This window comes from Arachis hypogaea, chromosome 4 (assembly GCF_003086295.3).
Source record: "Arachis hypogaea cultivar Tifrunner chromosome 4, arahy.Tifrunner.gnm2.J5K5, whole genome shotgun sequence".
Taxonomy (NCBI): Eukaryota; Viridiplantae; Streptophyta; class Magnoliopsida; order Fabales; family Fabaceae; genus Arachis; species Arachis hypogaea.
Genome location: NC_092039.1, coordinates 40,262,928 through 40,324,821, shown reverse-complemented (window position 1 = coordinate 40,324,821; position 61,894 = coordinate 40,262,928). Strand labels below are relative to the sequence as shown.

Sequence of the window (61,894 nt, the reverse complement as noted above, 5' to 3'; positions counted from 1 at the left end):
ATGCTAACACATGCTCCGAGGTCACACATACAATCGATAAATTGAACTCCATTGATGGTGCAAGTGACCATACAAGGGCCCGGATCATCACACTTCTCGGCAATGCTCCCATTAAAGCGGAAATAGAACTCCCCAATGGGATGGTTTCCAATTCAAGAATTCTATCCTTGTTCATGCATAGATCTTTAAGGAATTTGCATATCTAGGAACTTGATGGATAGCATCAAAGAGGGGATGGTTACCTCAACTTCTTGAACATTTCTACCATTTTGGGGTCGAGTTCTATGCACTTTCTATCTTCTTTGCAAGTGTTGGAAATGGGAGTGGTTGAGCAATTTCTTCTTTCCAAGGTTCTCTTGGCCTTGGGGTCTCCTTTGTTGGTTGAGCTTCATCCTCAACTATGACTTGTGGTGTCTCCTCTTCCACTACCTCTTCTATATCTATTCTCTCCTCCTCTTGGGCGATTGTGATAGGATTTGAGTCCTTTTCTCCCTTCTCTTTTAATTGTGTTCCAGATCTAAGGGTGATGGCATTGATGCCTCCCTTAGGATTTGGTTGAGGTTGAGAGGAATGACGCTTTGGATTGGGGTTGAGGAGTGGGATTGATGGTGTATCCATGCGTGCAAGAAGAGCTTGTAGTGTAGAGGTGAGGCCGGTAAGGCCGGAAGCAAGTGTGTTTTGTAGTTCCTTTTGGCCTTGGATGATGGTCCGGAGTGTTTTCTTGGTTGGAGGGGTGGTTGCATATATGAGTTGAGGGGTTGTGATTGGTTGGTTGGTGGTCTTTGATGTGTGGGTTGGTATGTTGGTAGTTTCTTTGTGGGTTTTGTTGGTTGTATGGTTGATTTTGTTGGTTGTATGGTGGCCGGTTTTGTGAGAAATTTTGTGAGTTGTTGTTCCATCTTTGACCTCCTCCGTTGTTGTTGTTGTCCCTATTCCTTGTTGATGATTGTCTCTCCAATTTTGATTATAGTACCCACTCCCTTGATTGTAGCTTCCTCCTTGATAAGGGTGCCCTTGGTTAAGGTTACTGCCTTGGTAGTACCCTTGATTTGGGCGGTCATAGAAATTATGGGTAGCCGCCAAGTGTTATCTTCTTGAAGGCTCGGGCACTCATCCGTGTAGTGGGAATAGCAAGAACAAATGCCACACACTTTTTGAGGGACCAATTGTTGGTTGTGTTGTTTGAGGGTGGGGGGTTTTGTTGGTATGATTGAGGTTGTTGTGGTTGTTGTTGGTTCAATTGGAGTTGCCTCAAGATGGATGTCATTTCGCTCAAGGATTGAGTTAGAACGGTGGTTTCACTACTAGTTGACCTCATTCACGGTTGTCTCGGGCGGTTGACTCTTCGTCTCATATGTTGATTGGATTCGGCTAAGTCAATGATAAGTTGCCATGCCTCCTCCGCTGTTTTATATTTAGACAAAGAACCATTGCTAGAGGTGTCCAAGAGAGTTCTATCTTGTTCTCGCATCCCTTGACATATGTATCCAAGCAATACTTGAGTGTCAAGTATGTGATTAGGGCATGCGTCTAGTAGCTTGCAAAACCGTTCCCAATACTCGTATAGCGGTTCCGTTTCACCTTGCACAATACAAGACATTTCCTTCCTTAGCCTATCCATCTTCTCCGGAGGCAAGAATTTATCCAAGAATCCTCTTCTAAGTAAGTCCCAATCGGAGGTGACTTCACTAGATAGAGTGTAGAACCATTCTTTCGCCTTGTCCTCAAGAGAGAAAGGGAAAGCAAACAACCATATAGCAACTTCATCGGATCCTTCTCATCTAGTGGTTGAGCATATACGATGAAAGTCCTTGAGATGTCGAATAGGGTCTTGTGCGGGAAGCCCGTAAAACTTAGGTAGGAGGTTGATCAAAGCAGTCTTTAATTCAAAGTTTGCATTCAAGTTGGGGTGAGTTACATGAAGGGGTTGAAGGACATAATCCGGTGCACCCGCTTCCTTGATGGTAACCCTCCTCGGAGCATCCATGGTGTTGGTACCTAAACGGAAGAAGAGTAGTTATATATTGATGGAAGTATGACTAATGCCTTCTTTGATGACTCCAATGTTCACTTTAGTAATGGTTGAGGTGGTGAAACTGATGACAATACATATACCCATTTTCAAGCTAATTTCACTGTTTTGTTGCATTTATGCACTTTCTTGCATCCTAAGTAATATTTGGAGTGAAAATGCACAACTTCTCTAAATCAAGCAACCACCATGAAATTAATGTTAAATCATGAGGTTTAAGCTAATTTTAATTGCATTTTAATTGATTTATAAGCCTCTTGAATTTAGTGATACTTTGAGTGGTTGTTTGGTTTATTTTAGGTGAAGAAAAGAAAGAAAATGAAAAAGCGTGGCCTAAGAAGCGTACACCAAGAAAAGGAAAGCTGGCCAAAGAGAGGAGAGAAGCGTGCCGCAACTAATGAGGAAGCAACCTTGCCCCACAAGGGCAGACTGCCCTCTAGGAGGGCAGCATTAAGTGACCAAGCCAAGGAAGGCAACTCTGCCCTGCCCCTTCAAGGCAGAGCACAAAATGATGCCTTGGAACCAAGAGAAGCAAACTCTGCCCTGCCCTTGTGGAGAGCAGAATCGGGCTCCATGAGGAAGAAAATCAAGAAGAAAATATCAACTATGCATGCTACAAGGCTCGAGCAAGGACATGAGGAAGCCAAAGACTAAGGGTGACTAGCGTGCCAAAAAGCCAAGAGAAAAAAGAACGTGTTGCATCGGCCCAGGTTCGAACACGGCGTGCAATATGGCAACCCTGCCTGCCCTTGGCGCGGGCAGGGCAGCATTTGAATTGGCACGGTCTTGGCGCACCATTCTCACTCTGGCGCACCAATTTCCTCTCCTGCAGCATCTGGCGCGCGCGTTTCCTCCCTGGCGCACCAAACCGATCCTGCCCTGCCCTTGGCGCCGGGCAGGGCAGCGTTTTCATTCCTGCAGCACCATCCGCACGCACTAACGCCCCTGGCAGCACCATCCACGCACAACGCTCCCTGGCCACCAACTTTCCGCCTGCCTTGGCGCGGGCAGGGCAGCTCTGGCGCACCAACCTCGTGCCAGACCACCAGACGCGCCAGAATCACAACACGCCGCACCAACTCGCACATGGCCGCACCAAATCATCACCAAGCTTCATTTTCTGCCCTGCCCTCCACAAGGGCAGGGCAGCTCCTGGGAGTGTTTTTGGCCAAAATTCAAATTAAAAATTCATTGAATTCTTTCTTCACCAATCCAAAAGCCCATCCAAATCCCATTATCCAAGAATAGAAAGTGTATAAATAGGACTTAGTTAATGTAATTAGACCTTTTAGCTACCTTTACTTTGAGCTTTGAAATTTTGCTTTCATTTGAGCTTTTAACTTTTGTCTTTGAGCTTTCTTGAGAGATTTGTCCGAGGACCAAGAGGATCAAAGGAGAATTGATTGATCTCCTTCCTCACTTCTCTGGCAATTCTACTCTTCTGTTTTCTGAGCATTGGGTGTGTGAAATTGGGGAAATTCTGTCCCAATTCCCATTCAAGCCCTTTGCATTTTATTTTCTGCATAATTGAATCTCAATTCTGTTCTTCTACTGCTTTATCTTTATTTTTGTCAATTGCTTAGTTGATTCAGATCTGGGAAGGAAATTGGGTTTTAGGCTCTGCTACCTAAGCCCTTGGATCCTGAGATCATAATTCACTCTTGGTTCTTCTGTGAACCTCTGCTACATTTTATTTCAATTCTGTTTGAATGCTACTAGCTCCTGATTTAAATTCTGCTCAATCTCTTGCTACAATTTACTTCAGCTTTGTTTAGATCTTGCAATCCATTCCTCAATTCCCTTTTATATTCAAGTCATTTATCTTTCTTGCCCTTTAAGTTACTGTAATTTAAGTTTCTTGCACTTTAAGTTTCAGTCATTTACTTCCTTGCTCTTTAAGATTCTGCACATTTACAATTCTGTCTTCAATTTACTACCTTTTCCCTTCCCCTTTACATTTAATGTCTTTACTTTCTGTTAAACACAAATCACTCAACTAAAACTTGAATCGCTTGACTAAATCAACCACTAAACTAAAATTGCTCAATCCTTCAATCCCTGTGGGATCGACCTCACTCATGTGAGTTATTATTACTTGATGCGACCCGGTACACTTGCCGGTGAGTTTTGTGTTGGATCGTTTTCCACACATCAAGTTTTTGGCGCCGTTGCCGGGGATTGAAATAGATTGACAATGATTAAGTGAAGTGGAGGTCTAGATTAAGCATTTTTCTTTTCTGTTGTTCTAACTCTCACTAACACACTAACTGTTTGAATTTTTGCTTAAACTAACTGAACCTTCATTCTAGCTATAGATTGAAGTTTCATTGGCTTTCTAGGTTTGTGTGTTTTTTGTTGTCTGTTGTATGTCAGGTATAGGGAGATCCTCTCCTATCATCACTGAAATTGATCCAAGGACTCTTCGGAGAATAAGAAGAGCTGAAAGAGGGAAGTACATTGTTGGAGAAGAAGAAGAATCTGAGGAGGAATTCCAAGATATGGAAGGAGATACCAATCAACCAGGAGACGGAGCCAACAATAATCAACAACAGAGAAGAGTTTTGGCTTCATACACATTTGCAAATGCCAAGCATTGTGGGAGTAGCATTCTTCCTCCCAATGTCAATGCAAACAACTTTGAACTCAAGCCACAACTCATCACTCTGGTTCAAAACAATTGTTCTTTTAGAGGAGGGCCTTTGGAGGATCCAAACCAACATTTGTCCACTTTCTTGAGAATCTGTGACACAGTGAAGACAAATGGTGTGCCTCCTGATAGCTACAAGTTGCTACTCTTCCCATTCTCTCTCAGAGATAAAGCCACTCAATGGCTAGAGACTTTTCCAAAAGAAAGCATCAACACTTGGGATGACTTAGTGAGCAAGTTTCTTGCCAAATTCTACCCCCCTCAAAGAGTCCTAAGGTTGAAGACAGAGGTTCAAACATTCACTCAAATGGAGGCCGAGAACTTATATGAAGCATGGGAGAGATATAAGGCTCTATTGAGGAAGTGTCCACCAGAGATGTTCACTGAGTGGGACAAGCTGCAAAACTTCTATGAAGGCCTCACCCTTAAAGCTCAAGAAGCTCTTGATCACTCTGCCGGAGGCTCTTTACAACTCATGAAGACCACAGAGGAAGCTCAAAACCTCATTGAGATGGTGGCCAACAACCAATATTTCTTTGCTCATCAAAGACAACGCCAACCATCACAGAGAAGAGGAGTCATGGAGTTGGAAGGAGTTGATTCAATCTTAGCTCAAAACAAGATGATGCAGCAACAGATTCAACAACAATTTGAGCAAATGGCTAAGAGAATTGATGGCTTGCAAGTGGCAGCAGTGAACACCACAAGCCAACCTCCAACCACTTGGGTGCAAAATGAAGAAACTCAAGAGGAGCAACAACAAGAGCAAGTCCAATACATGCACAACCAAAATCCTGGAACAAATGAAGTCTATGGTGATACCTACAACCCATCTTGGAAGAACCATCCCAACCTTAGATGGGAGACAACCATACCCAAAACCAACAACCATGGCAAAGAAACACAGGCCAAAACAATTAGAAAAACACAAACCATAACTCCCAGCCAAACACTAACCAAAACTCATACAGAAAACCACAAAACAACTACCCAAATTCTAACCAATACCCACCCAATAACCACCCAACTAACCAAAACACTTATATTCATCCATCAACACCCCAAAATCAAACCATCTCCCAAGACTCACAGAGAATCACCAATCTAGAGCTACTCTTGGAGAAACTAATGAAGAGCCAAGAATTGACAAACAAAAATCAAGAAGCCTCCATGAAGAACCTAGAGAGGCAGATTGGACAAATCTCTAAGAAGATCTCTGTTGAGAAGCCATCAAGTTCACTACCTAGTGACACCATTCCCAACCCAAAGGAAGAATGCAAGGTTGTGCAACTAAGAAGTGGAAGGGTGTTGACAGATGGTAACCAAGGAGCAACAAAGAAGCCTATGGAGAATGACACTGAGCCAACAAAGAAGGATAAAACCATCAACCCAGACAAGATAAGCAAGAGTGCTTCAGAAAAGCTCACAGAGGAAGACAACAAGCCACAGAATTTAAAGAAAGGCAAGCAAATCATGGAGGAACCAATTCCAAAACAGCATCAAGTGGTGAAGAGCTCAACACCACCACTGCCTTACCCACAAAGATTTCACAAGGAAACAAAGGACCAGCACTTCCACAAATTTCTTGAGACTTTCAAGAAATTGGAAATTAACATACCTTTGGCAGAGGCTTTGGAGCAAATGCCCTTGTATGCTAAGTTTCTAAAGGAGCTCATCAACAAGAAAAGGGATTGGAATGAGAAGGAAACAGTGATGCTCAATGAGGAATGTAGTGCCGTGCTCAAAAAGGGAATCCCACCAAAACTCAAGGATCCAGGGAGTTTTGTAGTGTCATGCACTATAGGCAAACTATCCTTGGATAAAGCCCTTTGTGATCTTGGAGCTAGTATTAACTTGATGCCTTTGTCCATGATGAAAAAGCTTGCCATAGAAGAACTCAAACCCACCAAGATGTCACTAGTCATGGCAGACAGGTCAATCAAGATACCAAGTGGAATTGTGGAGAATTTGCTAGTAAAGGTTGGAGAGTTTATCTTCCCTGCAGACTTTGTAATCCTTGATACTGATGAGGAAGGCAACAATTCAATCATCTTGGGCAGACCATTTCTAGCAACTGCAAGAGCCATTATTGATGTGGAAAAAGGGGAAATAATTTTCAGAGTACACAATGAGCAAATGATCATCAATGTTTTTAAGTCAATGCAACACCCCCCAGAGAAGGAAGATCATTTGAGGGTGGATATGATAGAAAGCTTGGTGGAAGAAATGTTAGACATTGATCAACATGAGCAAGAAAAGGACAACCAAGAAACAATAGAGGAACATGTGGCTGAAGCTTTCATAAACAAAGGAGTGGAACCAAGCAAGAAAGAAGAGGTGCAAAAGCAAGAACTGAAGCCATTACTTCTCATCTCAAATATGCATTTCTTGGGACTTCAGAAAGCCTCCCGGTGATCATCAATTCATCCTTGACAAAGAAAGAAGAAGGAGAGCTTCTTGATGTTCTCAGAGCCCACAAGGATGCCTTAGGATGGACCATTGATGACCTAAAAGGCATCAGCCCTACAATATGCATGCATAAGATTCTTTTGGAAGACAATTCCAAAGCAGTAATTCAACCTCAGAGAAGATTAAACCCTGCAATGAAGGAAGTTATCCAAAAGGAAGTGATGAAGTTATGGAATGCAGGAATCATATATCCCATTTCCGATAGCTCATGGATAAGCCCAGTCCAAGTGGTACCAAAGAAAGGAGGGATGACAGTCATTACTAATGAAAAGAATGAGCTCATTCCCACCAGAACGGTGACAGGGTGGAGGATGTGCATTGACTATAGAAGGTTGAATGATGCCACACGCAAAGACCACTTCCCACTTCCTTTCATTGATCAAATGCTTGAAAGGTTGGCTGGCCATGCTTATTATTGCTTCCTTGATGGCTATTCTGGGTATAATCAGATAGTGGTAGATCCAAAAGACCAAGAAAAGACTTCATTCACATGCCCAGTTGGGGTTTTTGCCTATAGAAGAATGCCATTCGGATTATGCAATGCCCCAGCCACTTTTCAAAGGTGTATGCTTTCCATTTTCTCAGATATGGTTGAAAAATTCTTAGAGGTTTTCATGGATGACTTCTCTGTTTTTGGTGATAATTTCAATACTTGCTTAAACCATCTAACTCTTGTTTTGAAACAGTGCCAAGAAACTAATTTGGTTTTGAATTGGGAGAAGTGCCATTTCATGGTACCTGAGGGAATTGTTCTTGGTCATAAAGTTTCAAGAAGAGGAATAGAGGTTGACAAGGCAAAAGTTGAAATAATAGAAAAACTCCCTCCACCAACTAATGTGAAATCTGTTAGAAGTTTCTTGGGGCATGCAGGATTTTATAGAAGGTTCATCAAAGATTTTTCTAAAATAGCCAAACCTTTGAGTAACCTTTTGATGAATGATCAACCTTTTGTTTTTGATAAAAATTGCCAGCATGCTTTTGAAACTTTAAAACAGAAACTCACAACAGCACCAATCATCACACCCCCGGATTGGAACTTACCATTTGAACTTATGTGTGATGCAAGTGAAATTGCAATTGGTGCTGTACTTGGACAGAAAAAGGGAAACCTGCATCATGTCATATATTATGCAAGTAAAGTATTAAATGAAGCTCAAAAAAATTACACCACAACAGAGAAGGAATTGTTAGCTATGGTTTATGCATTTGATAAGTTTAGATCGTACTTGATAGGATCTAAAATTGTGGTTTATACTGATCATGCTGCTCTCAAGTACTTGATGTCAAAGCAGGATGCTAAACCAAGGCTTATCAGATGGATTCTACTCTTACAAGAATTTGATATTGAGGTGAGGGACAGGAAAGGCACTGAAAATCTAGTTGCTGATCACTTGTCAAGGCTGCCACCAGAGACAATTCAAAAGGCTGCATTACCCGTGAATGAAAGCTTCCCAGATGAACATCTCATGCAAATCCAACAAACACCATGGTTTGCTGATATAGCAAACTACAAAGTAGGGAGAAAGATACCACAAGAATTCACTAAGCAACAAGTGAGGAAACTAATCAATGAAGCAAAGAAGTTCTTATGGGATGAACCCTATTTGTTCAGAAGATGCTCTGATGGAATAATCAGGAGATGTATTCCTGAAAGTGAAACAAAAGATATATTATGGCATTGCCATGGCTCAGCTTATGGTGGACACTTTGGTCCAGAAAGAACAGCAGCAAAGATTCTACAAAGTGGTTTCTATTGGCCAACCATCTTCAAAGATACCAGGGAGTTTGTCCACCAATGTAATGAATGTCAAAGAGCAGGAGGATTAACAAGAAGGAACGAAATGCCACAAAACTTCATTTTGGAAGTAGAATTATTTGATCTTTGGGGCATTGATTTCATGGGACCCTTTCCTCCCTCCTATTCATTTAGATACATCTTGGTAGCAGTAGAATATGTTTCAAAATGGGTGGAAGCCATAGCCACAACTACCTGTGATGCACAAGTTGTTCTTCAATTCCTAAAGAAGCACATTTTTACTAGATATGGAGTGCCCAAGGGTCTCATCAGTGATGGTGGTGGCCATTTTTGTAATAGACAAATGGAGAAGCTTCTCCACAAATATGGAGTTATTCACAAGGTAGCCACACCATATCATCCCCAAACTAATGGTCAAGCAGAATTAGCAAACAGGGAACTAAAGAAGATCCTAGAGAAAACAGTTGGTAGCACAAGAAAGGATTGGGCTCGGAAGTTGGAAGATGCACTTTGGGCATATAGAACAGCTTTTAAAACTCCTATTGGGAAGTCTCCATTTCAACTGTTATATGGCAAAGCCTGTCATGTCCCTGTAGAGCTTGAGCACAAAGCCTTTTGGGCCACTAAACTTCTAAATTTGGATTCTGAAGCAGCAGGAGAGAAAAGATTGTTGCAGCTGAATGAGCTAGATGAGTTTAGGCTAGAAGCCTATGAAAATACCAAGATATACAAGGAGAAAGCTAAGAAATGGCATGACAGGAAGATTTTGAAGAAAGAGTTCAAACCAGGACAACAAGTACTCTTGTATAATTCACGGCTCAAGATATTCCCTGGCAAGCTTAAGTCTAAATGGACTGGTCCATACTTGGTGACTAAGGTTTTTCCTTATGGGAGCATTAAATTACTAGATGAAGCAACAAAGAATCAATTTACAGCAAATGGTCATAGAGCAAAATTGTACCTAGGAGGGCAATGGAACAAAGAGAAGGAGGTCCAGAACCTGAATCCCTCTTGAAGCAAAAATGAAGATGTCAAGCTAATGACAATAAAAGAGCGCTTGTTGGGAGGCAACCCAACCTGAGGTAGTTTCTTTTCATAGCTTTTCAATAAAAATGTTGAGTAATTGTTGTGCATTGCAAGGAGCTAAGTTTGGTGTTGCACACCAAAAACAATTTGAGGGAGAATGAAAACTTCTAAGTTTGGTGTTCCACCAAAAATATCAATTAACACATTCTCACCTCTTGCATGATTCTAGCTCCAAGTAATCAAACCTATTATTCAACTGTTGAATTGTTTTCTAGCTCTAATTCCATTAACCTTTAGCAAGAATACATGGTTTCAAATATGGTTAACTTGGTACATCTGAGACAGTGGCAAAACAATTAAGTTTGGTGTTCACACACCAAAACAAATCCTAAAACCACACTCAGTATTATGCTTACTAACCATATAATTAAGGGCTTGAGAAGCAAGCAACTTTGAGGATTATGCAGGACAGAGTCAATAATTGAAGACATTATGCATCTTAACTCAAAGAGGACACAACAGAAGGAAAAATCAAAGAGCTGCAACTTCAAAGGTTGTATCTGAACTTAATCCTTGCTGCTGTGTGATGTTTCGAAACTGGAAGTCATTGTATTTCTTGCTAAAGTGTTCATTTAGCTACAAGTGAAATGGTTTGTTAAAAATGATAAGTCTGCATAATGCTTGTATCCATCATTTAGCTTTAAATATTGCTTTGTCTCCCAATTGCTTAAATAAAATAGTTTGGTTTGAATTGAAAAGTAAAATGTCCAATGTTGCATGAGTATGAATGGAAGTTGGTGGTGGCACATGTGTTTGATTAAATGCATAACTCAAGAAATAAATGTTGCATAATATCATTTTCATCCAATTGTGAGTTAGCTTGCTGTTATGAAAACTCATATCAAGAATGAAATACCCTTGGTAACAAAAACAGAAAGAAAAGGAAGAAAGAAAAAGCCAAAGTGGCAAGAAAAATAAAGAATAAAGGTTGGACACCAATGGCTTGAACCTTAGGACAAATGTCTGTGGTGTTCTTGTACTGAGATCTGCTTGGATGAGTAAATTCTAAGGGGTATTTTGAAACCCGGTCACTTAGATCAACTGATTTGGGATGGCCAATTAAAAATCCACAATAAAGAGCAACTCAGATACAAAGCACTTAGTGATCCAAAGAGATGCTGGGCATCAATGATCCTAGGAAGAATTAATGAGCTAAGTGTCTGTGGTGGAAAGATGCTGAGCAAAAGAAAAGAAAATAAAGCCAAAGGCTATGCTGCAGCATTTGACACCCAACCTATAAGAAAGTAATAAGCTTGTTAAAGCATTATAAAAAGAGTTACCAAGGGAGTAATCAAAAGAAGAGTCTTATAACAGCAAGCTTAGCAAACCTTTGATGCAAAATGTGTATTATGCAGCAGCAACAATTAATGAGTTGTCATTGTCTGCATAAAAGCCCCATAGATCAAGTTCTGCTATCTGCATAATAAGGATATGCATTCTTTTCTTATTCATTTCATTTACTCTTAGTTTTGATGCTTGCTTGGGGACAAGCAAGGTTTAAGTTTGGTGTTGTGATGACAAGTCATCATATACCCATTTTTCAAGCTAATTTCACTTGTTTTGTTAGCATTTATGCACTTTCTTGCATCCTAAGTAAGTGATTTGGAGTGAAAATGCACAACTTCTCTAAATCAAGCAACCACCATGAAATTAATGTTAAATCATGAGGTTTAAGCTAATTTTAATTGCATTTTAATTGATTTATAAGCCTCTTGAATTTAGTGATACTTTGAGTGGTTGTTTGGTTTATTTTAGGTGAAGAAAAGAAAAGAAAATGAAAAGCGTGGCCTAAGAAGCGCGACACAAGAAAAGGAAAGCGTGGCCAAAGAGGAGAGAAGCGTGCCGCAACTAATGAGGGAAGCAACCTTGCCCTCCACAAGGGCAGACTGCCCTCTAGGAGGGCAGCATTAAGTGACCAAGCCAAGGAAGGCAACTCTGCCCTGCCCACTTCAAGGGCAGAGCACAAAATGATGCCTTGGAACCAAGAGAAGCAAACTCTGCCCTGCCCTTGTGGAGAGCAGAATCGGGCTCCATGAGGAAGAAAATCAAGAAGAAAATATCAACTATGCATGCTACAAGGCTCGAGCAAGGGACCATGAGGAAGCCAAAGACTAAGGGTGACTAGCGTGCCAAAAAGCCAAGAGAAAAAGAAGCGTGTTTGCATCGGCCCAGGTTCGAACACGGGCGTGCAATATGGCAACCCTGCCCTGCCCTTGGCGCGGGCAGGGCAGCATTTGAATTGGCACGGTCTTGGCGCACCATTTCTCACTCTGGCGCACCAATTTCCTCGTCCTGGCAGCATCTGGCGCGCGCGTTTCCTCCCTGGCGCACCAAACCGATCCTGCCCTGCCCTTGGCGCGGGCAGGGCAGCGTTTTTCATTCCTGGCAGCACCATCCGCACGCACTAACGCCCCCTGGCAGCACCATCCGCACGCACAACGCTCCCTGGCGCACCAAACTTTCCCGCCCTGCCCTTGGCGCGGGCAGGGCAGCCTCTGGCACACCAACCTCGTGCCAGACTCGCACCAGGACGCGCCAGAATCACAACACGCCGCACCAACTCGCACATGGCCGCACCAAATCCATGCACCAAGCTTCATTTTTCTGCCCTGCCCTCCACAAGGGCAGGGCAGCCTCCTGGGAGTGGTTTTTGGGCCAAAATTCAAATTAAAAATTCATTTGAATTCATTTCTTCACCAATCCAAAAGCCCATCCAAATCCCATTATCCAAGAATAGAAAGTGTATAAATAGGACTTAGTTTAATGTAATTAGGACCTTTTAGCTACCTTTACTTTGAGCTTTGAAATTTTGCTTTCATTTTGAGCTTTTAACTTTTGTCTTTGAGCTTTCTTGAGAGATTTGTCCGAGGACCAAGAGGATCAAAGGAGAATTGATTGATCTCCTTCCTCACTTCTCTTGGGCAATTCTACTCTTCTGTTTTCTGAGCATTGGGTGTGTGAAATTGGGGAAATTCTGTCCCAATTCCCATTCAAGCCCTTTGCATTTTATTTTCTGCATAATTGAATCTCAATTCTGTTCTTCTACTGCTTTATCTTTAATTTTTTGTCAATTGCTTAGTTGATTCAGATCTGGGAAGGAAATTGGGTTTTAGGCTCTGCTACCTAAGCCCTTGGGATCCTGAGATCATAATTCACTCTTGGTTCTTCTGTGAACCTCTGCTACATTTTATTTCAATTCTGTTTGAATGCTACTAGCTCCTGATTTAAATTCTGCTCAATCTCTTGCAATCCCATTCCTCAATTCCCTTTTATATTCAAGTCATTTATCTTTCTTGCCCTTTAAGTTACTGCAATTTAAGTTTCTTGCACTTTAAGTTTCAGTCATTTACTTCCTTGCTCTTTAAGATTCTGCACATTTACAATTCTGTTCTTCAATTTACTGCACTTTTCCCTTCCCCCTTTACATTTAATGTCATTTACTTTCTGTTAAACACAAATCACTCAACTAAAACTTGAATCGCTTGACTAAATCAACCACTAAACTAAAATTGCTCAATCCTTCAATCCCTGTGGGATCGACCTCACTCATGTGAGTTATTATTACTTGATGCGACCCGGTACACTTGCCGGTGAGTTTTGTGTTGGATCGTTTTTCACACATCAAAGACCTCTTCACCTTTCCCAAACTTTAGCCGCCTCCGAGCTTGTCTAATATGAAACAAAGTTCGTTCTATTTCCGGATCAAAGGGGACTAAGCTCGGATTCGGTTGTGAACGCGTCATGCAATGAAGGGGAAGTGAGATTCATGGTAACGATGAGGGGTTAGTCACTTGAACAAATTACAATGAAATGCAACTATGCACATATATACACACATTTATTCCAAACAATAACATGGCACACTAAGCAAAATCCCCGGCAACGGCGCCATTTTGATAAACGAAATTTATCATGTCGATTTAGAATTCAATGAGGAATATGATCGTGAGTATAGTCTAACCGACACTTAAACTTCGCACCAAACAATCCTACAATCTATAACCGAGAGTACTAGTCTCCCGAGTCGTCCTCCCTTGGAATTGCTAGAGTGTGCATCTTATTGATTAGGAAGCCTTGTTATGATTCTTTGAAGGTTTTAGCGAAATAGAAAACAAGCAATCAATCCTTAAAAGACTTGGCTTAAGGTTGGCATTAGAAATTCTATCCTTATAGTTCCTTCAATGATGACAACAATTAGGCATTGCTTCATTTAGTTAACCCCTAGGCATAGAGGAAAGTCAAATGAGAGTAATCAACTTGAGTCACAAGTCCTAGCCTTACCTTATGGAAATCTAGCTTTAGTGTACTCCAAGTCAATTAGCAATCCCTAATTCCAAATCAACAATTGACACGACTATTCAACTTCTTCTAATGGCCCAAACCCTATGCCAAGTAAGAAACTTTTACTCCATAACTAGTGTTGGCATTTTATCAAACAGTTGATGAGCAAGAGTGAAAGTCATAGTAAAATTGAGAAGAAAGTAGAATTAAAAGTATTTCAACACAAGGAACTAATAACAATTAACAAGGAACAACAATGGAAATGAGATTCTAAAGGAATTGATTAAATCCAAAACTACAAAATTGAATCTAAGATCTATGAGAATTGAGCAATTACAAACACTAATGGAGATTGGAGAAGAAGATCTATGACATGAACAAAATGAATTGAGAATTGCAATGGATCTCACCAAAGAGTGAATGAAAATTCAGAAATTGGATGAAGATGAACCCTAATGAGAGCTTGGAACCTCTCTCCTCTCCAAGAGTGTAACTAACTATCTTCCAAAATATCTAGAATCTAGAAAATGAGCTAAAAGTCCCTTAACCCTTGTTCCTTTGGTCTTCTTAAGCTTTTCCCGCCAGGGCACTTTCCCAAAATGGGATTCCCAACTGCCTCCATGCCCAAGTCACGTGGCTCTTTAAAAAAATCACATTCGAACATCGGCGCGCACGCGCAATGTACGCGTGCGCGCCACCGGGGCATCTTGTAATGTGCGTGGAGGCGTAATGTACGCATGCGCGCCCACGAAGATCATGGCCTAGCCGCTACGCAAGCCGGCTCATGGCTTGGCTCTTGGCTTCGACTTCTAACTGCTCAATCCACGCGGACGCGTCAAGTGCGCGCGCGCGCTCATGCTGAGATTTCCAAAGTTCAATTCTCATGCTCCCTTCCTTTGTACCCGTCCTCCTTCTCTCTTCCGGTCCATCCCTGCCCTATATTCTGAAATCACTTAACACACAGGTCACGGCATCGAATGGCACCAAGAGAAGATTAGAAATGTATCTAATTTAGTGCAAAATAAGCATGTTTTCATCCATGAGGCAAAATTAGGAAAGGAACACAAAGTCTTGTATTTTCATATAGAAAGCGTGTGGAATTATTGATAAAACCCCTAAAATCAACACAAGATAAACCCTCAAAATGGGGTATATCAATAGGCTCAGAAATGAGTTAGATTTGGGCCTGGGAAGCTCAGAAATCGCCCCCAACGTTTTCACTTTAATGATGTCACATGCGAGCTACGACGCGTACGCATGGGTCACTCGTACGCGTCAATTGGCATTTTACTTTCCACGCGTACGAGTCAGTTCTCCACTTTGCATGCTTTTCTCTTCACTCCCTTGATCCATTCCTAGCCTTTTCAACCTGAGTTCACAAACAAACACATCAAGGCATCTAGTGGAATCAAATGTGAATTAAAATTAGCAATTAAGGGCCTAAAAACATGTTTTCACACTCAAGCACAAATTAGAAGAAAATCATGAAACCATGCCATTTCATTGAATAAGTATGGAAAAAGTTGATAAAATTCTCTAAATTAAGCACAAGATAAACCTTAAAAATGGGGTTTATCACTCTCTTTATCTCTCAAGAATTTGGTCAAAAGAGTGTAAAAATATGTAAAGTGTTTTGTGAATTTTGTGGCCAATGCTTTTCTTAAATAAAAAATCAAAGTCTTGCTGAATTTATGAAAGTAAAAAGAGGCTAGAATTTTCGTGGTCAATGGCTGGGCTTCAATGAATAAGGAGCATGAAAACGAGGAAGCTTGGTCAGCACTTGCGTGTCAAACTTATCAACAGTTAACCGTAGTTAGTTACTTGAGGTTAAAAATACAGCAGAGCGGAGTGAAAGGCTAAGATAGTCTCGACCCAGAGGCTGAGAAAGAGAGACAAGTTACTTGGGTGGCAAATAAGAATATTTGGGATCTCTAGGAGTCGTTTGCAGAATACTAGTCAAAAATTCGGTTCGAAGTAAATTTTTCTGTGGTAAAATAATTAATGGCTAAGATTTATTCTTAAAGAAATAAATTATGAATGGATGGCTAATATTAATCTTGGAACACAATTACCAAGGTAGAAATTCATTATTTTTTTTTACTACTGGTTTTGAAGTTTTCGGTTAGAAGAGTTTTTCTTAGCACACACAAAACCGTCACTAAAAGTGAATTTCTTGCTCAAAAAGTCTCTAGTGAGGAAAATAAACCAATGGTAAACTAATATTTATTATTTACTAGTCAAACTTGACTTTGGAGAATTAATTGCTGTCATAAAGTCAATTTTAACCTTATTAATGGCCTTTTTCTATTTAATTTTTTATTTTTTCTTTAATTCTTTTTTTACCATTGGGCCAACCTCTCTATTTCTTATAGGGTCATGGTTCGGAATTTTGCGAAGTAAATTTTAAAATAGGCAGGAAAGTCTGTTTACCAAAAACTAAGTTCTTACACATTAAACGTTGCGCATGGTTACCAATATAATCGAAGAAGCGTGCAAACATTACAAAAGGTGAAACGTCACATCATTTAAAAAATTAGGTCGAGTTTTTCGACCTGGATCCTTAAAACACGTCGAGAAAGCCGACCTGATTAACTCACATCCACGACTTAAATGGATGCTCGAGTCCAACTTCCAAGAACTTGGTCTCGAGCAGGACACTGTTCATACTTTGGCTCAAAATTGAAAGCCAGTTCCAAAAGCATATAAGGCTTGAATTCTACAATGGCTGCGTGTCCGACCTCTTTGGATCGACTTTAGTACAAAACCTTAACTACATGTACAAAGATGCTCATATATTCAAATATAATATCTCAACAACCCTCTAGAAAAAAAAAGGAGAAGATAACTACCCACTAAAATAGGAGGGAAGGTTACAAGAGTGGCCACTAAGTCACTCATTCAATTATATAAATACCCCTTCCACTTAAGGTATTTCTCAACTCTAATCTATATAAAATCTTATCTAAAATCTTTGTTAACTTAAACATCAAAATTTTCTTACATGTACCACCTCCATCCTCAAGACATTGGAGGACAACACCTTTTCTATAAAGACGTCGAATTTAGCGCCCAAAAGAATTTTGGACCCATGTCCAGGTCCAATCTATCTGTTTCAGGTAACTTTCATAATAATAATAATAATAATAATAATAATAATAATAATAATAATAATAATAAAATAAGCTTGGATATTATTTTATTTTTGCAAAAAATGCCTACGTACATTAGATATTAATTATCAAATAAGTCACTATGTTGAATAACTAATTCCAGAATAATCAAATTATTACAGTAGAATAATTATACTTGTAATAAACGAATATATATCGTAATTGATTGGTAGTTAATTAATGTTTTATATATCCAGAGTACCCTTGTTATTTCTGTTCAGGGTTGTTGAGTCTAAAATATTACTCTGACGGATGCATTGTGTGACAGGAAAATTGAAGTGTAGTATCAAAATTGAAGAGCAGTAATAAACTTTTAGTGATTCTCAATACATGTAGTACTACATCACTAACTAAATTAATTATTCTAATATTTGAAAAACCTATAAATACAATATTATTATAATTGTTACAACTTACAAATATCTTGATCTATATACATGACTATCTATCTCTTTATTTGTGATTCGTGTATACAATATTCACTAGTTAATTTCATTGTGATCATGTGTGCACAAAAGCACATGAAGGCAATCAATCAATAACATGAAATGGCTGAATTTCATACCAATTTTCCACAGTTCACTACGCAGTTAAACGTTGTTAGAGTATTCAGGCGACTCTACTGGGAGTTCTGTTGGAGGGGACCTGCACAAAAATTATATTATGGATATTCATAATCATTGTATAATTTAAGAAGCATATATAATTATAAAATTGTATATAACAAACAACCAAAATAAACCAATACTATATATGTCAGCAAGACTATTCCCAAAATCATCCAAAAATCACGTGTCACCACATTTGAAAATAGAATCTTTTTCAAATTTTCTTGAATCATTCCTTTTGTACCTTTCAAATTTCGTGAATAGTAATAGCAAATTCGAACGAAAAGATACAAGAAAATCCGAAAAATATCCTCTATTTCTAAATGCGGCGCTTTTCAATGATCTTGTTGGCATATGGTATTGGTTCATCGAGGATGCTCCCATTAAGACGCGTAAAATATCTTTTTTAAAAACGTTTATGTATTGCATTATTATTTGACGTATTAATAAATCAGTTATTTTTTAATTTTTAACAAACTAAAATAAAATCGAATTTTTTACAACAATAACAATAAACTCAATTGTTATTAGATTCGGTCGAACCGATCAATTTACATAATCCATTGGATCATGTATTTTTAAAACAAAAATCAGAAATATATTTGTCTTTTTATCAAAAAATTTAAACATGATTCGGTTTAGATTGTGTAAATCAATCGGATCAAATCGGGTCTAATAATTATAATGCGGACAATTGAGTTTATTATTATTGCTATAATAAATCGATTTTGTTCTGGTTTATTAAAAAATAAATTATTAACCGGTTTAATAAAGATGTCCAATAATATCATAACACATGTAAATGTCTTAAAAAAATATTTTTAATGTCTTTATAGAAGTGGTCTTTTTGATTTATTTCGATGATTTGTTAATAAAAGTGGTATAGTATGACAAAAAAAATCTTTAATATTTGTATTTTTTTATATTTTTAATATTTAATTTTATTATTTTTATTTTTAATATTTTTTATTTATGTTAAAATTAATTTTATTTTTAACATTTTAGATAGAGTTAACCTTTAAAAATAATTTTGATATAAATTAAAAATATTAAGAATAAAATTGAATAAATTAAATACGTTGAAAATAAAATTAAATAAAATAATTAAATGCTAAAAATAGATATTTTTAAAGATATTAGAGAAAAAAAAATATATTTTAACAAAAAAAATTGATCAGTATGATTTTAATGGATGTGCATATTGTTGGTACTTACATGTAAGGTGGCTGCTCTTGTTGCATGGTGACTGAAGGGGGGTTCTCCATTATTGATGAAAGTTTTCTAACAGCCTCTCCAACAGACAAGAAGAGGTATTCTTCTCTAATGAAGCTGTCAGATTCATCTGCCTTTGTCAGCTTTTCTATCACTTCAGCAAGAGGATTCACCAATGCTAGCTGTTTTACATCACAACATCTTAATTAGTCAAGGAACACCAAAAAAACAGCTCAAATTTACTTTATTTAATATTATTAATTTTAATAATAATTAATAAATATAAATAAGATAAATTTTATTTATTTTTGGTTAATTTTTTTGTTATTAAATATTTTTGTAGTTATCTATTATAAATTCACAAACCCATTTAATAGTTGAGAAAGGTATTCATCACTTTTTTTAGTTTGAATTTTAAGTCAATATTTTGAGAATATATAAGAAATGTTAGAGAATTATTAAAATTTATTTTTTATTATTAATTATTAGTCAATCAATTTTTAAAAATATAAGTTAAATTATGTTGTTGAATTACTAAATTAAAAGAATTGAGTTGGTGATTTAAAATAATGGTCAAAAATAATAAATTCTGATGAATCTCTAATATATTTTTCAAATAAAAATAATATATGGTATAAATTAATCTTTCTAAAATTTAATTTTTAAACCTATTTTTCAATAAAAAATCAAATTAGTTTAATGTTTCACTTGCTTTACCAATTTTTGATTATTTTTATTCTCAATTGAATTTTATAGCGAAGTGGATCGATCAGTTGAGCTTCTTTAATTTATAATCCCAACTAAACTGACCAATCATATTTAATTTTCTCACCACCATAATTTAAATATTTCATATACAAAAGAATAGATATACAAAAATTACACATAAAAAAGTACTAAATGAATATTTTTTTTAAACATATGTCAAACAGGTTACTTAGTTTTTTTCATCTATTTTTTTAAATCTGAATCTAATAACACAGACATTTTTTAAAGTCAACACAAAATTTTGGAAAATAATACAAAAATTCTATATGAATAACAAACAATATAAAAGAGAAAGGAAAAAAAACTTGTTGAAAGAGAAAAAAAAAGAGAGAAGGAGAAGAAAAAAAAAAGAAGAAGATGAAGAAGAAGAGAAAAAAAATAATTAAAAGCTTAATTAAAAAAACTTATTTATTTAGCATTATTCCTATATATAAGATAGAAAAGCTATAATTTTGTCCTTATTTTTCGTTTTCTAACTTCTCAATAGATAAAATTCAGACAATTTTTTTATTTATTATTATTTTTTTTTGGGAGAAAATTAAAAGTAAAGTAACATATGTCACTGGTTTATATCTATCTCCTCCCAAACAACGTGTCTTTTATCAAACATGTCCATCCAAAGGGGTGTGAAGATATGTGATATATACAATTATGTCATGAGTAAAAGAAAAAAAAAATTAAATTAATTATTTGTATAAAATATATGGTAAAATATATATTAAAAATAAATTAAATAATATATATATATATATATATTATAATTGATTTGACCGTTATATATATTTATATTTTTTTATGTGCGCATGATATTTGATATAATATGAGAATATGTACAGTCACCAAAAAAAAATATGAGAATATGTATGAGTGAGTTAGCATTATTCATGCCTTAATATCCTTGGTTTCCAATGCTGATTTCAGCTCTTGAAAAAGTGAGACTCCGCTTGTATCTATGTTGCTCACAGCTGAAAATCCCAAAACGTCTTGTCGTTATTACTGCGTAGTATTATGATCCGCAAGAAGTAAAGTTTGATAAAATTACAAACAGATATTATATATAGTTATTCACAATAATAATGTACTACCTGACATCTCCAATATCACAAACTGAAAAACTGAGTTATCCTTCATGCTTTCTTCTTCTTCTTCAATCCATCGCAAAGTCCTAGAATAAATGTGAACAATTGATCAATCGAAAGAAAATTAACGAATAAATGCTCAAATTGATCGTGAAATTTCACCTATTAGTTAAATTGATGATCCATCAAATTTTCATATTAAATCAAATTCTCCATGTCATTTTTATATCTATACTGAAGATAATCAAATGATATGAAGACAAATAAAAGGTTAGAAACTAATTTGACTCCATCAAAATTTAGGTAACTAGTTTAACTTGCAGTGAAATTTACATAGGTCAATTTGATTTACTTGAAAACAATATAATAATTTAGTGAGATAAAAAGACCGTAAAGTTGAAATTAGAATAAATACCCAATTCCGCTTTTGTCTATTTTTACAAAAGACAAAGTAATTTCTGTAAAAAAAAATAAAAGAATACTTTGATCCTCAATCTTTTTATTTTGGGATAATACGATTTTTTTTAAAAATTCATTAAATAATAATAATAAATAATTTTGTGGAAGTTTATTCTATTTGTATTTTGTTGGGGCTTTAAACTCTCAAAAACTATTAATAAGTTTGTTTTTAAAAATTTCTACACCAATAATAGTTAAGTGAAGAAAAACTATTTATAAAAATGATGTTGCAAGAAAAAAATAATTATAGTATGAATATCTTGTAAAGGAAAAAAAAACATCCAATAAGAAATAAAAAAAGAGAATATTAATGTTGATAATAATATTGATCTTTGTGATGATGACGGTCGAGGAGATACAATGATAATAAAATGTGATTACATAATAAAAATAATAGAGGTAGAAGTGATAATAATGAGGATAAATAATAAAGGTAGAAGTGATAATGATGAGAATGAAAAAGATGGTGGTAATAGTAATTATAATTAGTTATATTGCTAAATAGTGAAAAGAATTTTGTAAAACTTTAAAATTTTAACAAAATTAATTTTTGTTATTATTTAATAATTTTTTTAATAGAAGAATTATATTATTTAAAATAAAAAAGTTAAGGAATTATATTATTTTTTTTATTGAAACTGCTTTATCTTTCGTAAAAATGGATAGAGACTAAATTAGATATTTACTCTTTAAAATTAAATTAAACCAACCTTTGTTGGAGATAGGTGATGTTGGCAAAGTTGATGGGAGCTTCTATGCTTAAAATGAGAAAACCAGGAATTCTTGTAGCTTGGTTATAATGGTGAAGATCTCGATACAATCTTGTCCCTGGTATGTTCCCCAACATTACTGTTTTTGGTCTTGTAATTTGCAATAGGATCCTTAAGATTGATAAACCAACCTGATATCATCACCATGATCAGCATTTCCTCTAGTCAATCATAATGATGAATCAAACAACTTTCACATAATTTGATTTTTCTTTTCAAATATTCAACCTCCAAGAAGGGTGCTACTATAATAAGGCTTCTTAAATTTCTTGGGACCTTAGTTTTTTTGAAAAAAAAATGCAATTTATTCTTGAACTTTGTTTATGTGTAGTTTATTTTTTCAAAATGCACAATTTAAATCCTAAAAAAATGTTTTTTATTAACATAATTATTTTAAGAAGTAAAGTTGAAAGAAAACTAACTACAGAATCAAATCATACATTTTAAAAAAGTTTAAACTTTAAACCACGCTTTTTATTCATTTAGGTTTTTATTGTACCAATATGGCAATATGTATTAATTAATTACTATATCAAAACAAGTACCAAAAAGAGAAATCATTTATCAAATTATTTATTATGTATTTATGTATAAATACATATTTATATAAATATATATTTTGTTTAATTTATTTTTAATGTGTATTTTAACATACAAAAAATCTTAGATGGCCAATAGATTTTAGTATACCAAATTATTTTTAATAAATAAATTTTTATCGATTCATATATATAAATTCTGATAAATATAGATACAAACTTCCATAACTATAGGTATAAATTATTATTGTTAGATAAATACTAACTTAAAATATTAATATTTGTTAGTTATATAATATTATTATTTTAACATATATGTTATACTGTGACTATATACTATGGTTGAAATAAATTAGATGTGAATCAAAGTTTAGAGGATATGATGAATGTGGAAACTTACAGCAAGAGCTAGGCCATACTCAACTGAGATAAAAATGACACCGAAGAATGCAGTCAACATGACAACGAAATCGAATTTGTCAATCTTCCAAATACGGTAAGCAGCAGGTATATCAACAAAGCCAATGACTGCTGTTACTATGATTGCACCCAACACCACATGCGGTGTGTAATGCAATAATGGCATCAGAAACAAGAGTGTCACCAACACTGCCACCGACATAACTACGTTCGACATCGCTGTTTTTGCCCCTGCGTTGTGGTTCACAGCCGTCCTAGAGAATGATCCTGAAATATATAAATAGATGGTTTAATCTGTTACTCAACTATTTAACATACATTTTTACTTAATAATTAGAGACCGTACTATATAATACCTGTTGTAACAAAACATGATGTGGTGGATCCTATTACATTCATCAACCCAATAGCTATCATTTCCTTATTACCATCCACTTTGTATTTTCTTATAGCTGCAAATGTTCTTCCAACTGCAATAGATTCCTGTTTCAAAAAATTATTATTTACCATTAATCTATCCTATATCTATACTTCAATATTTATACTATACTATATAATGACAATATTTAAAAAATTGGTATCTAACATTTTTTTAAATATTTTTTATTAGATGAATTCTACTCATCTCTCTTTAAAATAAAAGATAAGTTATTTTTTGAGATATGTTTCATAACTACTAGATAAAATAAATTAACTTCTTCCAGTTAATATTAACTCCTAATTTAATCAAAGTTATGATAATTTAACTAGCTAATTAATCAAAGTATAATTTTTTTGCAATTTATAAAAATTACTAGAAAAATTGTATATATGTTTTTTTTTGTGACTAGAAAAATTATATTTTGTAATTTTAATTGCACAATAAAAAATTACAAAAAATAAAAAATAAGTAAAATTTTTTATACTTTTTTGAGATTTTTTTGAAAGTCATTAGAGATTCTGTTTGTGTTATTCTACTTAAAACCAAGAAAAAATATTACTACACTCTCTCTACTAGATCATTTATCGCCCAATATTATTATCTAATTTTTTCATATATTTATATTTATCAATCACTCTTCATATTCACTTCTCACCAAGCACCTGCCATATATACAAAAAGAAAGTTTATCATCATTGTTTTTTTTTAATTATTATATGTACATATAATCCCTTTTCTCTCTCTAATTTATGAAGAGAGAATTTTAAAACATTTTGATGTTTAGTAATTTTTATAATTTACAAAAAAGATTATATCATGGTTAATTGATTAATTATGTAATCAAAATTTAAACTAAAGACCTTTAAGTAGATTTATATAAACTTTTATCATCTCAACAACTAATTGAATTTTTAATATTGTTTGCACATTTAATATATAAAAGAGTGAATCAGTACACTAGTTACTATAATCCAAGTTAAGGCATTGAAAAAAAATCCTGACATATATAAGTTGTAAACTTACAGTGAGGGATAAAATACCAACAATGATCCCAGTTTTAATGACCAGTCCTAAATGAGTTGCTTCGAAATACAACATCTTTACTGAAGGAGGATTTACTCCTTCTGGAAGCTTTCCAATCTACCAATACATATAAATATATACATACATTTGTTTAGTAATATAATTACATTACATACATATGGTAATCATGAATTTATATTGCATCATACTTACAACAACAATGGCAGGATGTTTACCCCTAATTGCAAAAAGTATGGCAGTTGCGATTATTACTGACAGAAGAGGAGCTCCAGCTGAGACCCAGAAATATTTTGGCTTCTTTAAGCTCTGAATTTACAAGTACGTTAATTATCAATATAAGAAGTCCAAAAATACTACATAATACTAAAAATTAACTACTATATATTTGTATATAAATATATATTTTATTTAGCCAATATATATTTTATTTGTGACTGATTTAATGATTGATTTTAGTGTACATATATCACATATATTTACAAAATTCTGAACCTTAAATTATAAGTCTTTAACAAAAAAATTCTTCTAGCTAGTGTTGGCTAATTAAAAGTTAGTTCCTTGTATTTTCTCATGATATATATATATATATATATATATATATATATATATATATATATATATATATATATATATATATATAGTTACATACAAATTGCCTTGCTAGTAGTAGTAGAATCAAGAAGCCAGCGCCCATTACTATTGTTTGCCAAGACCACTGCAGAGAACCCAAAATTAAAGATGAAATAGAATAGGATTCATGTGTGAGAAAATTGAAATAATAATGATATATAATATTAGAGGGAGTTATATATATGTTAATTAACCTCGTGAATATTGCTAAAAACAGAACTCAATACATCAACGATGGTCATCTTTTTGGTGAAATTTGTGATTCCAAGAAGACTCTTAAGCTGCTGCAGAGATACAATTACAGCAACTCCAGCCATGAATCCGACAAGTATGGCCTTTGATAGAAAGTCAATGATAAATCCAAGCCTGCAATTGTTTGTTATAATAGTCCATCAGATTTTATTTAGCCACCTACTCCAAATTACTAGCTGTTAAATGATGAGTGCCACACTTAAATATCATTATGATATTGTTAACAAATAAATTTAAGTTAATAAGAAGAAGTATATAAATATTTATATTTTTAAAATATTTTCTTATCTAAGTTTTTTTTGAGTTTAGATGAATGTGCATAGATTGCTTTTTTTTTTTTGTCTTATGTTAAACTTTTTTTTTGAAGCCATTAAATTTTAGCTTATAAAAATTTTGATATTATATTATAAAATTATTTTTTCTAAAAATTTAAGCCAATAACAAAAGATATTCCTAATAAATATTATTTTTAAAAAGCTATCATAACGACAAAAAAGATCTTAAATTTATTTTTTTATTATTAGATGATAAATTATAAAATTTGATTTTAGTATGTTATAAAAATATTATTTTTATTTAAAGTGTAACTAAACAAATTAATCAAAATTTAAACCCAAATATCTTCATAGAAAAAAATTAACATCTTATTAATACTTAGGTGACATTTAAATATATGATATCATATTTTAAGGAAAGTGGATTCTTTTCGTTGAAAAAAAAACTGGATGATATCAATTATCTAATTTTATCTTTTATTTTTTTTCTATATTTATTTTTAATTCTATTTATAAAATTAATAATGAAAAATTACACTTTATTCTCTAAGTGTTAAAAAAAATTAAAAAGATCTATTTCCTATTCCAACAAATATATTTGAATGTTCTACCGTAAACATGATACCCCTACTCTACAGCTAGGAATTGAGATAGGAAGAAAAGTGAAAGATATGTTAACCTTAGAATACCAAGAGCTGCCTGAAAGACACCAGTAACAAGAGTGGAAGTAAAAGCAAGCTGAAGATAGAGATGAGGTTGTGATGTGGGAGACACTCGTTGCGTAAGCATGGATCTTAACACAAGAGAAGTAATAGCTGCTGGACCAATTGCAAGGTCCTTTGAGCTTCCAAGAACAGCATACACAAGTGGGGGAACAAAACTAGAATCTGAAATAAATAAAACATGCAAAACCAACCTATGTTATATTCTCAACTAAATTAAATAGCCCAAACTTCCTAACACAACATTCATATACTTGTCATTTTACCGTGTAAATGGTGTGCGTTAATTTTTTATTTTTTAAAGAAAAGTTTCTCCTCCCTGTAACAATATAGATAATTCTATTTTATAGTTGTATGTATATAGCTTTAATAATTGGATTTAATTTTAATGCACCACTAAAAAAATAGTTTAATTTATACGTGTATTCAATAATTATATATGAGCAATGTTATATGACTAAAAAATATTATTATTTTTTGTTAATACATAACCAGTTATAATTTGTACATATATTTACAAAAATATTATACATAAGATATATATAGTTTGTATTTATATTTATTAAGCATAAATTAATAAAATTTATTTATTAAAAATAATTTAATATTTAGACTAGTCAAATAATAACTAAAATTACTAAAATTATTGACCTCTAAGAATTTCTCATTACATATTGATACATTAATAAAAAAGGAAAAACTATTTGTTCATGCTTGTATGGTAAACTTTTAATGATCTTCAAAACGTGAAATTAATTATATTAGACGATGATTTTATATAATATTTATGTCATTAATGCTTAAAATTATATTCCTAATAATTTTTAATATGTGTTCTGAAACTTTTAAGTTATAATTATTTAATTATAAACCCAAGAAATATATATGCACTCACAAAGTCCAAAACTTGGAGGTAAACTTGCAAGCTTAGCATAACTAATCCCCTGATAAAAAAAAATAACCATCATTGAAGGATAATTAATAAATCAATCATGGTAGGTGTATATTAAAAATCAATTACTAAATTAATTATTGGTATAAAATATAAGTTAAATTAAAAAATATATATTAAAAATAAGTTAATAATAATATATATTTATACATAAATATATAATTTTGTCAATAAATATTATAGACAAAATTAAAAGTAAAAGTAATTAAGAATAATAAATTAATGAGTAACTAATTAACCTGAGGGATTGAAAGGCTAGCAATGGTGATACCAGAAATAATGTCAGATTTAAAGAGTTTGAGGCTATATTGAGGGAGCCATTGAAGAATAGGGAACACATAATGAGCAGCAAGGACTATTTTTGTACCAAATGGTTGACCCTTGAATTGTCTCATTGGATCATCAGGGAACAAAGTTTCCTTCAATTTGACCTTCAACTTCTGTAGGCTGCTCTTATGAGGTGGTGCCACAACTGGCGGGTACTGCACGTCCATTCTCACTTCTTCCATGCAATTATTATTATTATTATTATTATTATTATTATTATTATTATTAGTATTATTATTATTATTATTATTACTACTGCTGCTAGGCTCCATGAAATTATGTTACTATTATTCTACTACTTCTAATTTGACTTGAACATCCTTCTTCAAGCTACCTCATCAATCATGTCACCTTGGATCCCTGTATATATAATGAAGCAAATCACATACATCATTGGAAGGACAACGGTGCAAGAGCGTAACAACCATTAATAATACATAATAATTAAAAAAATTATTATATGTATATTAATAAATAATTATCAAATTAGTTATTATGTATTTATAAATATATATATTATTTAATTTATTTTTAATATATATTTTATACTTTATATAAATTAATGATTAACTTTTGTATGTACATATAACATGATCACTTATATTTATATAAAAATAAGAGTGGGTCTCATTGGCTACTTACTCTTTTATGAGTATATGCCTGAAAAATAAATTAAAATAGTTTTTAAAACAAGTGTACAAGCAAAACTTAATTACTTATTATTTTCACTAATTTATGATTACTACTAATAACTATATATGAGCATCTTTTCTCTAATTTATTTTTTTTTCTCACACTATTTTTTAGTTCAACAATAAATGATTAATTTGTCGTAAATTTAATTTTATTTAAAAATTTGTCGGCTAATGAATTACATATGTATAAAAGGAAATATAAATTTCAACGATTGTTTAAGTGGATGAGGTACTGAGATGTAGATTGAAAGACTGGAACTTAATATCATATTTATTGGTTTAGATATTGATACTAAAATTTTTTATTCTCAAAATTTTAGTATTTCAATAAGAAAGACTAAAATTTTTGGAGATAGAGATTAAAACTTTAATAATATTTTATACTTAAAATATTCTCATTTTAATTAATTAATTCTAACTTTACCTTTTTATGCAAATTAAATTAAAGTTTTATTCTTATTTTAGTCTGTCATCTACTTTATATCATCTACTTTATATCTACTGTGACTTAATCTTTCAGTCTCCATCTTTATCTCTCTTCCGAATATTACCTTAAACTCTTAAATAGAACTCTGATGCCAAACAAAAAAATAGCTTGCTAAACAAAAAAATATGAGCATCTAAATATTTAGACTACTTAATTTTATAACCTGACACAAAAAATAATTACCATATATGATACACATTAAAAATAAATTTAACAAATATATATTAATACACAAATAATTTAACTATTTATTTTTTGTGTCTACCTAATATTTTTGAGTTAAAAATTCATTGATACGCAAATACAGGCAAATCGTACATGGACATAGACCACAGCCATATAAATTAAATACCGTGCATGACAAGCATGTTCAAGATTTGGACTCACCACCATCGTTGCGTCTCTTAATTCTCATAGTCTTCGTCAAAATTAAATCACCCTCGCATGATAACATTCTTCAATTTTTCATTGAAACCTACCAGAATGTTGAGCATCATGGCAATAATAGGGCAATAATAATAATGCACCCTCCCCGTGCTTTAATGTTAAATATATTTTGAACAACAATAATAAGTAATATGGCTAAGAAAAAGTGGATAGTAGTAGTGGAATGGAAATGTGGGAATAGAAGAAGAGGAAGAGTTGGAGGGGGAAAGAAGGCCTTAAGGGAAGTTTTCGTTTCTTATTTTCTTCGGAGTTAACCACACAAATTTGTCAACTGTGTATGACTAAGAATGAAAAAATGTTTACGTGAACAAGTTTTTCGCTACATTTTCATCACCAAATACTTTGAAGTGAGAGGAGGATCGGAGGTGGGAGGGTTAACATGAGAGGGTGAGAGATATTCGAGGGAGTGTTTTTTTAACGGTTGTATGTATGTATAGAGGTTGTGGATAAAATGAAACCTAAATGCATCATAACATCGTCCACTTAAGTGTTAACATAAAAATCATTAATTTCTCTAACAGTGGAGTAATTATTTAGGGAAAATATAGGGAGCCAATGGTCTAAGCGTATAATGTGTACAATGAAGGTTTATAAAGTATTAGAGATATCACCATTAATGTTACATTGTTCTGTCAGGTTATGTTTTTAGGATGAGTACATGATATTAGAGTTTTAGATTCGAAAGGTCAGAGTTCGATCTTTGATTTTTGGAATGAGTGATTTTATGATATGAGATGTTTATTATCCTAGTATCTTGATGGTTATTCATGGACCAAAGATGTAGTCTATTGTACGCTTAAGTCATTGACTCCCTAACACTACCCAATTATTTAAAAAATGATAAAAACTCACCTCCACTTATCTTCACGAAAAATTAATAATTAAAAATTATTAAATAATTTAATAAATTTAACTAAATTATTATCTAATAATTTTTAGTTATCAACTTTATATAAAAAAATTATATAAATTTTATCTTAAAAAATTATATTTTTATGAATAAAAAGTTAATTATTAATTATTTTTAATATTTTTATTCGTATTTAACTGTAGGTATGAATCTAATCTGATTATATTATTTATAAAATTTTATTTTAAATATAAATATAAGTTTAATATACGCTTTTATATTCTAAAGTTCATATAATATTATTTTATATATTAAAAATAAAATATTTTTCATGACATGAGAATAAAAAATTATATTTTGAACTCATTCCAGCAAGTTTAGCTCTAAAGTTTCAAATATATATTTTTTTTAGTGAAAATTATATAAAGATTTTTACGCAATTACTTAAATTTATGTGTTTAGATTATTTAAATAGTGAATTTAAAAATTAATTATTTTATTAAAACTATATATACAATTTGATATGTAATACTCTTTTACAATAGTACATAAAAATTAAATTTAGTTAAAAATAATTGATGTAAGATGGTTTTTTTTTTTTTTTGTTAAAAGGAAATTAGAAAGAATAAGAGAAAACGACGTCGTTCGCTCATATCGGTGTAAAGTCGTCATCATCAACATCATCATCATCATCACAGTGGAAGAGGTTGTTTCCTCCTCTCATCCCTCAATCACTCGACACACACACACTGTCAATGAGGTGCAGCATAGCATAGCTTTGCTTAACTCAATTTCAAACATTATCACTACCCTATTTGTCATTACCCTATTTTCTTTTCTTCTCTTATCAGTTTTCCTGTGCTATCACTACGCACCACAACCACAGGTAAGAGATAATCTCTCTTCTTCTTTTTTTCTTTTTTTCTTTTTTCCTTTTGGTATAGTTTTCATTATTTTATGTGGCTGTTCTCTGCAAGTGAAAAATTTCATTACTTTTTGCAAAGTTCACTATAAAATGGATTCCAATTTCATATGAAACCAAATTTGCTTTGTGTGTCGTTAATTCGTTACTTCTTAAAGAAATATACTTTGTTAGGCGGTGTTAGCTTAGTTGTTAAGCTAATTCATCAAAATTATAAATGTATTTTTGTTTTTCCTTTTTTTTTTATTATTTAGAATAAGATGGAAATCAGTGGCACCCACAATGGGAGTAGCATGATGTGGTTCTTCAAGGATCGAGGGTTTGATGATAACAGCATACATGGAATCTTCAGAAAGTGCAAACGCCTAGAGAGTGTTCAGAAAGAGAGAGCAAAGGAGAATTGGGAATACTTGAGAGCCATTGGAATTCAAGAGAGGAAGATTCCTTCCATTGTTTCGAAATGCCCCAAGATCCTGGCCCTGGACCTCAACGAGAAGATTGTCCCCATGGTTGAGTGTCTCAGGACACTAGGAACAAAACCCCATGAAGTCACCTCTGCCATTGCCAAGTTCCCTCACATACTCTCGCACAGCGTCGAAGAGAAGCTCTGTCCCCTCTTGGCATTCTTTCAGGCATTAGGCATACCTGAGAAGCAAATTGGGAAAGTGATACTGATCAACCCTCGGCTTATCAGCTACAGCATCGAAACAAAGTTGAAAGAGATTGTGGACTTCCTTGTTAGCCTTGGTCTTGATAAAGATGGAATGATTGGAAAAGTCATAATGAAGTTCCCGTTTATAATGGGTTATAGTGTTAACAAGAGGCTCCGGCCGACTTCAGAGTTTCTGAGGTCGATAGGCCTAAGTGAGTTAGATCTTCAGGCTGTAGCTATGAACTTCCCTGCAATCTTAAGTAGAGATGCAAAAAAGGCTTTGGTGCCCAATTATGATTTCTTAAAGAAATGTGGATTTCAAGACCCACAAATATCTGCTTTGGTTGTTGGTTTTCCTCCTATCTTGATCAAGAGCATACAGAATTCTTTAGAGCCAAGGATTAGGTTTTTAGTGGACGTGATGGGGAGACAAGTCGATGAAGTCATTGATTATCCTTGCTTCTTTCGTCATGGCCTCAAAAGAAGGTTAGAGTCGCGGCACAAACTTCTAAAGCAGCGGAACCTAGATTGTAGCTTGAGTGAAATGCTGGCCTATAATCAGAAGAAGTTCAACATGAAGTTTGGCTTGTTAGAATTGAGTAACTAATTTATGATTTTTGCTATTAGTTTAATAGTTTGATCCATATATCTGTCTTCTTTTTAAATTTATGGCATTTAATATTCATCTGATTCTTTGCTCTAATCATAGTCTTGTGATCTTGTGATCTTTGTGTGACATATATACTGGGGTTTCCTCTGTCATAATGCTGTGATGGCAACAAGGTCTCGTGAGTCCTGTTGCCATATACGCATCGGTTTTCGGCATGTCAAATTCTTTGCAGCAAGTTTCTTGGATTGTGAATAAAGATTTAGGAAAGAAACTCAGTCAATATCTTGTTGAGTATAATCATAAATTTTCATTTGTTCTCTCTAATCAATTGTATTATCATTAACTTAACCCTACCTTAAATACATTGTGATCATGATGCCTGGGAATTGATAGTCAAACTAAGCACAATTGTGGTGCCTATAAACCAATTTGGTGAATGTTTGAGTGTAGCATGTGAAAAATACATTACCAATGTGTTTAAAGAGGATAGGAAAAAAACGTACCCTAATACTTCCCTGTTACTAATAGAAAATATTGCTATGACTTTTCCCTCTCAATCTTCTCTATTCTTTTAAGATTATTTTAGTTTTAATATGGTATAGTCGTGGAAATAAAAGTCAACTTAAATCGCACCTGGGGGTTACCCTGCTTGCTGCAGTAATAAGAAATTGTTCAAGAATATAAACACATTTTACCTCTCATTTAATTGCTTTAATTTTGACCTATTGCAAGAGTACATGAGAAGCGGATATTAACACCATATCTAGTTATAACTTACAATTAAGCAAACTTTTCCTTCTAAATTATGTATTATACATGTAAATCACTCTGAATGCTTGAACTAGCAAGCACCAAGTGGTTTTCCATTTAACTAGATCAAAATGCTTGCAAGGTAACAACTAATAAGCAGAAGCATAAATGACAAAGTTTCTTAACACAATCATTTACGCTATAGGATGCTACACTGATTCATTATATATGACTTCGAAGGTAGCTTGGTTGCAGCAGTTGCCGCCGCCACAACTTTCTTTTCTTTTTTGGTATTTTTTTGGATGATTTATTGTGCAATGTTAATTAAATTATCAGTAATGTGGCATAATTGTGTGTGCTCCCTCTGGGATGGTTGATTGGTTTTTCATTGCTGTTGAAAGTGAAGCTACGGCCTCTCCAACTGTCAAGAACAGATTTTGTGCTGGTATGAATTCGTTGGCTTCATCTACTCTTTTCAGCTTTTCTATGACCTCGGCGAGTGGATTCACCAGCACAAGCTGTCAAAAAGTCACATGAATTAGTCACATTTGAGATGCAGATTTTAGACTTATGTATCAAAAAGTGTGTAAATAAATAAAGTAAATGACCGTTTAGGATCCTTGCCTCAATTCCCTTCTTTTCCAATGCTGCTTTCAAATCCCTGAAAAGTGAAATTCCACTTGTGTCGATGGCGCTCACAGCTGAAAATTCCAAAAAGATGCGATGCACATTAGTTTTTTTGTTGGATGAGTACCCTTTACATGGTAAGAAGGAAGAACATGAGTAAATTAGTGATTCCTAGAAACTATGAACCTAGTGAAACCTTGCAACATAAAACTTAGTAACAAGAAAATCAGCACAATATGAATTTTCAACTTTAGTATGTCTTAACTCATGATCTTACCTGACATTTCCAGGATCACAAATTGAAGGCTTGAGTATTCCTTTTTGTTGTCTTCTTCATCTTCAATCCATCGTAACGTCCTAAATTTGACATGCCAATGTTGAGTACCAGAGGAAACAAAAACAATGCACCAAGAACAAGTTTACATTACTGAATATGTAAGGCTGAAACTAACCTTTCATTGAGGTATGTTATGTTAGCGAAATTGATGGGAGCCTCAATGCTTAAAATGAGAAAACCAGGTACTCTCACAGCTTCCTTATACTGATGAAGATTTCTATATATGTCTGTCCCTGGTATCTTTCCCAACATAACTGTTTTAGGCCTTGTAATTTGCAGTAAGATCTTAAATGTTGATAATCCAACCTGATCAACAGTACAATCATTACTTGTCAATCAAAAAGAGCTCCAATGTGTGTTTTTTTTTTTTTCTACTTGTAATTCCACATATGCATGTCTCTGCATTCTAGTCATTCCTTTGTTTAAGATGCATAAATAGGATATATCCAAAAAACAGTGGATCTTGTTTTATCTAGAGAAAGTAAGGAATTAGTGAATTACTCCTTTATGTTCTTTTTTTTATGTCGTTGACCTTTTTTGGTGCATCGTTTTATGGAGAGTAAAGTTTGTTTTTTGTCTAACTTTTGTATTTTTCTTCAAAAATACCTCCAACGTTTAATTTCATTTAATTTTATCCATAACGTTTTCGATTTGTGTCAATTATCCCTAGATATTAACTTCATTTAAAACATTATGGACAAAATTGAAAACATCCAGGGGCAGCTTTGACACTAATAAGAAACGTTAGAGATAAAATTGAATGAATAAAAAATGTTGGAGGACAAAATTGAATGAAATTAAACGTTAGGAATATTTTTAAAGAAAATAGTAAACTTTAGAGACAAAAAAATACCTTATTTTTTTATCAATGTATCTATTATATCTAGATATATTGATTTAAAGATGTACCAGAAAGTGACAATGACATAGAAAAACCGGAGGAAATTTGAGAAAAACATGAAGAAACTCGTGAACTTACTGCGAGAGCAAGTCCTTGCTGGACAGAGATGAAAATAACACCAAAGAATGCAGTCAACATAACAATGAAATCGAATTTGTCGATCCTCCAGATGAGGCAAGCAGCAGGGATATCAATGAGACCGATCACCGCCGTGACTATGATTGCACCCAACACAACATTAGGCGTGTATTGGAACAATGGCATAAGGAAAAGGAGGGTCACCATGACTGTCACAGACATCACTACATTCGACACGGCTGATTTTGCCCCGGCATTGTTATTAACCGCTGAGCGAGAGAATGCACCTGAAATTCATTGTCTTAACTTGTAAGTTTCTTCACGCTATACTTCATTAGCATCAAAGGGAGTCATTTGAAAGGTTATTAAGGCTGCAAAAAAGTTGAACCTGTTGTAACATAGCAGGAAGTGAAGGAGCCAACCACATTCATGAATCCAATGGCCATCATTTCTTTATTACCATCTACTTTGTAGTTTCTGAGAGCTGCAAATGTTCTTCCTACTGCAATTCCTTCCTGTTTAACACATTCCAATTTTATCCATTAATAATAGTTTAGATCAAACCAATTGTGAACCAGTAATTGATATGCTGCATCTTCTTCTACTATGTGTTTGTCAAAATTTTGTTTTTGATGTCTCCAAACTAAAACACAGAGCAAGTGTAAAAGTATGATTGGGTGTTAATATAAAACTTACATGGTCATTATATGAAAAATTATACTTGATATGAGTTTATTATTTTCTATGCATTATCAATGTAAAACATTTTTAGTTTTTTACACATCCAATAAGTTTACAGCATAGATAAAAATGAAAATTTCTAAGTGGTCAACACTTTCTTTGATTTTGTCTTATATTTGAAAAAATAGTAGCCAGTTTTTCTAGTTTCATACTAAAAATATCGGTTCCTAATATTTCTCGATAAAAATAACATTTATTAATATGAAATATAAAGTATAGGACTTACGGTGAGGGATAAAATGCCTGTGATAATCCCAGTTTTTATGACAAGGCCTAGGTGACTTCCATGAAACCGCAACATGTTCCAAGAAGGAGGATTTATTCCTTCTTGCAGTTTTCCAATCTAGCAAAGCACAGTTACTTAATAATTGTGATCAAAATTATCATTTTTCCCTTCTATATTGATATGTTATTTTAACATTGTGGTCAATTTAAATTAATTTATTTGTATTCAAATATATTAATATATGAATTTAACAAAAGAAAATCAATATAGAAAGAGAATAAAAGGAGTATAAGTAACTTACCACACTGATGCCATGGTTTTGGCCCTTAAATGCAAAAACCAAGATAGTTGAGATGATAACAGATACAAGAGGAGCACCAGCTGAGACCCAGAAAAGTTTTGGTTTTCTTATACTCTGCATGCATTTATTTAGATGAGTTATTCACAACTACCATGGATGCATTTATTGTGAGAGAGTACATTATTTATATACTCATGCACAAAAATAAGAGTGGTACGTCATTATTATATTATATCAAATATTTTGAACAGTTTGAACATGGAGAGCACTTTAATAAATCCAAGTTTACTTGCAGAGTCAAAAATTGGTATTTTCGGGAATTATGGTATAATAGATTATAGACCCTTTTAATAAACATTTGAAAGCTGAAATTTGGTTCTAGTTTAGATTAGTGTTTTAGCAATAGAGTAACGTTACACATATATATATTTTTAGTGGTGCGTAATAAGCAAAGAATAATATTAGGGAGTTAATTTTTTTAATTAATTTTAGATATGTTTAAAAAATTAATTTATTTATCTTACATTTTAGATTTTAAACTATAAATTCTTAACTTTAAATTTTGATAAAATCTAAACTATAAATCTTCTAAAGAATGAAAATTTTTAAAATTAAAAAAATTAATTAACTAATTAAAAATTAGTTTTTTGACCAATTTTTTAGACAATTCTGCATAGTACTAACATAATTTTGCATATTACATGGAGGAAGAATTTTTGTTTGTTTTTTTTAAGTTGGCTATTTAAATTGTTCAAATAACAAAACCCCTTATAAAATATCTCTTAAATACTAACGGATGAAGCAGAGGACCACTTCTTTGTTGTTGAATTAAATGTAGGTAGTACCGAGCAGTACCAAAAACCAAAATTTAATATATATATTTTAAAAATATATAATGAATATACATTAAGTGTTTGTAAATATTTTTGTCTAAGGAAAAATTTGAAGACACAACTGTAGTTATCTTAGTTGACAAAGAATAATTTAAATCTCATAAAGTCTTAACTCTTGAGTGTGATGTTCGTTATTGATAAGTGATATGTAACGGTGATCAAAGTGTTTCAAAACATATTTAACTCTAATAAAATGACCAATGCCAAATTTATTTACCATAAAAAAATTGCCCAATTTATTTAAATATATATTTTTCTCAAGAAGAGAACAAAAGTGCAAATGCATTGAACTCAGAGGTTACTACGGAATCCGTGACTCTGAACCCACTGTGACATGTTTAAATTCGGTCATAGGAATTAAAGCCTGAACTCTGAAGTGAAGAGCAAACAGGTGTTTGATTTCTCCTTCCATAAAGATTTCATCTTTTAACGTTGTCTTAATGGCCTTGTCTTATTGCTACTCTTGGACTTGAAGGCAGTTACATATGTTTCTCAGAGAGAAATTTTTAACTAATACTTAGGTTAACTATCAATATCTTTAAGTGTTATCTTGTTACCAAATAAACCTAAAGTATTAAATATTACTTATCCCAAAAACATGAACATTTTTTTATATAATTAAAACCAAATGGATTGTTTTAAAATCATTTTTCAAATAAAATATTTAAATATAAATTAATTGTATAATCGATTAATAAAAGCTGTAAATAAATAACACAAATTGTAATTAACTATGTAAAGGAAAATTATTGTATAGGAGAAGTTTTTCTTCAAATGTATTTTGTAAGCATAGAGTAATTTCTGGCAGTAGAAATTACATAGCAAAAAGAAAGAAAGAAAGAAAGAAAAATAAAAGTAGGAGGGAAATTAAATATCGTACAATGTGTCTTGCCAGTAATAGTAGCATCAAGAAGCAAATTCCCATTAGTATTGTTTGCCATGACCACTGCCACATAATAAAACCACAAAAATCACTTTTTGAGACACAATATAGATGGAAACAAATACCATTGTTTATGAATGCAAGTGGTATATTGTATGTATATGTATATTATTTTGGAGAAATAATGTTTGTACTATTTAAATTTTTGTCTTCTTTTATTTTTTGTCATTTATTTTTAATATTAAAATGAAAATTATACAAAAATACATAAAAATAGTGTATATAATTTTTTTTTATTTTCTCTGTGTTCATGCATTATGTTTTCGTAATATATATAAAAGGAGTAGTATATAATTATATATATGGTAATTAATTAACCTCATGAACATTGTGAAAGACAGAAGTCATAACAGGAACCAGGCCCATTTGTTTAGTGAAATGTGTGATTCCAAGGAGGCTCTTAAGTTGTTGCAGTGAAACAATTATAGCTGCTCCAGCCATGAAACCAATAAGTATGGCCTTTGATAAAAAGTCAATGATAAACCCAAGCCTGCATTAAATATAATTATGGTAGTATAATTGAGAAATTTGGAAAGATGAAAACAATATTACTAAAATAACAAGACCAATTACATATATATATATATATATATATATATATATATATATATAATTCTACTATAACGATTTGCAATACAATTAATTGGACTATTTGAGAAATATTTTGACCCACTGATCATTTTACACTCATCTATATACTAAAAATAAAAAACAAAATATCAATTTTGTAATATTTTTTTAGTCTCTACTACTAATTATATGTAATAATTTTTTTAATTTCTATATATTATGTAAAAAATAATTATTACTATTCTTTTATAAAATTAAAATGATATATTTTACCGTGTCTGACAAAACACATGACAGACACGTGTGTATCTTACTAAAAAAATCTTATAATAATTTTGTGCGTCTAAATAAGTGATAAGTAATAACTCTAGTAATTGTAATTCAAATTAAAAGGAAAAAAAAGGGAAGAAAAGTGATTATTAATTAATGTATTAACCTTAGAATCCCAAGAGAAGCTTGAAAGAGACCAGCAAAGAAGGTAGAAGTGAAAGCAAGCTGAAGAAAGAGAAGAGGGTCTGTTGTTGGAGACACTTCTTGCCTCAACATGGATCCAAGAACAAGAGAAGCAATTGAAACTGGTCCTACAGCTAGGTCCCTTGAGCTTCCAAGCACAGCATAAACAAGTGGAGGAACAAAGCTAGAATCTAAAATAAACAACAAAAATATATGCCAAAATCAACCAACATAACATAACAACTCACCCCCCATCATAGCACAACTTGTGTGGAACAATAATCAATAATAATACACTTACATAGTCCCACAATTGGAGGAAGGTTTGCAAGCTTTGCATAACTGATTCCCTGAATAAAATCCATAATTCAATAAAAAGAATATATAAACACAAAATGTCTAAAATTTTCAATCCTGATTACACTTTATTATATTATTTTAAATAAAAATTTAGTTTCAATTTAAAATTATTTATGTGAATAATACACAAATTAAAATGAGTTTGTACATTATTTACATTTCAAACATTAAAAAAAAAATAGAAAGAAAAAACACGTGTCAAATTTACATGTACCTTTATGGAAAAGTTTATTAGGCTTTTAGGAGAAATAGTTTACGACACAGAAAGAACATTTGGACTATGCAAAGTGCCTAACCTGAGGGATGGCCAAACTTGCAATGGTGAGGCCAGCGATAAGGTCAGATTTGAAGAGTTGGAAGGTATAATTAGGACCCCATTGAAGAATAGGGAAGAAATATTGAGCTCCAAGAACAAATTTGGTCTTCAAAGGTTGTCCCTTGAATTGCCTCAAAGGATCATCAGGGAAGAATGTTTCCTTGAGCCTAGCCTTGAGCTTCTGGAAGGTGCTCTTGTGTGGTGGAGCCACAACATGGTGCACTTCTTCCATTGCCACTTCTACACAATGAGAATGCAAAATAATATTGTTGTTATTGTTATGTTCCATTAGGAATAATAATAATAATGTTGATGTATGTATATGTTATCTAAGGTAAGGGGTATGTATATATATGAATGTAGATTCTTGTGGGTTTCGAGAAATGGTTTCGTTCCTTTTTATTTGAGAGTTCCTCAACCTACCCCATTCATCAACACAAACAAAGACCGCTATAATAAAAACAAGATCGCACCCTGTGTTTACTAAAGTACAAAAGGATAAAAACAAATAAACATACAATAATAGTTTCAGAAATTGAAAAGAAAAGAAAATAATAGTGTTTTATATGCCAAAACATTAAGTGTATGTGAGGTAACTTAATTATTGAGTCCTTAATTCACACTTCATTTACTTGTTTGGTATAATGATCAGTAATAAAAAAATACTTTTAAGTATAAAAATCAATCACAAATATCTTGTTGTGAATCCGGATATATAATTATAAAATTTGATTATAACTATAAACTTTATTTAGTTTTTTAATTAAATTTAATTTAACTGTTATTATAAGTTTTATGTCTCTTGAAAATATAATTATTAAAATGTTTATAAATGTGAAATATCAATTATTTTATGAATTAATTTTTGAGTTGAGTTTTACTAAACGTTTAAATCTATTTAATTTTTAATAATTATAAGAATTTAATTTTTATACATTATTAATATAAAAAAATTTATACAAATTTAATTTGTATTATCATATTAACAGAGCAACTAACTTTTAAATATATTATTTAAAAATAATTTAAATACATAAATACAATTGAATAATCGTATATTGTTAGTGCGTTAAAATTATAACCTAATTATTATAAATGTTTTTTTTTCTTTTAACACTGTTTACTAGCTACTGTCCAATTAAAATTTACTACTGCCTCTTACTCAAACATGTACATGGATGCAATGGATAGATATCATTTATAACCACAAAAAATAAATGATATTAAGGCCCCACAACATTTTTCATTTGTCTATCTTTGAATCTCCAAAATCACTTTCGAGTTTTGACTAATGGAGTCTTCTCTCTTCTCTCATCAATGTTCAAAGTTGATGAAGAATGAAATCAAATCATCATCATCATCATCATCACTTTGTAACTTTCAACTTTCCCTCGAACAATTTGCTCCATCAGCGCATCATTAGCAGGATTATTATGATTATGTGGCTCACAGTACATTATTCCTACCAACATGACGTGATTCTTTCCTTATGATTTTACGTGTTATCATTAATAATTAATAGAGAAAGTATATAAGAGATTAATTTTTAATTAGTCAATATATTAGCTAATCTTTTTAATTTTAAAAATATTTATTTTTAAAAGATTTAAAATTTAAAATAAATAAAATAATTTTAAAAAAATTCACTAATATTAATTAAAAAAATAGTCTTTCTATAGTATTACTATTATAAGAAAAATGAAATTTAGCGACGGTCTTATAGAAATTAGCGACGATTTTAAACTGTCACAAAACAAATTACCAGTGTTTGAGAAAATGTTGCCGTATGGAGCGTGGAGATTTATTTTCAATAACTCAATAAGTAACAGTTTTGCTTTTAATAAGAGTTTATTTATATAATTTTCTTATGAATGTATCAAATTATCTACAACCCTCTCTCCTTTACATTTGAACGAGTAATGAGTTGAATATTTGTGAAAAATAGAAAAATAGAGAGGATTCATTTACACCAAGTGTAAGTCTTATTGATTTATACCATTGAGGTGATAAATTTCATCAATCCAAATATAAAATTATGTTATATATATTATTATGATAACCATACAAAATTTTAGAAATCCAGATATCAATAAATGTGTAATCAAATAGTCGTATTCAATTCTAATTTTACAACTACAATATATATAAAATTTAAGCGAAAATATTAGTTGATGTCGCGACCAAGTTATTTTGATAATTAAATTCAATTAAGTTGATTTAATTTAGTAGTTTAAAGATTAATAATTAAAGATTTTAGTTAAAAAAATGAAGAAAAAACAGACATAACAAAAAAATTAATTAGATTTAATTATAAAAATATTCTGTTTACTTAATATTTTTCATAATAAAATATTACAATGAAATACTAAATCAATGATAACTTTTATAAAATTTTATTAACTTAATTTATTTAATGAGATATTGAAATTTAATAGTTAAATTAATAAAATTCATATACATAAGAAAATATCGATAGACGGTATTGTAAATTAACTGGACTTACATAACAGATTCTTCCTCTAAAAAATAATAAAAAAAAAACACACTTATCTTTAATATAGAAGAGAGAAGAGAGAGTGTAACACAACATTTCAAAAAGTATATTGATTGAAGAATGAAGACACTTTGTTCTCTCATCCTCATAGATAAGTAATTGTGTAATGAAAGCTAAAACACATAGCTAAGAGAATAATATTGGTTATGTTTCCCTCTTTTTTCTTAGAGAAGCAAGGTCCCCATGCAATGAAAGCAAAGTAATAATTGTTGTAATACAATGTAGCCGATTCCATGGCACACTTGTATATGTGCTTTAAATGTTCTAATCGGCAATGCACGCAGTGTTACAATCACATTGACCTTTTTCATCCTTATATCATACGATTCTAATAAGTAACCACACACGTTACCACTCTTATTTATTTTCATTATTTTTTTCTTATAACGTTGGCTTGATCAGTTTGTGGTTATTGGTTATTCTTTGTATTGTATAGTTCTCTATTTTTGGTATATGCATGATATTAATTAGAAATATATTAAAAATTTTATAATGGTTTTTTTAACAAAGACAATATATATTATATATAGAAATTAGTCTAGAAGGAATTGGAAAACTAGAAGTCGAATACCAAACTAAAATTGAATAAATTAAGTTAAGAAGTTACGATTCCTAGTCTATTTTGTAGATATATAATTAAGGGTAAAACATACTAATAAATCATTTCAGTTTTAAAATTACGTCTATTTTAATTTTTGTTATAAGTATATCTTAAATAATTCTATCTAAATCCAATCAATTAGATTCAATTTACACTCTTTTAATATAAATCAAATTAATTAAATTTAATTTATTGATACTAGGCTATCAATTTAATTTAATTATTTTAGAGAAAAGAGAGAATGTTTGAGTGTAAGGGGTGAAGATACATAGGGTGGGATAGAATTAGGCAACCTTTTCACCTAAAAGATCTACGAATTTAAAATCAAGAAGAGTACCAATATTTGGAGAGTGAATTTTTCATTATTTTTGTGGATAATTTACCAAAAGATGTCTGAAAAAAATAATTGTTTAATCTGTTTAAATGGAAAGGATGGATAAATGACATATATTTATCTTACAAGAAGAGATATGGGAAGATTCATTTATTTGCTTTCATATAATATACTACGAAAGGAGGTACATTGAAAGCAATAAATGAAATGAACTAAATACGGCTGCGGACTAAAGAGATTTATGTGGGAGAGGCTAAGTATAGGAGGATGTCGATGTCAAGGCGAAACAAGATAAGAAAGATGCAGATAACAATAGTTCTTTTGCAGAAGGGCTCTTTGATCGTGGAAAAATCATGTACTTAGGGAGGATTGCTTGAAAAGCATGTAGACAACAAGACCAGTAACAAAAAGGAACTTTATTGTTGAACACGATTATGCTAAGGATGTTGTAGCATGTGATAAACCGATGAAGCTACATTGGGACATGGCGACGGAGATGATGACACAGGGGTCATGGAGGAGGATCAAGATGAGGGCAGAATAGTCATTACAATTGCGAATTTGGATGAATGGCAGCACCGGTTTTTGAAACAGAAAACGGATAATCCTATAATTCAAACGGCAGTCATGGTTTGTGCAGATTCTATGGGATCTCATTCAGGTAGCGATGAAGGAGTATCCGAGAAAACGATTACTTGGAGTTATGGAGGGCTAAGGGAGGGGGAGGCAGATTTGTTGAATTTAAAATCTAATGTAGGCTGGTTGGCAGATAAGTGGGCCAATAGATATATTCAGCATAACAAAGAGAAGTCATGGGATGTGGGCCAATACCAAACAAGACCACGTGATGGAGATGAGGCTGGGCCTTCGGTGGGTTGGGTAAGCTTACCCTGACGACACCAAGAGGAGCTTGACACAGGTAGGGGAGGATCGCCATTTTTTTATGGAGTAGGTTATGGTTTTGGATGCAATGACGGTGTCGTTGCAGTGACATGCGACAATGAGTACTTAGTCTTGCGTCTCCATAAGGCTGTGTTGGTGGTTGTCGAAGGGGCATGTGATGGAGATACTGCGCCATCGGGGGGGAAGGGTCGAAAGGTCTAGCCTTTATGCAGAGGATATGGAGGGTGTGACTCAATACAGGGCCAATGGGACTAATGGGAGAGAGGCAATGAATGGGGCGAGAAGACCGACAGGCACTGAAGGTGACTGTGTGGAGTTCCGGATAGAGGACGTTGGTGTGGTGTGTCATGGAGAGCGAGAACCTCATGGAGTAACCACTGAACCAATCTGTGCCGGGTTGGGGTCTATTGGAGGCGTGATAAACCCATATTTCATGAGTTCTTTTGTGCTTAATTTGAGTGATTTATTCAATCCTTCACCTACTTATTCACATTAATTGCATGATTTTACTTTCCCCTCCTTATTATGTCATATTGTGAAAAACATGTTTCCTAAGCTTTAAAATTAATTGTTTTTATTACCTTTATTTCCATTTGATGCCATGATTAGTGTGTTGAGTAGTCTCAGGTTTTCTAAAGCTGAATGACTTAAAGGATGAAAAAGGAAACATACAAAAATGGAAGGAGAAGGCAAAATGGAGCTTTAAGGAAACTGGTATCCACGCGATCGCATGGACGACGCGATCGCGTGCCAGAAGCGAAGAAGCAGTGATGCGGCCGCATGACTGACGCGACCGCGCGCCTCAAGTAGAACAACCACGACGCGGACGCGTGACCGACGCGACCGCATGGCAAGGAAAAGCTCCAGACGATGCGACCGCGTGACCCACGCGGACGCGTGACAGAGGCCACATATCAGAATTCACAGAATACGCCTCCAGCAATTTCTGAAGCCCTTTTTGGCCCAGATCCAAGCACAGACAGCATAGATTAGAGGTTATAAAGTGGAGGAATGCATCCATTCAGAGGGGGCTCGCCAATTTCTAGTTTTCATGATTTAGATTTAGTTTAGAGAGAGATTCTCTCTCTCTCTCTCTTTAGGATTTAGGATTTCTTCTTGTTTTAAGAGTAACTCTGGATCCAAGTTTAATGTTCTTTTATTTTCAGTTTACTTTTATTTATTTATTTGCTTTTAATATTTGAATTGATTTATGAATTATTCCATGTTACAGATCTCTATTTTGAATTAATGATATTTGAAGAATTTTTAGTTAAGATTGTTCTCTTTGATTTAAGTTACTATTGCCTTCCATCTAAGGTCACCTCTATTATTCTAGCAATTTTACTTTTTCCCTTTTTGGTTTTGGTTAAGAAATCGGTAACTCAACAGTTATTAAACTCAACATATTTGATAATCGTTATCTTGCTAATTGAGCTGAACTTAAGTAATCCCAACCTTTTCTTAGAAAATAAATAGGATTCAAAGTTCAATTTAATTAGTCCCTTGACTTTCCTTTGCTTTAGTAAAGGTTGACCAAGTGGAGTTTAGATTTAACTTTCCTTATAGTTGAGAGAGATAACTACGTTGGACCTCCAATTTCTCATACCTTGCCCAAAAGTTTGCTTTACAGTATTTATTCATTTTTAATTGCCATTTAAATTATTTGTCATATAACATATTCCCACCTTACTTCCAAAACCCCAATTTACAAACTCATAACCAATAATAAGAACATACCTTTCTCGCAGTTCCTTGAGAAGACGACCCGAGGTTTAATACTCGGTTATCAATTTTAAAAGGGGTTTGTTACTTGTGACAACCAAAACATTTGTACGAAGGGATTTCTGTCGGTTTAGACGCGACTGTTTTTATGAAATTCTTTACTGGCAAAAATCCTAACGTCAAGGCGCGGAGAATAATATAGCAACAAAAGAAACTACGTTAGGGATGCAGGAAGATTCTAATAAAAAGATGACCATGATGCTTATTGAGGCTGGTACAAATGCTCACACAAATAGTGACGATGCGGCAAGGAAAATAGTGATTAGGAAGGAATAAGGAGTTTGAATGGTACCTGTGCCACCGCAAATAGACTGAATAGGAGTGTGAAGATGAACATTGCTTCAAGTAGAATGAGGGATGTTGAAGCAGAAGAATCAAATGTAGGAGTTGAAAATTCAGTGATAAATAAAAATTGCTTTAAAGAGGAAGGAGATTTAAGGAACTTGGAGGACTCTAGAGTTCGGGAAAGGATGTAGGCGGTGAGACGGATCTAGAAAAGCAAGGAGAAAGTTGGAAAGACAATTCAGTTGAAAATAGAATGGCTTGGGATTTGGTAGTGGAATCAGGAGCTGTAGGGTGGCAACAGGTAAGGTAGGGTACGGTTTGAATCCAACCTTAACCCTACCCGCGAGTTAAAATTTTTATATAAACTCAACCTTACTCTATCCGCGGGTTGAGAATATCCCAACCCTAACCTTACCCGTCTTAACCCGCAGGTTAAAAAAAAGATACAACTATTTTTATGTAAAAAAATATTAAATTATCAATTAATGATTTTCTTTTAGTGGCTTAAGATCTTTTGCATTTAGTGAGAGGTCTTTGATTCAACATCCACTTAAAACATATTTTTATATAAGTATATAAGATATACATATATAGAGTGCGGGTTGGTCGGGTAGGGTAGAGGCTCAACCCGCACCCTACCCGCCCTGCATGAGAACCCTAACTGCTGCGGATCGGTTGGTAACCCTACTCGACCAGGTGGGGTGGGTTGTGTACCCGCGGGTAGGGTACATATTGCCCTCTAAGGAGTTGTTCTTTATGACAAAGAAGAAGACATTATGGCTATTCTTCAAGCTCAGAATGAAGCGAATGCACAGAAAAGGAGGCAAACAAAACAAAAGGAGAAAGCAAGAAGGAGTCGTTGATGCGAGAGCATCTTTTCTATTTTTTCCTAGTGAATTTGCATCTAAATTATTGAGTTTAATCAAGAATTAATTATATTTTAGCCAATATGGATGCTATTTTGAGTTTTGTGCAATAATGTTTATTTTAGGTAACATTCGGCTGGAACTGATGGAGTTTCTGCAGCACAAGAATCAAAGAAGATGGCCGCGAGGAGCGACGCGCACGCGTGCCTGACGCGTGCGCGTGAATTGGAGGTATCCATGGCGAGGCGTGCGCGTGACTGACGCGTACGCGTGAATTGAAGATTTGTTCAGTGACGCATCCGCGTGACTCGCAGAAAAGATCATCGACGCGTACGCGTGACTGACGCGTACGTGTGACATGTGCCACGTGCAGAAAAACGCAGAAAAATGCTGGGGGCGATTTCTGGGCTGTTTTGACCCAGTTTCTAGCCCAGAAAACACATATTAGAAGCTGCACAATGGACAAATCAAGTGGTCCCCACCCATCAACTGAAGACTTGTTAATTAATTCGAATTTAAATTCGAATCTTATCTTTTAAGAAAAGATATTATTTTTAATTTTAGATAATTAGATTTTAAATTTATTAGGATTAGTTATAAAAAGGGATCTGATGCCATCAGATTGGAACACAGTACATTTTACCAGAATCCTAGTTTTCTTCTTTGAACTATGAGCAAATAATCCTTCATTATTAAGGTTAGGAGCTCTGTCTATTTGTATGGATTGATTCGTTTGATCTTTCTATTTTAATTTATGTATGGATTTATAATTTAAGAATTGTTTTCGCTTTTTATTTTACGAATTTGGGTGGAACGGAAGTATGACCCTCTTTTCTATTTGAGTACTTGTAAAACTTGGAAAAGCTCTTTACTTGAACAACAGCTTGAAAATATATTCTCCTAAATTTTAATTATCTGGATTTAACGGGATACGTGACATATAATCCTTTTATTTCTTGGGTAATTAGAGTTTTTGTGGCATATAAACTAGAAATTGATTATTATCCTCTAATTGGAATTAATTGACCAAGAAATTGGCAGTTAATAAATTTTAGAGGAGACTTTGAAGGTCTAAGGAATTAGGGTCTAGTCACATACAGTTTGCCATAAATTAAATCCTGCATAATTAAGTAGTTAGTAAGAAAAGTTAATCCGAAAAAATAGATAACTCTGAAACCTTAACTATCTTCTTAATATTTTATTCCCAAGCCATTTATTTTACTATTTTAGTTTCTGAACGATTGTTTAATGCTCTTTGAACCTCTAAAAACTATTTTCTGCTTGTCTAACTAATCATATCAAACACTATTGTTTCTTAATCCATCAATCCTCGTGGGATCGACCCTTACTCATGTAATGTATTACTTGGTACGACCTGGTGTACTTGCCGGTAAGTTGTGTGTTATAAAATAACGCACCAGTCGTCCTAAAAATTGAAGTAAGGTGTGTAACACAATGCTTAAATGATTTACAGTTGTTGGAATGTGAGGGGTTTAGGGGTGTCGAAAAGTTAGGAATGGTGAAAAATTTTAAGAGGAAAATAAGCTAATCATGTTAGGATTGATAGAAACGAAGAAACAGGTGGTGACTAAGTTTGATGTAATACAAATTTGGGGGAATGATGCGATGGATTGGAAATTTGTGGGATCAGATGGTGCTTCTGGGGGTTTATTTTTGATGTGGGATGACATGATGTTTAAGTCGAGTAATTATAAAGGGGAGAGATAGTTGTATGTGGAAGGGGTGTTGACGAATAACAGTTTTAATTGTGCATTTTGCTTGGTGTACGGTGCGCATGCCAGAGAGCACAAACTGACTGTATGGAAAGAGTTGAGCTTTATCTTTGAGTTATATCAAGTCTCGATTTGCTACACGGGTGACTTTAATGTGGTTGTGACAGTAGATGAGAGAAAAGGAGCCAATACATTAACAACAGCATCAGAAGATTTTAGAAGCTGCATACAGGATATGGAGCTGATGGATTTAGAACTGAATGTCCATAAGTTTACTTGGTTTAGGGGCCAATCATGCAATTGTATTAATCGGGTGTTGGTTAGCGTGAAATGGGTTGAAGAGTTTCCTGAGATGCGGCTTAAAGGTGAGCAAAGAGGTTTATCAGATCATTGTCCGTTAATAGTGGAGGATAGTAGAGTGCGAGGGGGCCAAGCCGTTCCAAAGTTTAGATTCTTGGTTCACGCATGATAGTTTTTTCAGAATGGTAAAGGAGGAATGGAGAGGGCTTTGAGAGGTTCGTTTTACTAAAATGTTGAAGGCTTTACCATTGAGGAGATGGCATAAGAAGAAGTTTGGTGATATTGAGTTGAGGATAAACAAGCTAGAGGATAAAATTTGGAAGGTAGATGAATTGGCTAGTGATAGATGCTATGATGCAATTATGAAAGCAAGGAGAAGGGCCCTTGTCAGCATTTGCAAAAAATGGTATGTCATGAAGGAGATTCATTGGAAGCAGATGTCAAGGTCTGGACATGCTAAGCACATGGACAAGAATACTAGATATTTCTATAATTTAACCTTAGCCAAAAGACAGAGCAATCAAATCAATGCCTTAGTGATAAATGGAAGGCTGGTGAGGAATGAAGTCAGGATCTAGCTCGCCATAAGAGATTTCTACAAGAACTTCTATCATCAGGAAGCGTCACATTTGATAGGCTTCCATGATGGGCTAGTCAATAAGATACAAGAAGAGGAGTTTGCAGAGAAGAAAAAATGCCTTCGGTTGAAGAAGTAAAAGATGCAGTGTGGGCTTGTAAGTCGTCGAAGGCGCTTGGATGTGATGGCTACAATATGAACTTCATTAAGTATTGGGGAGAAATTGGTTCAAGCTTCATTAAGGTTGTTATGGATTTCTTTCAGTCAACAGAGCTATCAAGAGATTCTAATGTTACTTGGGTGGCGTTGGCTTCGAAGTTCATTGGAGTTAGGGAGATCAAAGATCTTCAGCCGATTAGCATGGTAGGATATGTGTATAAAGTCATATCGAAGGTGCTAGTTCGGAGAATATCAAGGGTAATGCAAGAATTAGAAGGAAAGACTTAAAGTGATTTTGTGAAGGGTAGGAAGATACATGATGGGGCTTTAATTGCGTGTGAGACGGTGTAGTGGTTAAAGAAGAGTAAGAAGAGGTCGGCAATAATCAAGTTGGATTTCCAAAAAGCTTATGATAGAGCGAAGTGGACTTTTGTGGATATTGTATTTCAGAAGATGGGGTTTGGGCAAATATGGAGAAGGTGGACTAAGGAATGTGTTTGCATGGCGTCGATGTCGGTTATGATAAATGTAGGGGGTGGCAAGCGGGGAAGCCCGTCCCGCCCCACCCTGCTCTTTGGCAGGCTGACCTGTCCCGCCTAATGAGGCGGTCCTAAAATCTCACCCCACCCCGCTTAACAGCGGGCTGACATCATTTTTTTATTTTTTATTATTAAGTATTAAATAATATAAATTACCAAAAAAATATTAAATAATATATATAATTTCACAACTATTTTAATAAATTTATAATTTCTAAAGATATAAAAAAATTATAATTTTTAAATCAACAAACATTAAAGTTTTTATAATTATCAATATGTAATAAACATAATCATAAACTAAGACAAAATCATAAACTAAGTTTTTTGAAACAAAATAATAAAACCAACATTATCCAAAGTAAAATAAATATTGTCCAAAATATATAATCAAACATTTATAAGTTTAGAACATAATCAATCAAACGTAAAACATAATCTAAAGTACTAAATTAGAACATCTTCAAAAAAATCCTAAGCCTACCAAAGCCACGGTTTAAGTGGTGCGAGTTAGGTGAGCTTTTGATGTGTGGCGATCTCAATTTTTCAATCCGGCCCGCCTTTTGGCGGGTTACGCGGACCAGCCCGGCGGGTTTAAGCTTGTTTGCTACCCTTAGATAAATGGGTCGCCTTCTAAATCCTTTAAGATGAAACGGGACTTAAGGCAAGGTGATCCTCTTTCTCCATTCCTATTTGTTCTTGTTGTTGATGTCCTTCATAGGATGGTAGGAAAGACAGTAAGAAATGGAAGGATTACTCTTTTGTTGGGTGGTAAGAACAATATTGAGTTGTCCCACCTACAATTTGCAAACAACACCATATTGTTTTACCCATAGGAGGAGGAAGACTGTCAGAAACTACAAGCGGCTTCTGCGGTGTTTTGAGATAATGTCCAGCTTGAGTATTAATTTTGATTAATCTAGCTTGATTCTGGTTAATTATGAGCAAAAGTGGGTACAAATGATGTGTAGAGTGCTAGGTGCAAAGAAACTTTGCTGCCAATCAAATATCTGGGTATTTTTCTGGGAGCAAATCAGATATTGGTCAAGACTTGGAAGCGAATAATTGACAAAGTGGAAGAAAAGCTCAGTTTGTGGACAGTCAAAATGCTCAATAAAGCTGGTAAGCTAATTTTTATCAAATCTGTGCTGAATAGTCTGCCAGTTTACTACCTCATCTTATATAAGATGCCCAGAGTAGTAGCAGAAAAGTTGATCTCCTTACAAAAGAGATTCTTGTGGAGTAGAGAGGATGGTAAGCACGGGGTACTTTTGGTGAAGTGAAAAATTGTGCAAGCTCCAAAGCGGCTAGGAAGGTTGGGAGTAGGTGATGCAGTTGTTCAGAATGCAGCACTATTATTTAAGTGGTGGTGGCGATTTTTGAAGGAAGATTGTCCATTATGAAAGAAAATTGTGTGCTCGTGCAATAATATGAACCCAAATATTCTACTCTCTGGTCAGCCTGTACCTTAAAGAGGAGGTCCATGGAGGGATGTTTGTCAGCTATAAATAAAAGATCAAAAGGTGTGGGATAAGATGGTCAGAGGGTTGTCTTTAGAGGTAGGGAATGGAAGAAGAATTCAATTATGGGAGGATAAATGGTTGGCCTGTGTTGTGCTGGATGATATCTTTCCACAGCTTTTCTCGGTTTCAAACCAAAGCGGATCTGTAATTAAGAATTGTGGATTCTGTAATGGGTTAGAGTGGATATGAAATTTTCAATAGAGAAGAAAATTGTTCCAATGGAAGTTAGAATTAGTGAATCAGCTTTATGGGATGCTACAATCTATCAATTTAGCATCTGAGAGAGAGGACAGGATAGTGGGAAAATTTGATAGATCAGACATCTATTCTACTAACTCTTTTGTGCAAGTTTTGCAGGCTGAAACACTCTTGGAGGACATTTTCAGTTATCGCTTCACTTGTTCTATTTGGAGGGAGTTAGTTCCACCAAGAGTGGAATTGTTCACCTGGTTTGTGTTAGTTGGCAGGGTCAATACTAAGGACAGATTAAACAGATTTGGCATTGTTGGTAAAAATAATACTGATTGTGTGTTGTGTAAAAAGGACTCTGAGAATAATTACCATTTGTTTCTGGGTTGTGAGTTTACTTGGCAGGTGTGGTGTGCTTGGTTGTTCGCCTATAAAAAGCTATGGTCTGTTCCAGGAACAATTAAGCAACACTTCAAGAGTTGGACAAAAGCTCCTGCTAAGAAGGATGAACGCAATAGATGGTTGATTGGTTTTTGTGCAATCATCTGGAATACTTGGCTGGAAAGGAATGTGATGCGGTATTTTACAACCCACAAACTAACCGGCAAGTGCACCGGGTCGTACCAAGTAATACCTTACATGAGTAAGGGTCGATCCCACGAGAATTAATGGATCAAGCAACAATTATTAAGTGATAGGCTTAGTCAGGCAAACAGAAAATAGTGTTTGGAAGTTCAAAAGCATTAACAGTAAATTCAGAATATTAAAGACAGGCAGATAAATAAGTTGAGAATAAAATATTGAGAAAACAGTTAAGGTTTCAGAGTTATCTATTTTTCTGGATTAACTTTTCTTACTAACTAATTTAATTATGTAGGATTTAATTTATGGCAAACTGTATGTGACTAGACCCTAATTCCTTAGACCTTCCTAGTCTCCTCTAAAATTCATTAACTGCCAATTTCTTGGTCAATTAATTTCAATTAGAGGGTGATAATTAATTTCTAGTTTATATGCCACAAAAACTATAATTACCTAAGAAATAAAAGGATTATATGTCACGTATCCTGTTAAATTCAGATAATTAAAATTTAGGAGAATTTGTTTTTAAACTGTTGTTCAAGTATAGAGCTTTTCCAAGTTATACAAGAACTCAAATAGAAAAAAAAAGGTCATACTTCCGTTACCCAAATTCATAAGATAAAGAGCAAAAAAATTCTTAAATTATAAATCCATGCATAAATTAAAATAGAAAAAGCAATAAAATCAATCCATACAAATAGACAAAGCTCCTAACCTTAACAATGAAGGATTAGTTGCTCATGTTTCAGAGAAGAAAACTAGAATTCTGGTAAAATGTACCGAGTTTTAATTTGATGGCATCTAAATTCCTATTTATAACTAATCCTAATAAATTTAAAATCTAATTATCTAAAATTAAAAATAATATCTTTTCCTAAAAATAAAATTTTGAATTTAAATTCGAATTAATTAACAAGTCTTCAACTGATGGGTGGGGACCACTTGATTTGTCCATTCTAGAGCTTCTAATCTGTGTTTTCTGGGCTGGAAACTGGGTCAAAACAGCCCATAAATCGCCCCCAACATTTTCTGCATTTTTCTGCACGTGGCGCATGTCACGCGTACGCATCAGTCACGCGGAGGCGTCGCTGGTCTTCTTCGCAAGTCACACGGACGCGTCGGTCATGCAGACGCGTCGCTGAGCAAATCTTCAATTCACGCGTGCGCGTCAGTCACGCGCACGCGTCAGGCACGCGTGCGCGTCGCTCCTCGCAGCCATCTCCTTTGATTCTCGTGCTGCAGAAACTCCATCAAATTCCGCCGAATACTACCTAAAATAAACAAAATTGCAAAAGACTCAAAGTAGCATCCATAGTGGCTAAAATATAATTAATTCTTGATTAAACTCAACAAATTAGATGCAAATTCACTAGGAAAAGATAGAAAAGATGTTCACGCATCAGAATGACATGGTATTCAAGAATCAAAAAGCAGATTTGCGGAGGTTATCAGCAAGTTGATTAGGAACTACAAAGCGTGGGCTGATTTTGATCCTTCTAATTGTTGATGGCAATGTTAGAGATGACTACAGTTTAATTCTCTATTTTGTTACCTAGTAACTTTGTACTTTCTAGATACTTCACCATGTTGTGTTGAAATTTTTGTTTAAAAAAAATTGGATTCAATTTAGCATGTATATGTAGTAACAGTAGTAAATCGAATCAACTATATTCTATTTACTACTAATACAACATATATATATATATATATATATATATATATATATATATATATATATATATATATATATATATATATATAATCTAATTGATTTGATTTATTACTTGTAATAGATTTTTGATATTTATTACTTGTAAGTTAATTGTTTATATTAACTTTAAAACATAAATATCAATAAAGAAATACTCCTAGTTGGATTCAAATAAAATATCAAAAAATCAAACAAATAAGAATAAAAATCCAACTTTTGTGTTTTAGTTCAAATTTCAGAAAATTCATATTTTTATAAACTTATAAATTTAAAACGGAACACTAAAATATTTCTAAAATATTATTAAAAATTATCTTTTGACTCATTAGCATCTAAAGAATCATTTCTAAGACTTTTGGTGTTGAAAAAGTTAATATAAAATATAGCCCTCCAAGGTAGCATAAGGGTTAAAACTTAAAATTTTTTCATAGTTAGAAGTAAAAGATAGTTATACATTATTAAAAGACCAACTATATATTTATACAATATATTATTGAAAAAATAATTAAAATACTATATCAATTAAATTATTATTTAATTTGTGAAATTAATTATAAAATTTATGCTTTGATGATTGTATGCTTTGAAAAATCTAAGTTTAAGTTAAAAATAACGTCATCAAAGGCATAAATTTTATACTTAATTTCACAAATTAAATAATAATTTAATTGATAGAGTATTTTAATTATTTTTTAAATTATATATTGTATAAATATAGTTGGTCATTATATATTGTGTAACTATTTATTACTTCAGACTCTGAAAAAAATTGAAGTTTTAACTCCTATGTCACTTTGGAGGAATATATTTTATATTAATTTTTCAACATCAAAAATCCCGATAATTATTTTTTAGATGTTAACGAGTCAAATGATGATTTTTAATATTTTTATAGAAATCATTTAATGTTATATTTTACATTCATAAATTTATAAAAATGTAAATTTTCTAGAATTTGAACTAAAACACAAGAGTTAAATTTCTATTCTTATTCGTTTTGATTTTTTAATATTTTATTTGAATCCAAATTGGGGTATTTCTTTATTGACATTTATGTTTTAAAGTTAATATAAATAATTAACTTAAAAGTAGTAAATGTCAATAATCTGTTATAGGTAGTAAAACAAATTAAGCTGATTCGATTTACTATTGATATAACATATATAGTATTAGATTTAATGTACAAATATATGTTGTATTAATAGTAAATCGAATATAGTTGATTCGATTTATTACTGTTACAACATATACATGCTAAATCAAATCCAATTGATTTGATTTACATTGAAAAAGTGTAAATCGAATCTAATTCATTCGATTTATATTGAATCATTTAGGACATTGATAAACCACTATTTTATGGTATATTTTAGAATGAATTGAGTGGATTTTGTCAACTATTCTCACACTTATTCATGTAAATTGCATGTTTTTTAGATTCCTTCCTAATTTGTGCTTAAGAATGAAAACATGTTTCCTATGCCTTAAAAATGCTAATTTTAATCCTCTCTTATTATCATTCGATGTCGTGATATGTTTGTTAAGTGTTTTCAGGGTTATAGGGCAAGAATGGCTTATAAGGTGGAAAGCAGGCATGCAAAAGTGGAAGGAACACAAAGAATTAAAGATTTGAGAAGCTGGTCCCGACGCGTACGCGTGGCTGATGCGTGCGCGTGACCAAGTATAGTGTCCACATGACCCGTACGCGTAACTAACGCGTACGCATGGTCAATGCATTATCCAGCGACGCGTACGTGTGGCTAATGCGTACGCGTGGCAAGCAGCATGTGCCTTAATAAAGTAAAAATGTTGGGGGCAATTTCTGAGCTGGTTTTGGCCCAGTTTCAAGCCCATTCTGCAGATTAGAGGCTTGGAGTGAAGGAGGGAAGGGGACCATTCATTACACACATTAGTTTTAGTTTGAGATATATAGATGTAGAATTCTAGAGAGAGAGGTTCTCTCCTCTCTCTAGGTTTTAGGGTTCTTATTTTAATTTCTTCTTAGATCTAGTTTTTAATCTTGCCTCAATTTAGTTTTCCTTTACTTTTATCTGTTCTAGCACTTTAGTTCATTTACTTTTCTTGTTAATTTCTTTATTTTACCAATTTAATTTGTGAACTCTTTTGTTATTCTCAATTTCCTTTCAACGCAATTTTGTGTTTTCATGTATTTTGATATCTATCTTAATTACTATTGTTGATTTCTTGTTTATGTTAGTTATAACTTTTATTAATTTTTGCATTTTATGATGTTTGCTTTTATTGCATTCTAGGTGTTTGATAAAATGTTTCTTTTCGTTATGAGTTAGATTTTTCTATTCTTGACTTGGGTTGGTATCTTAGGTGACCTTGAGTTGTTAATGTCCAAGTGATTGATAATTGGTATCCATTGACACTAGTCTTTACTAATTCAATTAGTGAGTGGCTAGGACTTATGGATTGGAATTAATAAAGCTCATTTGACTTTCTTTCGATTGTTAGATAATGACTAAATGAGATTGATCCTTGCAATTATCATGTTGTGGTTAGTAACAAAGATAGTGATACTTAACCATCAACCCTTGTCAAGACCTTTTTACCATTTGAATTTTCTTTATTTTTTTGCAATTTACTTTATTATTAATCATTTCAAAATCCCAAAAATATTACCTCATAACCAATAACATAAATACTTTCCTGAAATTTCTTGAGAGACGACTCGAAGTTTAACTATTTCGGTTTATTTTTATTGGAGTTTGTACTTGTGACAAATAAATTGAACTTTGATTGAGGATTAATTATTGGTTTGAATCTATACTATCAACAAAATTATTTTAGTGAAAATTTTTAATCAATATTTATCCTCTGTCAACATACTTGTAACGAAAATCAAAATAGGATATTAGTGTAATTTTGAGACTGAAATAATTTATTAGTATATTTTATTCTATAATTAATTATAAATTATTTTATATTATATAACATATAGATGATCTTATTTATTTATTTAAATATTAAATAAAATAATACATCATTGTTACTTTTAATTTAGATTAAAAAATAAAATCGAATGTGCTATTTTATTTGAATTTTATTAGAACTTAATCGAACCGATATTTAAATATAAATAGTAATTTATAGGTTTTAGTCTCCAATATATTAAAGTTGTTTTAGCAATTTTTTTTATAAGATGAGTTGTTATTCAACCTTATAAAAAACACAAAATAATTTTGATTGAGAAAGATCCAAGAACTACCATGAATGTATCAGGATCCAATAATCATAAATTAATAGTAAAATCACCAACTTTTTTATCGCTTTCATATATATTCAATAGGTACACTTTTACAATAAAATTTATTTATTAATGATTTAACATGAATGATTTAGGTTATAAAATTAATTTGTTCTAACAATATATATACAGTTATACACACAAGAATTAACTATAATAGTTTGTTTAATTGCAATTTTATAATAATAATTAGAACTTAAAAACCAATTTCTATGTCATTATCAGAGTAGGGTTCCTATGTCCAAGAATGAAACTTTCATCACCAAAAAAAGAGATTTTGTACAAATTCTTCACAAATGGCAGCCACTCATCAAAGTATGACAAAGAAATTAAAACAGTGCAAATGCATTTAATTTCTTTACGTAGTGTGTTATCTTAAAAAATCTTAATTGGGAGATTAGGAGAAGATGATTAATCAAGATCTACTTGATTAAAGTACCTTTTCAAGTAAAACACTATCCCCAACACCAAATTCAGTTGAACTCAAAATTGTTTGCTTAATTTTTGCAAAACAGACTCATGTGTCACCGAATATTTAGATAAGAAGGGAAACAAATATTAATTGTGTGGTTACATGGCCTACAATTAGTAGGACTAATAAGTAGTTAATAAGGTGGGTTTAATTTATGATGAAAAGGTTGGTACCTTTTTGGCAAAGGGAGATAAGCTAAGTCTAATGCGACCAAACATAGGGCTTCACATGTCACAAAGACAATAACGTGCCACATTACAAGACCTTGGTTGTGATTCCCCACATCCCCACTTCTTGTTTTGGCAATCATATTGTCCATACATTATTAGGTTCTCCAATTAAAAAGAAATTATTTTTAATAAATTAATAACATAAAATATTTTATATAGTCCATAAATTACATTCATTTTTTAAATGATCATTCATGTAATTAAAATAAAAATTAATTATTTTTACTAACATAATATTACATTTTTAAATGCATATGTAAAATTATTGATAATATATTAAAATTAAATTCTTAAAAAATTAAATAAAAATAAAAAAGGAAAAAAATTAGTAATAATTAATTAAGCATATTTATGTAAGCTAAAGAAATAGAAATATAAACAACATTATCATTATTATTATTATTATTATTCCATAGAGGCATAGACAACTCTTTCTCGTGATCTTTCCTTAGTTATTTAATTCTAGGGATGGCACCTAATTAAGATTAAACCTATTTATTAAACCTATATCTATGTTGTTTCTAATGGAGGCAACCTATGAGCTAATTAATATTTTTTCAAGAAACTCTTGTGATACTTCTATTCTTTTTTTTTTTTTTTTATCTAAATGGGTGCATGAATTTGCGAATATAAATCTTATAATAATGTAAAAAGTTTAATATTTTGTATATTATTTTATCTAAGCTAGCTATATATACAAAATATTAAACTTTTTACATTATTATATAAGATTCATCAGAGAATTAGTTTTATTGTTATCTAATTGAGTTTATACTCTGTAGATATTTTGCATAGTATCACATTCTGACATTCTTAATTCATTGTATGAAGAGTCGTGCAAAGTTAAAACGCATATCTAGCTATTTTTATTTCAGAGCAAATGGAATTTGTGCTCGTCTTTAATTTGGAGGTGGGAATAATAATAATAATAATTTATATATGTCTTCTCATCATGAGAAGATAAACTGCACTGGTGATCTGAAATGAATATATATACACATCTTTGTCCCTTGGTCACACGTGGTTAAGTGAAGAAATCTGATTGAATATGTCAATATATATTTCAAGGTGGGAAGATTAAGATACACACCTATCGAATGCATGCATTTTTTCTTTAAAAGGAATTTATACTCGATCTTGAATATATAGTGTATGACATGTCAACGTATACAAATTTTATATGACAATCTATGTACTACAAATTTATGAACCTTAAAAGCTTGAGCGGCTATATACCGAATTAATTCAATTTTTTTCCATTATTGGATTAAACATAAGACTCAATCAATCAACTATTTTTCACATTTTTATTTAAATTAAAATATATAGTAAAAGAAAGTGAGTAATAAGTAATTAACTAATATGTATAAGGAAGAGAGTGAGTAAACATAAAATGATGGCTAATTATGATGATTCTAAAAATTTGATCGGATCAGATCGACTAGTCGAATCAGTTCAATTAGGAATTGGCGATGTTAACGGTTTGGTTCTACATCTAAGACTGTTCATGAAAAAATTGGTCGCAATTATTGGTCGGTTGGATCGGACCAAAAATCAATCAGTTTTTTTAATTGTGCCGTTTCGTTAATTTAAAAAAAAATGTGTTCCTTAAACCCTTCTTTTGTTCAATTGCTTTTCTTTTCTTTCTCAACTCGAGAAAGAAAAGATAAACTCAACTCAAAATCCTAGCTTGCTTCCATGGTTCTATCACCGTCGAACGGAGTGAGTGACTGTCGCCGTCCATGGTTGTCCGAGACTTTTCTGTTCGTCTTGTCCTCAACCCCCTTTTCACTTTGTTTTTTTTCGCTCGACGTCCATCCTCCATCGTCTTTTTGTCCTACTTGCCATCGTGTCGACGCCTTCGTCTCATCACCGTTGTCTCGTCGTTCTAATTTTCGTCGCGCTCAACCCCTCTCGAAAGTTAGTAGCAGTGCTTAGAACAATTTGTTTTTCTTTTTATTCTCTGTTCTGGAAGTGAAATCATTAATAAGATTACAGGAGTTTTGTGTTTTTGTTAAAATTATTGATAAAAAATAGCTTTGTTGTGTTGCTGCTGTTTTTGAATTTCTAGTTCTAGTATTTTTGAATTTTTATTGATGATTTTTTTATTTCAGGATTTTTGTGTTTTTGTTGATTATTTGTTGCTGTTTTTGAATTTTTGTTGATGATTTATTTGATTTTTGGCTCTGTTGTGTTGTTGCTGTTTTTTATTGTATTGATGAGAGCTACTATTTTTTACTATGGTGATAATTTATTGATTTCAGTTATGGATGATTATTTGTTGAATGATTATTTGATTTCTGGCTCTACTGTGCTGCTACTGTTTTTTACTGTATTGATGATTTATTGATTTCAGTTATGGATGATAGTATTAATCAAGAAGTAATTGCTGATCTTTTTAGTAATATGGAAGACTTATTGCTTGAGTATTATTAGTTTATTTTCTGATGATTTATTAGAATGTTGTTAGTTGTTAGTTTTTAATATAATGATGATAACATGTGTATTTTATTAGGTGATATTGATAATGATTTATATTAAAATTGCGGTGGTAGTAGTGGTCTTTATGCTGCATCTCTTGATTCTTCTGCTTAAGAGGGTGGAAATGAAGGTGAAGATGATTCCAAGGAAGCAAATCTGCAACAAGTTCTTGCGAATTTTAATAATTGATGACCTTTTTTTTTATGTTGGCATTTAATATTTAGTTATTTCTTTTTATTATTTAACTTTTGAATTTAAACTTTGATAAGATCATATGGCTTTGATTGATGATATTTTATGTAGTGTTTTAAATTTTGAAGATATTTTAAAATTTATATTAGATTATAATTATATTTTAGGATGTTTATAATTTATTTATTATTTTACTCTAAAATAACTTTTTAAATTAAACCACAGTTGAATCAATAAACTAATAAACTAATGACTAGAACGATTCGATTATTGGTCTGAACCTTATATATATATATACCTTTCTTTCTCTTTGTCTCAGGTCGATAGCTCTTCTCAATTGAAAGATACCCTATATTGATAATACACATTCCAGTTGATCGAGCCTAATTCTAATTGTTTTGTTCCGAAGTAAAGATATCCACAGGGCGGTTTGTCCTATTCAGATATTCACGACCAAAAAGTACTGAATTCTCTTTCTTTTCGGATAGTTCTGAAAGGAGAAAGAAGGTTAGAATGCCAACATGCGTCT

General features: G+C 32.8%; 3 protein-coding genes across 3 annotated transcripts; 1 reads left to right on the top strand and 2 right to left on the bottom strand.

Annotated features, from left to right (window-relative positions):
* Positions 1-18,031: 18,031 nt before the first annotated feature.
* On the bottom strand, positions 18,032-28,191 carry LOC112794838 (probable sulfate transporter 3.3). Its single transcript, XM_025836813.3, has 14 exons — positions 27,832-28,191; positions 27,536-27,584; positions 26,598-26,805; positions 25,586-25,757; positions 25,411-25,476; positions 24,954-25,067; positions 24,741-24,857; positions 23,653-23,779; positions 23,277-23,563; positions 22,278-22,468; positions 21,115-21,194; positions 20,918-20,994; positions 19,265-19,443; positions 18,032-18,086 (listed from the first exon to the last, which is right to left on the bottom strand). The coding sequence occupies exons 1-14, from the start codon at positions 28,189-28,191 to the stop codon at positions 18,032-18,034; spliced, it is 2,082 nt and encodes a 693-aa protein (XP_025692598.3).
* A 2,850-nt stretch (positions 28,192-31,041) lies between these two features.
* On the top strand, positions 31,042-32,675 carry LOC112796717 (transcription termination factor MTERF6, chloroplastic/mitochondrial). Its single transcript, XM_025839297.3, has 2 exons — positions 31,042-31,284; positions 31,575-32,675. Exon 2 carries the CDS (start codon positions 31,581-31,583, stop codon positions 32,577-32,579), a length of 999 nt encoding a protein of 332 aa, XP_025695082.1. The 5' UTR covers positions 31,042-31,284; positions 31,575-31,580; the 3' UTR covers positions 32,580-32,675.
* Positions 32,676-33,250: 575 nt separating this feature from the next.
* On the bottom strand, positions 33,251-40,532 carry LOC112796716 (probable sulfate transporter 3.3). Its single transcript, XM_025839293.3, has 13 exons — positions 40,059-40,532; positions 39,704-39,752; positions 39,386-39,593; positions 38,698-38,869; positions 38,317-38,382; positions 36,544-36,657; positions 36,243-36,359; positions 35,664-35,790; positions 35,276-35,562; positions 34,412-34,602; positions 34,237-34,316; positions 33,957-34,033; positions 33,251-33,850 (listed from the first exon to the last, which is right to left on the bottom strand). The coding sequence occupies exons 1-13, from the start codon at positions 40,365-40,367 to the stop codon at positions 33,665-33,667; spliced, it is 1,983 nt and encodes a 660-aa protein (XP_025695078.1). The 5' UTR covers positions 40,368-40,532; the 3' UTR covers positions 33,251-33,664.
* Between the last annotated feature and the right edge of the window lie 21,362 nt (positions 40,533-61,894).

Bases quoted from the DNA above. Each gene is read 5' to 3' on its own strand.
- LOC112796717 (XM_025839297.3), top strand. From the start codon at position 31,581: ATGGAAATCAGTGGCACCCACAATGGGAGTAGCATGATGTGGTTCTTC.
- LOC112796716 (XM_025839293.3), bottom strand. From the start codon at position 40,367: ATGGAACATAACAATAACAACAATATTATTTTGCATTCTCATTGTGTA. The intron at 34,603-35,275 runs GTAAGTTCACGA...ACTGTTGATCAG, and splicing joins AGCAAGGACTTGCTCTCGCA to GTTGGATTATCAACATTTAA. The intron at 33,851-33,956 runs GCAAGGATCCTA...ACTTTTTGACAG, and splicing joins TGGAAAAGAAGGGAATTGAG to CTTGTGCTGGTGAATCCACT.
- LOC112794838 (XM_025836813.3), bottom strand. From the start codon at position 28,191: ATGGAGCCTAGCAGCAGTAGTAATAATAATAATAATAATAATACTAAT. The intron at 25,758-26,597 runs GTTAACATATCT...AAACAATTGCAG, and splicing joins GCAGCTCTTGGTATTCTAAG to GCTTGGATTTATCATTGACT. The intron at 18,087-19,264 runs GTAAGTACCAAC...ATTTTTGTGCAG, and splicing joins CAAGAGCAGCCACCTTACAT to GTCCCCTCCAACAGAACTCC.